Genomic DNA, 72,089 nt, shown 5'->3' on the forward strand with positions numbered 1-72,089 from the left:
CTAAAACAGTTTTGATCAAAATGAGAGTCGGATTAACGTACTTGTTCGATTTTTGATTTGAAAAGCATGCAAGTCAGGCTGCAAGCACTGAAAATTTTCCTTTTTGGGTCCAAGACAATGGTCCGGTTTTGGAAAATGGAATAGTTTTCGAGAAAATAGTCAACCTCAGTAAAAATTTTCAAAAACTATTTTTCAAACAGCTGATGCTCGACAAGCATGGAGCTTACCCTTTGAGATGCGCAACCTCGGATCGGAGGCAATGGAAAATTGCCCCTGGTTTGAAGGAGGGTGGGAGGCAACGGAAAGTTGCCCCTAGTTTGAATGGCGGCTCACAGTGGCTCGTGGCAACGGAAAGTTGCCCCTTGTTTGGGATGGTGCCGCAGCAATCCGCAGACAGTCTTCATTGGCGATGGTCGAACTCTCAGACACAGAGATGACGAAGACGGTCACAACACATATATGGACACAATCACCTTGAAGGGTGTTGGCCACTGGACTTTGAGATGAAATCAAAACCATTGCATGGACTGAGACGCTATGAAAGCGTTGGGGGCTGGACTTCATGATGAAGTTGCCTACGTATCCCAAACATGGGAATCAAGCCTTACGTAGTTCCGGTTAAGGTCCACTCGGGTATTTTAACCTTCACTTTGTTTGGCTCTCACTTTTGCCAAGGCGCCCAATGCGGGTTTTCGACCTTGCGAGCTTCTTTTTACTTTCTATTTCTTTTTCATTTCTTTTTCTTTTCCTTTTTGCATTTTTTGTCTTTTTCTTTTCTTTTCTTCTTTTTTGTATTTTTGCTTTTTTTGAATTTTTTTTTTTTCTCTAACTTTTACCTGGGTCGCCCTTCCGGGTTTTCGGCCCAGCGAGCCTCTCAAGGGTAAAAAGGGTAGCAAGTCCATGCCAAATGGTTTTCGAAATTGAAGCCTCTCTGTGTCTAGGAGAATGGCTGTTGCACTGATTTGCAAAAGAATCCATCAGGGTTACTCTACGAGCTTCTTCCGGCGAGATCTACTCCTTCTGATTCGGCTTTGATGCTTCTTGATCGAAGGCTACTTCAAAACTAGCCACACGGGCCTTTCATGGCGTTTGTCCGTTGAACTTTCTAAACGTTCTGAACGGGTTCAGAGTTTGAACGGGTTGAATCTTGAGGCTGAGAGCGATCCTAGGCTGCGCAATCTCAAGAGCGATTCCACACAGGTCTTCGCAGGGCCGCGTAAAACATTTGTTTTTGAAAGTTTTTAAGAAAGTGACAAATCGCTCGCGCCGAAGATAGTGTGGAACCAATCTGGATCAGGCCAGGATCCTTCCCAGTACTCACGCCGACAAGCATGATTTCATTCATAAAAAGGCTTAGCACGCCTTTCTTTCTCTCAAAATGATCAAAATTTGCAAAACTCGAGGAATTCCTTCCTCTTCGTTTTTATCACCGCAGTGTTCAAAAGTTTTTTTTTGAAAAACTTAGGTTAATGCAATGAGTTTGGCACACAGGAGAGCAGGCGAGATGTACTGTCAGCCCAATCAAATTCTCTGGCGCTGATGCTGAAAGCAAGCATGAAGTTTGAGATAGCAACAGCTGTTTCAATCGGCTTCGTTGGCGTAATTGGCCCCTCGGCAGAAACAAACTCAAAACAAAAACAGATAATTACAAAACAAAACGGTGTTCGGGACAACAACCCCAGAATCACCAGGTATTATATACAACGGGGACTGACTCGATACAACAAGACAGACCCTTAAGCAAAAAAGACTGACTCAAGACAAAGAGACAGACTAAAAAAACAAAAGACTGACTCGACATCCAAGCCAGGATTTACAAAACTCGGTTTCACCGATGCTCAAAAACGCGTGCCAGACGCTTCATCCAAAATATACCAAATGTTGCCCGCAGGCGGTTCACTTTACATACTCGCAGTATCTGAGCCCTCGAAATCCAACAACTGAGTGGTGACGGGCTTGCCTGAGGTAGGTGGTAGGATAACCTTGTTATCAATCAAATCCTGCACTTCATGACGAAGGCGGGAACATCCATCGGTACTGTGACCGGACTATTGATGGTACGCGCAGTACAAGGTAGCATCATGCGTGGAAGGGAGATTCTTCGGGAGTGGCCGGGGCTCCAAAGGCTTAAGATGCCCATTCTTCGCCAATATTAACAATGCCCTAGACAAAGGCATGTGGAGGTCGTGAAAGACTCTGCGCCCTCGGGCCAGGTACTTTGCAGTTTGAGGATTCTTGCCAGATGCGCTGGCGAAAGGATCAGCTGGCGCTGCCTTGGCCTTTTGAACCTTTCCCGGTGCAGGGTTGGGAACTACTGGAATTGTCTGGGCATGACGGGGCCCATCCCGGTTTTCTGCCTGGCTTGAACTGCCTTTGGTTGGAGCGGGGAAAGCATCATCTACAGCTTTGGTCACTATTGCAGATGTTTGTTGCTTGTTCATCCCTCTGGCCTTCAGAGCCTCGACTGCCCACAGCAGTTGCTCAATGGGGTCGGCGTCTATCTTTGCCTTGTCCTTTCCTTTGGCCTCAGCCTGATCAAGGGTCTGGGTTGGTGCTGGCATGTCGTAGCCATAGCTGGCAGCCACCTCTAGCTGGCTGAGCTCTATCACAATCTGCCCCAGTAGCGGGGGCTCCTGTGGTACAAAATTCCCGGCATACGGCGCCGCTGGCGGTGAAGCCGACATTCCATAGGCGAGGTCCGCCACAGACCTTTGGAGGTCGCCTATCATTCCCATCAATTCGAAGGTGGTGGGCTCACGAGCCTGATATAACTGGGGAGCCCAGACCGGGTGCACAACGGGCGACCTGGGCGGGTATAACATACTGATGCTGGCCTCATTCTGCGGAGCGGTTCCTTGCTCCGACACAGCTGCCATAACCACAACTTCTTCTGAATTTTGTGCCGCCATAAGTCCTGCCTCAGTAAGGGGGAGACACTGGCTATTCTATTTCAACTCTGCAACTCTCTGAACTGAAAGAAAAACAGACAGCATTTCAGCCCAAACTGATCAAACACGGGTGTAGCCAAACAACTGTACCCTACTGCCGATCACTGTTCCCAGAAGTCACTGTTCCCGAAAACTGAACCGATACCCGCGGATAACTGATTCTCACAACTGATACTGATACTGGTGTCCCCAGGTTTGATACTCAAACTTGCAAACTGACATGTGCGTTCCTGTAGAGCAACACTCTAAAAGCACATAGCAAGTAAAGAGAACAAAACACCCCTATGTTGGGGTAGGGTTTCCCTGTCCTATTTTGTCAGGAGCTAGGGTTTCACTACGCACACAGCAGTTCTCAAACAACTTAGCATCGGGTAAGCAACCTGTCCTAGCTTGGAATGGTCACTATGGATCCGAATATGCACTAGGTCGAATGGTCAAAAGGGTGCCCCGGGTAAACCGGGGTTTGTGTTCCCACGCTGTCAGAGCCCATAGCCGGTCAGCCTTATGGACATGCCTTGACAAGAGAAGCCTCCGGCAAACCGTTCAGGAATGGCAGATGGCAAACACTGTGTTCCTAGGCGCACCAATGCACATGCAATGCAAAGAAACACATAAATGAAGTCAAAAACAGGATATCACGAGTTCGAGTCAAGCTCTCTAAAATCCCCAGCAGAGTCGCCAGAAACTGTAACAAGCCCGCGGGGGCCTCATGCTACAGTTCAGACTCGATTTGTGTCACGGTTCTAAGTCTGAACCAAAGAGTCCAAATCCGGCAAATCGTTTTGAGAAAAACAGATTTTTTTGAAAGAAGTGCCAAACATGGACTGCTTTGCCAGATACAGAGTCGCCACCTAAATATTTTTTATGGGGGAATTTAGGAAACCTTGACTCGGTGCCGAAGGCCACATGTCCGTCATCACCGGAGTTGTCTCGGCTCGGGAGCTTGGGTACGATCGGGGAAGGTCAGCTATGAGCACCCCCTTTCGCCCGGTCCGAAAACCGGCCTCTACTAACCGTGATATCCGATTTTGAAAACGCTATGTGTTCTTATTCCATTTATTAGCCTAGAATTACTATGTTATGCGCGCAGCAAACAAGTATAGACTAGATTGCCTAATTTGGGAATAAACATTGCATATCCGTTTGTTTTGAAAATGCTTTGGAATTTGCTACTCACAAGTAGGCTAAAATACGGATTTCAACGAGTTTTTCCAACTCAAACAATCCAACCTTCACCCACAGGCATTCAAAACAGTTTAACACATAAGCATCTAGCCACATGTTAAGCATGCTGTCATGGCAACATTCATATTCATGCGATATGCTAAAGCAGAAATACTTACATCGTACTCCGTGCCAAAACAAAGGACTCGTTAGCAAACATGCATGATCCAAGTCCATGTTGAGTGTCTAATGCATCGCATACAAAATGTTGCTAGAATAGGCTCGGCTACCCTAAACATGACATGTGAAAATGCACAATTATCACGTATTCAGTTTGGGAATTGAAGTATTGATGCAGTTAGCGTGATGTACCGAGCCTAATGCATGCAATACAAATGCATGGATGCACACATGCATAGCATGAGGTATGCTAAATTAAACGTGCCCTAATCTACCATCGTAAGCAGGTAAATAAAAGGGAAGAAAGACGTGAGGTTGGAAGACATACACACACTCACTCACACTTATTACATATTTACCCTCGCTCGGAGGGACCGAATAAATATTACAAATTAATTAACTACGCAAGCTAATTAATATTACAAATTAACTAATTTAATTAACAAATTAAATAAATTAATTAAAACAGGAAAACGCCTCGGGAAGCGCGCCGCCATGCGCAAGCTGCCTCTGTTTTCCTTCTTTTACTCCTCTGGAGGCTGTCAAAACCTCAGGGTTGCATCCCTGGGCACTGGGGAGTACCACCGGATAAGTGGAATCACCACCGGCACTGGTGTGTATCCATCGGCACAAAATTGAATCTGTCGGCAGAGAAAAGATTGTCGGCCGGCACCTTACACTGCCGATCGGCAAAGAAAGTCTGCAGAACCTGCAACTCACAGCAACAGAGGGCAAAGCAAGGCATGGCAGCACAATTCAAGGCATGTATACACCAACCATGTCTCTTATCATTGTAATGACTCAAAGGGACATGTGTCTCGGTTCCCGGACCACCAATCACGCATTTCCATGCATGATGGCCCAAAGAACCAAGTATGCAACTTTGATTTCAAATGTATGCAAACCAATCAAACAAAACTAGGCCCAATTCCTATCACCAAATCAAGGAACAAGGCATGCATGCAAGATGCAATGCAACCTAAGCATGCAAGCTAAGGATGCAACATGGCATGGTGACAAGCTTATGCAAGCATACAAGCATACATATGGCAATGCAAATGGATGGCAAGATGGACTTATACATGAATTAGGCAACTCTAAAAAGGGCCTAAAACAGTGGCCAAAGTGCTGTAAAATGAGGGCTAAATGGCATGCACACACACATGCACATAAGGACCAACACTTAAGCACAAATCAAACAACATTCAAGCACACTTGAAAGGGGGAATCATGGACAATTAGCATGCAACATAAGCATTGAAAATACATGTTAGGATGGTGCCAAACCAAGCAACAAATCAAGCTAAACATGCAACAAATAGTCTAAGTGTTCAAAGCAAATCCAAGGAGCATTGAAACACACTTGCAAGACTAAACATGGTATGAGCTTATTGACCCAAAACAGAGTTTTAGCACATAACATAAGGCCCGAAAGACCACTTAGATGGCATCTAGATGGCTCAAAGACAAAGGCATGCAAAGGCACCAAAACATGGAGCAATGCTACACATGCTTCCAAAGCATTAAAGAGGCATGCAAGGCAATCCAACAAGCATGGAAATAGGACTGAAATGGCATGTAGAATGATCCCAAATCACCAAAACAATGCAAAGACGGCATGCTACACATACACATACTCAAGGCCAACAAGCCCAAATACAAAGGAGCTATATAATGCATGCTAAAATCGACCCAAACACTTATGGACAGACTTAGAACATGGCAAAATAAGCACATAATCTTCACAAGACTAAGCCTAAAACATGCTCCAACAAAGGCTAACAACCTAAGGCACATTAAGGCACAAACAAGGCATTACATGGCAACTATGCTAAGCATGCATGGAGTTCCAAAACCAACTTGAAATCATGTTATATTATGGATATATAAGCATGAAAAAACAAACCAAACATGCTCAACACACACTCAAGCATAGGCTTCCTTAATCTTGGGACTTCAAAGCATCATCTTTACCACTGAAATCCGTCAAGATTTCAGTGGTGAAGAGACCTCAACACCAAAATCCCGGAGCTAACACAAAATGGCTCAAAAAGAGGCCTTTTGAGGCCTAAGGGTGGTCAACAACCCTCAAACCACCAAACACTCTTAATAAACAATAAAGAGGGCCTAAAAACATAACTTTTTTATGTTATACAATAATCACAAAAACAGCTCTAAGATAGGTATAAAATCAATGCAAAAATGGGAAAAAAAAAGGACTAGAATCTCACCCTTGAAGACCCCTTTACAAATGGTGCTCCAATGGCCTCCTTGAGCTTGAATCCAACACCAAAATCTCAAAACAAACTCTTTAGAACCTCAGCTCCAAGAGGAAGGTGAAACACTAGGTGTTTGTGTGCAATAGTGAGACACAAAACACCTAGTGTACAAATAAGAGGGAAAGAGAGATAGATTGTGTATCTAACACTAACCCTAGAACAAGAGCTCAACAATGGCTGCTTTTGCTCTCCAAAAATATCTAAAACTCTCCTTTCTTGCCTTAGAGAGAGCCTCTCTCTATATGCCTCTTGTAAAGCTTACAAGACAAGCTTTGCAAGAGGGAGATCCCTCCATACACGTGTATGGAGGGGAGCAAAAGCAAGACAGCTGTCTAAAAATATTTGCAAAAGCAGATGAACAGCAATCGGCCGGCCAAAAATGCCATCTTGGCCAAAAAGAGTGCCGACCGGCACAAACAAGTGCCGACCGGCAACAAATAGTGTCGGCCGGCAAACTATATTGCCGGTGGCAGCAAACACCAGCCGGTGGCCTCGAGCCACTGCCGGTGATGGGTAGGGATGGTCTACAAGCCCCACCCTGCCTCTCAAGGGCAAGATGCAAGTGTTTGGTGCAAAACCAGACACTAAACGGTCGAGTTCGGAGATCCTGAGGCAAGGCACGCGAGCCGAGGCCTCCGGGAACTCTAAACGAACACAAACATGGAAGATCACCATGTGTTCAAACGGTGACGTCCAAGTCTTGAGGACGGTCAAAAATGGGGTGTCTACAACCCTGTTTCAAGATCAACTCACCACCAATAGGCGATACCACACAAATAGGAGATGCTAACTGTGCCAACTCCAATTCCAAAACAGATGCAAATGCAGCAGATACAAAAGAATGAGATGCTCCCGTGTCAATCAACACACTAGCAACCGAGTTGCAAAACAGAAAAGTACCTCTCACTACTGATGGAGCCGGTACTAGATCGTACGCGGTAACAGCATACACGCGCCCCGTAGGCCCCTGATCCAGCTGCTCACCTCTAGGAGCAAAAGACTGCTGCACAGACTGGGATGACGAAGCTCCCAGATTAGCCCTCGAGGCCTGCACAGACTGAGCTGGCTGATAACTCTGCGTCTGCCTAGAACCAGACGCTCCCGAAGTAGTACTCAACTGTGGGCAATACCTCTTCATGTGCCCAGGCTGACCACACTGATTGCAAGACAAAGGCTGGCCCCTGCCCTGACTCTGGCCCTGAGGTCTAGCTGAAGAAGAAGTAGCTCGCTGACCCCCTCCCTTCTGCGGGCAAACCGAAGACTTGTGACCCAGCTGGCCACACGCAAAGCAAGTCAAGCCTCCCTGACTACCTCTCCCAGAGCCCGTACTCGGTACTGGAAAGGTCGATCTAGCCACACCACCCTGAGACTGCTGAGGGTTAGAACCCCTCTGTCTCCTGCCATCACCCTAGCCATCTTGGCTCCTCTTGGAGCCTTTCTGCCCCTCATCCTCCTCCTGCATCATGAGCTCCATATGAGCTGCCGCATCCACCAAACGTCTATACTCCCGGATGAAAGATCCACCAACCCTCAACTTGAGGCATCGCCTCAACTTTCGCTCAAACTCAAAGCAACGGCGTTCCTCGGACGCCACCAGTTCAGGTGCAAACCTGGACAGACTGGTAAAAGTAGCCTCAAACTCGGCCACAGACAAGCCTTGCTGTCTAAGCTGGCAAAAATGCTCTCTCAGCTTCTCCCTCGCAGCTGAAGATAAAAACTTCTCCTGGAAAGCATTCACAAATGCCTCCCATGCACCACCAACACCACCCTTCTCGTACTTCCACCATTGACCCGCATCTCCCTTCAGTTGGAAGGATGCCAAGGTCACCTTCAAAGCCCCGTCCTCGATGCCAAGCATCTCGAACGTCTTCTCCATCTGTTCCAACCACTCGTCAGCCTTAAGTGGCTCCTTTGGATCCCCAACAAACTCGTCCGGGTTAGACCGGAAGAATTCCCTCTTCAAGAAAGAAGGCCCTGCCTCAGCAACCTGATTCTCAGCTCTGAGAATACCCAAAGCTCCCGCTATCTCTCGAGCCAAGGCGCCCATAGCCTGCTGAGCTGCTGGCTCGGCCACATTGGCCTGACCAACTCCCTCCTGCACTGCCGGAACGTCATCTGGTACAGGTACCTCCTGCCTACCATGCCTGCCACGCCTACCACGCCCTCGTCCTGACATCCTAATAAAGGTAACCAAGACTATTAGCACATTCACAAATGTGCCGAAACTATAACACTCGCGTCCTAATGCATGGACAACTGTAATTCACTCCACGTAAGCACATAAACACATAAGCATTTACGAATTTCATTTCCGGATAATGATAGTCCCGAGGCGTTACTAGAGTTCCGGTTAGAAACAGCATTGATCAAGTGCTTTTCTAACAAGACTCCCAGAAACCCAAGGATCCAATCAACATCCTAGAAACTACATTCCATACCCACATAGTCACATAAGCATGTTATCAATTAAGCACATAGCATATGACACTACATCTAAGTCTCTATCAAGCGAGATAAACCCATTGTGATCCTAATCACTTCCTACGTACCCAAAGTATTCGAACCCGGTACGCTCTGATACCAAGTTGTAACGCCCTCAAAATAATAACATTAAACCCAACAATATAGACATGCATTGATATATAAAATGTTCCACATTCTTCCATTCATCAGAGTTCCATTACAAAAAATATTACATGCTAACGACAAAAACAAATGCCCTAAAGGCTTACAGCTTTCCAAGTTAACACTTGGTTACAACAAAAGAGTACTAACTCATTTACACATTTAGCCCTTGGCTTGAATATACATGTAATACATCAAGAAACTAAACAACAAAAATCTGCCCGCCTCTAGCCATCCAAGTTACGTCCTTGGAGGTGGCATGCTACCTGTACCTGAAAATGATATTCCCATATAGGGTGAGCCACATTCCAGTAGAGATATGCTAAACACAATATGAGCAATGACTAAGACATTAGCAATTGATAAATGTTCAATTTTCATAAACCAATTCATAATCCATTTCCATTCCTTATCAATTTCACAATTTCCATCAATGGCTCAGAACCTGGCCAACCACTTATATGAAACCAAGACTCATATTAACCGTTTTCCATTTTTACAATAGATAAACACACATGTTATGTCAATATCTCAACAGATAAGCATATAAGCTGTATCCATATTTCAACAGATATGCATATTAGCTATATCAACACTTCCAATGACAAGCATATGAGCTGTATCAACACTTCCAATAACAAGCATATAAGCTGTATCAACACATTATCTGACAAGCATATGAGCTGTATCAGTGGAGTCCATCCCCTATCTCCTCCCACACAACATCCGGTTTAGAGGTCCATCCCCTATCTTTTCCTAAACCGTGGAGTACATCCCATATCTCCTTCCACACACACAATGCATATATACACAAAGGTCATATACACAATCAATCAATACAAAACATTAACGTATTCTTTCAACCGTCATACTCTATGACATATCCAATTGATTAGTTTTAGTTTGCCTAATCATCATGCATTGTCTACAACAATCAAAACTACCTTTCACCGGTAGCTCAAGCAATTATTTCTAAACAGATAATAAAAGCTCCAACAGATAAAATATCAATGTTTTCAAAAGTGGGCGATTAACAAATCCAACTCCACTATTCTACCATATAATGAGTCAATTTCAGTATTTCCAACTCAATCCCAAATATCAACACTTTTCCCAAATTAATTATACCAATTAATTTACACAACGAATTAGGGCTTTCTCCTCCATTTTCCAATATTGACCCAATGGTCCATATATCAACAACCAACATCAATACCGCTATTTTGAAACCCAAAATACCCATTTTAAAATCAAAATAATAAAACCCCCTTTGACATTTTGAAACCCTAAGTCTCAAAATTTCCCAACTTCAACACTTAGGCCAAGTTTGGGAAGACAAAATAAGTGCACTTTTTGACTTTTTTTGTATTATGTGTAGAAAAAGTAGAGAGGAGATGTTGATTGATGTGACCCAAAAAAGATAAAAAGATGAAATAAGTGCACTTTTTTACGTTAGCCAAACTTGTCCTTAATCAAAATCACCAAAAATCTATGTTAAAGACCATAAAAGTGAGTAGGAATCCCTACCTCCATTTCGGAGCCCAAGAGGAGAAGATGTAGAAAACTAAAATGCTCCAAACTCCAAGATTCACGGATCAAAACGAAACCCTCGACGATCAACACAACCTTTACAAAGGGCAAAGGGAAGGAAAGTACTCTAACTAGATCAAACCCTAGAGAGAAAGGAGTTTCTAGAGAGAGAGGCTCTCAAAATAAATTTTTAGAAAGTAAGAGAGAGAGAGGAAGTGTAAAAAGTGATTCAAAAATGCCTAACTGCCCTCTGTTATATGATATTCCCGCTCGAGCGGAAAACACAATGCTCGAGCGTCAAGAACAAAAATCTGGACACGCTCGAGCGCAATAAGGCCCGCTCGAGCGCCAAGACACAAGAATAAAGCACTCCCGCTCGAGCGCGAAAACCAGTCCGCTCGAGCGTAGATTTCCCCTTCGCAGAACTTATACCCAGAAAGTACTACCCACTCGAGCGCCAACAAACCCGCTCGAGCGCCACCGCTCGAGCGTAAAGAAACCCGTTCGAGCGTAGAAATCACACCTGCAGAAGTTTTGCAGGAACACGAAATACTAGAGGCATGCAATCCCCGCTCGAGCGCAAGAAGACCCGCTCGAGCGAATCGCCTAAAAACTGAACAACAAGGAATTGAAATCAAGGCCTAACCAACCTGTAACAACTCTGTTCAAAACATCCTAAAACTCAATCAAATGGAATTAAAGGACGACAACAAGATAGATACCACTACTAACTTCACGAAACCGAGTCCGGAATACAACAGAACAGTAAAGGGACAACCGGGATCGCTATATGAACTTGCACCCTTTCCTTACAAGCACAACTACTTAACAAAAGTGAGTGATCTCACACTCATAAAATTTTAGGCACCTCCATTGGTTTGGACCACCACATAAGCAATGTCACATGGTGCTCCCGTTATACCCAATAATTACTCTTCTAATCGACGCATAAAAAAATAAAAAATAAAATGAAAGAGTAGGGAAAATAACCAATAAGTCATATTTTGCTCTTAAGATTACTATCAAGTCCTATTAAGTTCAATATGGACAATTAAGTCCTATTTATGATAAAAGGTTCCCAAAATATTCATTGCTCTATAATGGTGTGTCTTGTCCCAATTTTACCTTACCTATTTAATATAAACAACAATTTTATAAATAATGTTAACTTAATTAAAATTTAAAATTTAAATTGTAAAATTTATTAATCTTATACTTATAATTTTGTTAAGGAAAAATCATTTAATTTGAACAATTAAAAATAATTTAATCATAAAATTTCTAATAAATTTAAATTATTTATCAATTTTTTTTTTTCATATTTTAATGAAAAAGATAAAATGAATATAAAATATACTATTACAAACAATTGAATTTATTTATAACAATTTATACAAAAAATTAAATTTATTTGTTAATATTGAAATTTGATATAACTCAACAATAATTTTTAAAAGAAAATAGAACTTACTGATAATTTTTCTATTGTGATTTATGACTTTTTTTTTTGATGTAATATCATAATTTTTACAATTAAATAATATTATTTTATTAAAAATATTTATGAGATTGTTATTCGTTTTAAATGAGTGGTAAAATTGAGATAACATCTACCATTATGGAGCAATAATTTTCTGAAAATATGTTATGAAAAATAGGGCTCAATCATCTATTTTAAAACTTGATAAGACTTAACAGTAATCTTAAGAGTAAAATATGACTTATTGGCTATTTTCCCAAAACAGTATTAGCTTATTAACTTCTAACTCATCTGAACATTTTAAATGTTTGAGAATGGGCTCATGTGCGACTGGATTTTCTCCATAAGCGGACCATACACATAAGTATGGATTCTTCTCCATAAGCGGACCATACACATAAGTATTTTTAATTATCGAGAAAGTAGTGAGATTTTATTGTACGCCTGATACCATCTTAAATTATTAACGACCAAGTTAAAAAAATAAAAAATAAATAATAAAAAAAAATTATTAAAGAAGTATAAATTTATTATTTATATTATATTCTCAACACAATTTTTTTGGGATAAATTACGAATACATCTTTTGAGGTTTATTTAAAATATAAATTGCTCAATGTAATTCTGAAAATAATATCCCACCCCGTCAAGTTTTCAATCGAATAACAAATAACTCATTTTATTAATAAATTATCAAGTTAATTAACATTTTTTAATAATATCATAAACATATTTCAATTAACAATTAATGTAATTTTATTATTGTATTGAAAAGTAGTTCATAATTTCAAAAAAAAAATTTTGTTAATTTTTTTAAATAAAATTTTCTGATAAGAGATACTTATAATTTTTAAAATCACAATGACAATTCACATTTTAAACAAACCATATGAGGGTGTATTTGTAATTTACTTAAAAAATTATTATTTTTTTTTTAAAAAAAAGGAAGAAAAAAAGAACCTACAACACCGTGTTTTTTGTGGGTGTTTTACATCATCCATGGCACGAAAATATGTTATTTCTCAGTTTATTTGGTAAATTACACAAAGCATTCATCAACATACACTTTCATACTCTACTCATCGATATAAACCAACAATTAACAGTACTTCTTTCTTAATACAACATTCAGATTACAACTACGATGTCTTCGTCCTTCGCAAACCCTAGGGATGCTTCTCCGTCAGATCATCTGATCCATACCATCTTCACCGTCCCAGCTAGCTTGTTAATCATCTTGATATCCTGTGCGGGCTCGATCTCTTCATCTATGAACCCGTACAAGACAACCCTTTCCGCGGTTAAGGCTTCTATGGCAATCGGTTGCATAGGTGCCTTGTTTGCGATGTTCATGCGCCGCCAGGCGTACCCAGATGTAGCTCGATATATTGAGTATGTCAGCGGATTAGCTTACGCGATCGGATTCTTGGGTATCGCAAGCATATTCCTCCCTGCGACGATGCTCGGTTGGGTTTTGTTGCCTGCCGCTGGTCTGATCTTGATGGCGTTCAAGATGAGGTAATAATGCTTTCTGTTCACTAGGGTTAGCTTTTTTCTTTTTTATTTTGTGGCTTTCAAATGCTCTAATCTAAATTATGATATGCTTTTATTATTGCGCATTAACTTTGTCGGACACCTCTTTAAATTAGGCAGAACCTCACTGATAATCTAACAAAGATAACCTGTACGATGAAGTACAGAGATGGGATTGGACGTTGCAAAAGTAGTAAAAAAACAGTTACCAATTTTCCAATAATATGCAGTTTTTATTCTATTTGGAAATGATGGCTCCACAACTTTATTTTTTAGAATGTCAAACACATCTCAAATAAAATTTCTATAAGATACTATGTGGATATTTGGAAAATTACTATTTTAGTAGGCTATTTAATTTTTGACAATTTTAATGGGTTAAAATTTTTGTGTTTGAAAAGATGATTAGATTTTTTTATGGTTAGATGTGATATTTGTGAGAGAAAAAATAAAATAATTATGCGTTAGATGTGACATTTTATTTTATTGATCATTTTAATATATTTCGTATTTTTGTGAATTTTAACTTAAAAGAGATTAACATTTTTCTTGCCAAGCACTCCCTATAAATCAAATACTAACAAAATATACATATATTATAAAGGAATAATGTTTTAGAGCACTAAATTGGGAGCTCTAGAGCATCACTAATGATGTGGCACAGTGGCCTCCACCAAAGTGATGTGATGTTTTGGCTTGAGTTTGTTTGTTTGTTTGTTTTTTTTTTTTTTTTTTGAAAGCTCATTAGAGCTATATTAGTGGTCCAAAAATTAGTGGGATGAATCACCACTCTATTATAAAGGTATAACCTGCTATACTTAGACACCCAGGCCTCTTCATTAGGAATGACTTTCCTCCATACTCTTTCATACTTTATTTAGGCTCCATTCTAGGCCTATATTGATAATTTAAACTATTCATCTATTCTAATAATTTAGATGAGCTATGTAAAAAATTAATTTCATCTGATATCACTAGATATATGAATAAATTGTATCTTGTTTTTTAAAATGGATTGTGAGTTTAAACTTTCATTCTATAAAATAAAAAGTGTTTTGTTTATGTATTCATCGATATCTAATGAAACTAATTTTTTACACATACAGTCTTCATTGTGAGATTTACAAGATGAACGGTTTAGATTATCAATGTAAACCTAAAATGGAGCTCAAAAAATAAAATATGAAGAAGTATGGCGAATAATGTATGGGAAGGAGCCATACACCATTTCACTACATTGTCCGAACTAGAAATTTACTCCACGATAAGCTTGTTAAGTGTGATTAAGTTATGTAAACATTAGTTAGAATTCAGTTGGTTGTAGCTTAAAAGCCAGCTTATTGGCTAGAAAAGCCTAAACCTCATTGGCAAACTCATTTCCAGCAACAACACGCACATACACACACATACTAGTACAACACCTATAGTGCATGTGCCATTAGGCGATTTGTGGCAACCTTTGAAGATGGTTTGATCAAATTTGTGTCTTTCGTTTTCGGTTTGTTTTAATATTTGGAATTTGGAATTCGAATTTGAAGCTTGGATTTGGAATTTAGAATTTTCTTTGGTTTTGGAGGTTGCTCGATACTTCAAAATTTGTTTAGAATTCAATTGGTCAACATTTAGTTTTAGTTTGTTTGAATGAGAGCTTGTTTAGTTCTTTTGAAGTTTTCTCTACTCTCTTATGCTATTGGTGGAGCCTAAAACCTAATCAGACTAGAAAAAGGAAACAAGGAAATTAGTGTTTGGTTAGTTTTGGACTCTAGACTATTTCCTTGTTAATTGAAGTTTTTCCTTCTTAGTTTAGGTTTTGGTTTCCTTATTAATTTAAGATTGGGTTTAAGGCTAGCCCTATAAATACGCTCATGTAGCTCTGTGTTTTTTTAATTCATTCATTAGTTTTATGATTTTAGATAGAGATACACAATAGTGAGAATGAGAGATAAATCATTGTAGAGAGAGAGTTTGTGAGATTGAGTGTGACAGACTCTTGTAACTCCTATCATATTGATCTTGGTAAATCCGCAATATCTCTGTGGGCGTAACCTGTGATTTGGGTGAACCACATAAATCTCTTGTGTTGCTTTATGAGTTTATTTTTTCTGTTATTTTACTTCTCTGATCTAGATTCGTTGTGTGCGTGATTGTTTGATCAAGTCTTGGAGTTTGGTATTAATTATATACAACATAACAAGTGGTATCATAGCATTGGTTCCTAGACCAAGAACGATAGCAGACGAAGGCAAAGTGAAAATAAAAAAATTCAGTGGTTCAAACTTCGAATTGTAGAAGATGTAAATAGAGGATTATCTCTATCAGAAGGATCTTTATCTTCTTCTCGCAAGAGTAGCCAAAAAGCCGAAAACGATGAAAATTAGTTAATGGAAGTTACTAGATCGAAAAGCTTTGGATATAGTAAGGCAATCCCTTGCTACATCAATTGCGTTTAATATTCAACGAGAAGACAACCGATGATTTGATGGCTACCTGTAGCTCGACTTTTTCGCGCCCCATTTTCTGAGAGCTCGAATTGGTCCTACAGTTCGGACTCCTGTCATGGTTCTGAATCTAATCTCACAAAGTATAATGTGAGACTGATAAACACCAAAGAGTCCAATCTGAGAAACATTTTTGAAAAATTAGATTTTGAATCAAATAATGCCAAAACTAGACTGTTTTGCCAGATTACAGAGTCGCCACCTAAATATTTTATTTTGGAAAATTTAGGAAACCCTGACTCGTGCCAAAGGCCACGTGCCCGTCATCACCAAAGTTGCCTCGGCTTGGGAGCTTGGGTATGAGAGGGGAAGGTCCTGAAATAAGCACCCCCGCTCACCCAGTCAAAGATCGGCCTCTACTATCATGATATGTTGCTTTTAAAAACCTCATATGTTCTTGTTCCGGTTATTTAATCTAGCTTTATTATGTGACACACACAAGCAAGTATAGACTAAGTTGCGAGATTTGGAACGAAATCAACTCATGTTTGTTTTCGAAAATGGTTTGAAAATGCCAGTGGGCTAAAGCGCGGATTTTCCATCAAACATGATGGGCTTAAAACATGATTCGCCACTTCACAAAGTGGGCTTAAAACATTCATTCGTTGAATTGTTCCAATTCAGGCAACCAAACCTTCATCCACAGGCATTTATGCAGTTTAGCATATAAGCACATAGCCTCATGGCAAGCATGCTATCATGGCATCATGGCAATTGCACTCATGCAAGTATGCTAAAGCGTAAAGCTTACCGAGTACTCCAAGTCAAAACAAAAGCTAGTTAGAAATATGCATGATCCTAACTATACAACATGCCTAATGCAACAAATGCAACATAAAAATTAATAGGCTCGGCTACTAATATGGCATTTGATTTGCAACACTTTGATAGCATGCTTTGAAACACGTATTCAAAGAAGTATTGAAATATGATACAGTTTGAATGATGTGCTGAGCCTCGGTGCATGCAAGACAAATGAATGATGCAAACATGCAAGCATAAGGTATGCTAATCGAAACATGACCCTAAACAAACCATCGTAAGCAGTTAAGTAAAAGGGAGAAAGACGTGAGGTTGGAAGACATTCACACACACACACACACACACACACTTATTACAACATATGCCCTTGCGAAGGAGGGTCTGAATGAATAAGCTAAGCTACACTAAGCTAAGCTAATTATTGCAAAATGAACTAATTAACTACACTAGTTAACTAATTATTACAACACAATTGAATAACCAGTTATGCTACGCTAATTAAAAATTACAACTTTGATTTGATTAACTAGTTTCACAAACTAATTAAAGCAATGAAATGGCCTTGCGGGCGAGGAAGACATGCATGCTTGGCTGGCCTCCTCCCGAAAATCCATCGCCTTGCCATCGGCTGCCTCTGTTTGCACCTTCTCTGTTTTCTGACCATCGAACCAACTTCCCGACTGTTACTGCTTCAAAGCAGGAACACTTTGCACAAAAAAAATGGACTGGTGGCCGGTTGGCCACAGAAGGTGGCTGTCGGACCCCTTAACTGGCCGGTCGGCTAGTCTCGTCGGCTACCTCTAGTGGCCGGTCGGCCACCCGCTTTTCCTAACTCTTGTTTTTGCTGCAACAGAGAACAACAGAGGCAGAGCAATGTATCTTACAAGAAATGTGTATACTGCCACCCTCCTTATCATTTCTCAAGCTCAAAGGAGTATGGCACTTGGCTCTCAAGCCACCAACCAAGCATTTTCATGCATGATGGCCAAAGAACCAAGTTTGTACAAGCTTAATGAATGAACACATAAGACTCAAATGGCCACCACCCTATCATGCACGATCAAGGCTAATGGTGACCAAGAAAAAGTGACACGTTTTATCACTTTGAGTATGAAACGTCCCATTTCTTGTGTTTGGGTTAACGTCCGATCCAAACATATGTAATGCAAACACAACATGCTTATCTTGGTCATGTTTTACTTATTCAATTTTGTTTACACATTTTACATTACCAAGTCATTCTTTAATCGATTAAGTCCAATGTGAAAATCCTCTAATGAGAGAGGGGTCAACCAAAGGATGATTTAAGACATGAGAGAGATCATGCCTTTGGCTAGGAGGAACCCTCAAAAGAGGGTTAAAGCCATTGTGCACAAGCTCTATCTCAAGCTTAAACACAATCATAAGGTTAACCATCTCTCAAAACAAATGAAAAAATGCAAAAATGAGGGAGGTTACAGACTTTTTAGTGCTGAAATGGAATGCAAAAGACACTAAATCATGCAAGATCGTGCAAGCAACATATGCACAACATGTTAAAAACCTAAAAGCATCAAACTAATGAAGAGCACAACACTATAAGCATGCAACACAAAGCTCAAATGACCAAACCAGCTCTGGACAGAGCTAAAACATGCCAAAACAGTGTCTTAAACATGCTAAGATTGAGGCTCAAAAGCTAAAAAAACATGCTCGCATGTTGGTTTACAAAGAAGGCTCAAAGCACTACTCTCAGAAGCAATGAAAGAGTGAACTAAGTGAGAGTGTGACAGAGATATATACACTGAAATCACATGTCAAATGATGCTATATTATGCAATCATCTCATGCAAAGCATGTTAGAGGCCTTAAAACATAAAGCTAGTTAAGGCATTTGCACTACAACCATGCAAGACAAGGCTCATATGAGCAAGACAGCTCAAAACAGAGCTAAATCATGGCAAATCAGTAGGTAAAACATGCTGAGATCAAGTCGCAAAAAGGTAGAAAAACATGCTCACATGTTAGGCTATCTGCACTTGCAAGTAAGACACAAGGAGGAGAGGCCAACCCCTCCTATTTTGGACCTCAAAACATGATTTTTACCACTGAAAATTCTCTGATTTTCAGTGGTTAGAAAGGCCAAAAAGTTTAATTTAAAACAATTTTGAAAGATGGCACAACAACTTAGCAAGCAACCTACAAGAATGATGGACCACCCCTAATTCCAAAAAGGGCTTAAACCACCATTTTTAAACCTAAAAAATATAGGTTTTTATAGTTGAAAACCAAGCCAAAAACAGTTTGCAAAGGTGGCAAAACAAGTGTGCAAAATAAGCTTAAATGGGGTAAATTCTATACCTTTGAAGCAAAGCACACAATAGGCATAAATCTGAGCTTAAACCACCATTTTAGAGCTCAAAGGAGGCTCCAAGAGAGCTTCAAGAAACCTTAGCCCAAGGATGAACCACTTTGGTAAAGGGTTGATAGGTTAAAGTTTGAAGTATGCAAACTTCTAAGCACAGATGGTCAAGAGAGAGAGAAATATGGAGAAAGAGAGGATTATAGAAAGAGAGATTTTTGAGAGAAAGGCTTCCAAAATTGCTAAACCTTACAAAATGAGAGATATGACCTCCATATATAGCAAAATACAAGCCTTGGGTTGAAATATCATAATACAGGACAGCTGGCACAGTCTAGAACTGCTGGAGGAGAAATATCTACAAATTCTGAGCTTTTTGGACATTTGTGGCCGACGGGCCACTTTTTGTGGTCGACAAGAACCCCTTTTGGACGACATATGGTCAACAAAGGCCATTTGTGGCCGACACATGGCCGACAAGCTTCACTAGTGGTTGGAAAGCAAAGACTGGTTTTTGGCCCCGACTTCAATTAGGCATACCTCCTTCATCTGGACTCCTTTGCAGGTCATTCTTGTGCCTAAATTGAAGCCTCAGAAGTCTTCTTTCCAATGGTTTCAGCCTAACATAAAAATTCCAAGTGTGCTAAGAGATATCCTTCTTTTAGTGAAGACTGCTCAGTTTCGGTCCAATCGGATTAATGCCTAACTTCAACCAGCCATATCTCCCTCATCTGGCTTCAGCTTGAGGAGATTCTTAAGTGAAAAATGAAGCCTCAGAAGTCCAATTTCCAATGGTGGTGGCCTCATAACTGAAATCCAAGTTTACAAATGGATAGGCCTGGTTTAGCAAGGGCTGCTCGACTCTCTCTCTTAACAGTTCATGCCCATCTTTTTTCCCAACTTGGTTTCTTCCCTCTCCTCTTATTTACTTCAACTCTAAACCCCTAAACAAGATGTTTTAAAGATTTTTTCAAAGAGTTCACCTTTATTTCATTGAATTCCACTTTGTCATTGCTCGGTTTACCAAAAAGCACAACATATAACGAAATGCAAGCCTCAGAACATCATAGGAACTTTGTTTCAAAAATATTTTGAAAAAGAGAGTTTTAAAGTCTAAAATCTTTTTGGTCAAAATTATTTTGGTCCAAAAATGGGGTGTGAGATTGGGATTTGACGCTCTCCTTGCCAAAGAAATCGAACCTTTGCATAGCATAGCCTGCACCATCGAATGATTAATCAGTGGCACCCAAATCTTAAGGGCGGTAAAAATTGGGGTGTCTACAGTTGCCCTTCTTTGACAGGGCTTAGAGTCATGAAATGATGTGAATGAATGTCAAAGCCCAGAGACGACCCATTTTTGACAAGGCCGAAGACTTGGACAAACAAATAAAATGCAAATGCGGTTGGTTGAACCCGAGGGTTGCCTACGTATCCCTTTGCAAGGAATCAAACTAGCGTAATTTAGGGGCAGGATCCAAGATGACACACAATGCAACAAAACAATGCACATGATATACAATGTAACAAAATAATCATGCAAATGATGTGCAATGTAATTGAATCATCAAACCACAAGCAGTGCAAAACCACACAAATATCATAAAGAGATGGAGATGTAAAATCAAACTATGTTTAACACAGAAAAGGTGGCGGAGCCCTCAAACCACAATTCTCTTAGTGGAATAGGCATGTGCACAAGCAGAACTATGTGTTTCGCAGAAAGGATACAAGTAATTAGGTGGCATGATATAAGTGAGGAATGATATGTTGAGGAAAGATCGTGATCCTAAATGCTGAATGCAACAAAACAAAGTACAATGCAATGAATGCAATGGATACGGTGAATAGGGCGCAAGCCGAACCACATTTTACCTAGAAAAGGTATAGACACAAAACAGACCACATCTAACACAGAAAGGGTGTCAAAACCCTCAGACCACAATTCTCTTAGTGGAATAGGCACATACACATTATCATAGAACCATGCTTTAACGAAGAAAATGTATGAGCACATGCCAAACTAAGCTTAACATGGAAAAGATACAGGCGATAAAATGGATAATGCAGTAGATGCATGCGATAGATGCTACATGCAATACAATAGGCGTAATAGATGAGGTAGACGCTAGGAAGTGAAGGTACCTTCAGGGGCAATTGGCAATGACTCACCTCATGCTGCCAGGGATCTTCCTCTTTTTGGTTGTGCTTCCAAACCACAAGTACTACTTTTCTCCCTAACTATGTTCGAAACTTTCCCTATTCTTCAACAGGGTGACAGACTAGGTTGGTTCAGTATCCAGAATCGCGGCGCACACACACTACCTCAACCTATGGGGCTGCTATACAGATTTCAAGCCGAGGATACACCCCTGGGTATTTAAACCAGACTTTAGTCTCGGAAATTCCGAACCTTTGTGTTCTAGGCATCAGCCGTTCGAACTCTAGTTTCTACCATCTCAGTTGATCTCCTAGGAACTCACCGCAAACACAGGTAGGTGGCTACACCAGACCACTGGAAGTAGTTCAGGCACGACAAACACCAAAGGAATTGCGCCTCTGGAGGATTTAAGGTCTCCTAGACCAGATAAATGCACAAAAGAGTGCGATGCAGAATGAATACACCAAACAGTGCTATGAAATGCAAAGTGAAATGCACAAGATAGTGCGAGTGAAATGCACAAAATAGTGTTATACAAGTGCACAAGACAGTGCGATACAAGATGCACAAAACAATGCGATGCAAGTGTGCACAAGACAATGCGAGGCAGCATGAATGCACAAAACAATGCTATACAGTTGCACAAGTCAGTGCGATGCGCAAGATAGCGCGATTGAATTGCAATGCACAAGACAGTGCGAATGAAAGTGAATGCATAGGACAGTGCGGTGAAATGCACAACCACAAAGTGCACAAGACAATGCGAGTGGCACACAATAATAAAGTGCACAAAACAGTGCGAGTGGCACACAACCACAAAGTGCACAAAACAGTGCGAGGCGCCAGACAACACAAACAATTTGAAATGCACTAGACAGTGTGATGCGCTAGACAGCGCGAACAATTTTGAAATGCACTAAACAGTGCGATGCGCTAAACAACGTGAACAATTTTGAAATGCACTAAACAGTGCGATGCGCTAAATAACGCGAACAATTTGAAATGCACTAAACAGTGCGATGCGCAAAAAAGCACGAGTGATTTGAAATGCACTAAATAATGCGATGCACAAAAAAGCGTGAGTGATTTTGAAATGCACTAAATAGTGCGATGCGCTAGACATCACGAACAATTTTGAAATGCACTAAATAGTGCGATGCACCAGACATTGCGAACAATTTTGAAATGCACTAAACAGTGCGATGCGCAAAAAAGTGCGAGTGATTTGAAATGCACTAAACAGTGCGACGCGCAAAAAAGCGCGAGTGATTTTGAAATGCACTAAATAGTGCAATGCGCTAGACATTGCGAACAATTTTGAAATGCACTAAACAGTGCGATGCGCTAGACATCGCAAACAATTTTGAAATGCACTAAACAGTGCAATGCACTATACAGTGCGAACAATTTTGAAATGCACTAAACAGTGCAATGCGCCAAACAACGCGAACAATTTGAAATGCACTAAACAGTGTGATGCGCAAAAAAGCGCGAGTGATTTTGAAATGCACTAAACAGTGCGATGCGTTAAATAGCGCGAACAATTTGAAAAGCACTAAACAGTGCGATGAGCAAAAAAGCGCGAGTGATTTTGAAATGCACTAAACAGTGCGATGCGCTAAACAACGTGAGTGATTTTGAAATGCACTAAACAGTGCGATGCACATAAAAGCACAAGTGTAAACACCGGGACGTACCCAAATGCTTCTAACCAAAAGGGGTGGTACAAACACCGAGCATACCCGAATGTTTCTAACCAAAAGGGGTGGTATAAACACCGGGCGTACCCGAATGCTTCTAACCAAAATGGGTGGTATAAACATCAGGCGTACCTGAATGTTTCTAACCAAAAGGGGTCCAAAGGACAAGAATGATCTTACGTGGAGTTCCTCTGAATGAACCTTACATACAATATCGTGTCTCTCAGAGGACTTTGCAAGATGCTTAGCTCAAAAAGGATACATTCTACTTATACTGGCGAGGGGTAACATCTGCATGTGAAAAACCACAGATGTTGCTTTGATCGCCATTCTGACTTGAAGCAGGCTTAAGCTTGGGGTCGAGATGCACTCATACTCTAGAGAAATGGCGAGGCCTGAGAAAATGCACTTGGAATGCAGTCTCGAAATTTGTTGAAGTTGAAACACACTCAGATGCTCCAAATTTTCCCTCTTTTCTTTTACTTTGCAATCTGGAACCTATGTAGCTTCAGATAGGTCCTAGTCCTATTGTTCTCACATGACCTGGGTTGAACCCTGCAGTTCATGAAAGAAAGGATCCTGTTTTGCATGAATGTGGAGAATAGCATGGCACTCTGAGCACAAAACGATTTGAAATTGAAATTGAGAAATGAGTTCTTGACCAGGTATTGAGCCTACGATTGACCACAGTCAAAATGACTCAACAAAGGAAAACAAAGGTAAAACAACCTAAACACATCTATTGACACTCAAAATGACTTAAAACAGGAATCGAGACAAATAAAAACACACACACAACACTCCGATGTGTTCTAATGGCGAGAGACCTCTCAGTTCACGAGGAGCCAGTTTCTCCAGGTATTGTTTCCCACCTTTCTTATTTGTGATTCTCACATCACTATGGCACTCAGTCTTTAGTTTTCTCTGAAAAGCCCTTTTCTCATTTTTCTCTCATCGCACATCTCTCTATTCTTTAATCTCTTATTTTTTTATCCCTCCCCTGGGTGGTTTGACGGATAAACAAAAAGTTGTGGGCTCTTGCCCTTAGTATTCTACTAGATTCTCCTTCTTTCGCTCACAACTAGTGAACTTTCCCACAAAGGGGTTGTGGTGCAATTGGAGCCAATTTGCAACTTACGTCGGTTGACGATGCCCCTGGCTTAGCTTGATCAGGGTGAGTTATAGCACGTCCCACCAGCCAGGCATACAGTTGGTCTCACACATTGCATTTTCTACATCCCCATTCCGGGTTAGATGCCAATTTGGGTGTGATCAAACACGTCTAGATAAGAGGGTCGAATATCCAGCTCTATTTCTAATTTGCGCTTCGTACTTGGCTTGATACCTCACTGCTTGGAGGATGTGAGAGCTTTCAGCCCTTTGCTATTAGCTTCAGTTGTGCCTTTTCTGGCGAGTACGGTGCCCTTTCCGACAAGTATGTTGCCTTTTCTGGTAAGTACGTTGATAATGGGGGAACAGATAGAAAACCTGACTCGACTGTGCCCCTAGTTCATCATTTTGACAATTTTTTGTTTTTTGGCTTTCTGCTAAAACAATTTTGACCAAAATGAGAGTTAGATTAACATGCTTGTTCGATTTTCTAATTTGAAATCGACAAGTTCGTTTGTGAGAACTGAAAGTTTTCCTTTCTTTAGGTCCAAGAAATGGTCCAGTTTTTTTTTTTTTTTTTTTTTTTTTTTTTTTTTTTAAATGAAATAATTTTCGAGAGAATTAATCAACCTCATTAAAAATTCTCGAAAACTATTTTTGCAAATGGCCACTGCTCGACCAACGCAGAATATGCTCTCGAGATGCACAATCTCAAATCTGAATTTGATTTGTCTTGCAGCTGAATCTTTCTAACGAAATAGGACAATCCGATTTTGAACGAAGACAAGCACGAAGACGAGCTAATTTGCACATGGAGAGGATAGCCGAGTTGAACAAGGGTAAACCAATCAACATGGATGAGCCAAACAGGCTGAAAATGATTGAGGCCAAACTTCAGGATGAAGTTGCCTACGTATCCCAAACATGGGAATCGGGCCTGACGTAGTTTCGGGTTGAGGTTCACTCGGGTGTTGTCACTCTCCTTTTATGCTCTAACTTTTGCCAAGGCTGCCCTTTCAGGTTTTCAACCTTGCGAGCTCTATTTTTCTTTTCTTTCATTTCTTTTCTTTTTCTTCTTCTTTTTTTGCATTCATTCTTTTTTCATTTTCTGTTTTTTTCCTTTTTTCTTTTTCATTTTCTCTAACTTTTGCCTGGGTCGTCCTTCCGAGTTTTTGGCCCAACAAGCCTTTCAAGGATAGAAAAGTGTAACTTGTCCATGTTGAATGGTTTTGAGATCTTGAAGCCATCTGAATCCAAGAGAATGGTTGCTGTTCACTGATGATGTAAGAGCCCATCCAATTGTGGTCTGAATTTGCCCCTAGTGTTGCGGATAGAAACTCGATTGTTCTTCAGCAATAAATTTTCTTCTTTCAGATTCTGGGATTTGGCTTTCTTGCCAGTCTTCATTGGTTTGCAGAATGACCCATCTATTGAATCTTTGAGCACATTTGACATTTTTGCCCCTAGTTCAAGGGCTACTTCTAATCTAGCTTTGCAAGCTTCCTTTGACGACATCTGACCTTCTTAATCTGACCTTCTTGCCCGTAATTCAAGGGCTACTTCTGATCCGGCCATACAAGCCTCCTTTGATGACATACAACCTTATTGCCCCTAGTTCAAGAGCTGCTTCAAATCTGGCTATGCAAGCCCCATATTGTGGTTGATTGTTTGAACATTCTGAGTCAAGGTTCAAGGTTTGAAAGCAAAAGGGGGTCAAGTCTTGAGGCTGAGAGCAATCCTATGCTGCACAATCTCAAGAGCAATTCCACACAGGTCTTCGCAAGACCACACAAAATATTGTTTTTTTGAAATCTTTTAAGAAGGCGACTAGTTGCTCGCGCCGAAGACAATGTAGAACCAATCTAGATCAGGCCAGGATCCTTCTCAGTACTCACATTAACAAACATAATCTCATTCATTAAGGGCTTAGCATGCCTCTCTTTCTTTCAGTTTGATCAAAAAAATTTTTTTGCAAATCCCGAGGAATTCCTTCCTCTTTGTTTTCATAACAATGTTCGAAAAGTTTTGAAAAACCTAGGTCAATGCAATGATTTCAAGGTATAAAAAAATAGGTGAAAAGCTTTACCGTTTCATTCAGATCTTCTGGCACAACTGGCTTCATGATAGAAACAGACTTCTGGCTCTATGATGGAAACAGGCTCAAAAGAAATAGTGTAAAAGACAAACATAAAATTGGCAAGTGATGCCCGAGGTAACAACCTCGAAATCACCCGACTCTAACACAATAGGACTGACTCAATACAACATGACAGACTCAATACAACACAACAAAACTGACTTAATACCCAAGTCAGAATGTAAAATAACCAGCATTTGCATATTCTTAAAACAGTGCATGCCATCCACCACATCTAGAGTAAAATGAGCACCATCAGCAGGTGGTTCATCCCCCAATCACATAGTCACATTATCCCCCAAGTTCACTGATCCAGTGCCGGTAGACTTTGCAGAACTTGGTGCGACGATGACCTCTTGATCAATCAGATCTTTTATTTCGTGGCGAAGACGAAAACAAATGTTAGTGTTATGGCCGGTTTGTTGATGGAAGGCACAGTACTTGGTAGCATCATGCTTAGCCAGAAGGGGACTCGGGAGAGGCTGAGGCTCAAGGGGTTTGAGATGGCCTTGTCCAACGAGGATTTGGAGAGCTTTGGACAAACTCATATAGAGGGGATTGAAGACCCTCTGGCCTTGGGGCTGGTACTTCGAGATTTGTGGAGTTATATTGGATGTACCAGCAAAGGGATTGGCAGGTGTTGACTAGGTGTGATGATTTCTTCCGAGTGTAGTATTGGAGCTGAAAGGAATGTTTCTGGCACGACATCCCTTTTCACAGTTTGCCCCTTGATTCAGAATGCTCTCATCCTAAGTGGCAAAAGTGTCATCCACAGTTTTTGCAACAACTACGATCACTTGCTGTTTGTTCAGTCCTTCGGCTTTCAAAGTCTCAACAGCCCACAGAAGGTGTTCATAAGGACCAATGCCTGCCCCAACCTTATTCTTACCACTTGTCTCCATTTTGCCGAGGGATTGGGTCGCTATATCAAAGCGGAGCCCAGTTGTTTTCGACATGTCGTTGCCCAGACTTGGGAGGCTTTAGGTTGCCCATTTTTAATTGCAACTCGCCCCAAGATTGGGGAGCCTTCTGGTGTGAAATTTCTAGCATGTGATGTGGTCGATGATGGAGCCAAAATTCCAAAGGCTAAATCTGCCATAGTTCTTTGCATATCTTTAATCATGCTCACTAGCTCAAAAGTAGTGGGTTCACGGGTTTGAGATGATTGGGGTACGAGTGCATCCATCATGCATAAATCCATGCCGACTGGAATGAACACCTCAGGCTTGGGTAAATAGGCTGAGGTGATGTATATGCTGGGGTTGTAGGTAGATGGCAATGTATGGATCAGATTGAGATGTGGAGATGACGGGTTTGTACTAGTCTAAGGTCCTTTTGGTGGAGCTATGGTCTCTTCGTCAATAAGATCCCGAATCTTATAATGGAGGTGGATGCAACGGTTCGTATCATGATCGTGTTGTTGATGATAGACACAGTGCTTAGCTAGGTCATATCTTGGTGGCAGAGGATTTGGAAGGGGTCAGGGTTCTAGGAGTTCTAGGTACCCTTTTTCTCGCAGCATTTTCAAAGCTTGAGAGAGACTCATGTAAAGAGGATGGAAATTTCGGGCTTGGGGCTGAGTTGAAGTGGTTGGTTTTTGGCCATTGAGGGAAATGGTGATAGTGTTTACTTCTGAGCATTTCGCAACTGTGCTACCATCAGTAGTAGCATTGGAACTGCGAACAACATTCTTCCTCATAATCTCATTACCTTCCACAGTGAACCCTTGTCGGAGGGCCTCCTTGATTTCAACCCCAATGTCATGGAGGTCCTTAAAGTTGAATATCATATTCTGCAATGTCTCGGCTTGCCTAACCATATCTTGCTGCAGCAAATCCACTGATTGCTAAAAAGGGATTAGTAAATCCTCTAGACTCGTCGGAGACTGAGCCATGAAAGGGGTAGATGGTTGTGCTCTGAACAAATGTGACCTTGCTGATAAACGTCGGAACAGTCGAACCAGTGAGCCCTGACTGGCCTTTTTGCCTTGCCTTTAGCGAAGGAAACACTGATTGCCCTTGAACTAAATCTCTGACCTGACAAAGTCTATCAACACAAGTCCAATGTACTTGGGGGATATTGGAGCCTTTTGAAGCTGTGGTTCCAGGACTACCTTGCAAAAGAGAAAATAGGCAGCATCTCAGCTTGATTTCACCAGAACAGATATGAGCAGAGCTGAATGACTGTACTCTTTATTGAATTTTGCCCCAAAATAGATACCAAACTCGCAACTGATATGCACATTCCTGTACAGTTTCACTATAAAACACATACCAGTTAATTGATAGCCAAAACACCCCTATGATGGGGTAGGGTTACCCTGTCGTAGTTTCGTTAGGAGCTAGGGGTAACTATTCAAACAAAGTGGTTTCACCACAATCCTGCATTTGGGTGAGCAACCAATCCTAGTTTGGAACAGTCTTTAAGGCTTCCGATATGAACTAGGTCAATTGGGCAAAAAGGGTGCCTCAGTAAGACCACCTAATATACCTTTCGCTCTTAACACCGAGAAGTGAGGATCAAACGGTACTGCTGTAGTCCAGATCTAAGGTTTGTGTTCCCATCGAGGCAGAGCTCGCAACCAGTCAGCCTTATGGCATGCTTTTCCAAGCAAGCCTCTGGCAAACCGCTCAGGAATAGCAGATGGAAAATACTGCAACTTAGGTGCACCTATGCAAATGAAAGGCAAAGAAACACATAAATGTAGATAAAACAACGTATCATGAGTTCGAGTCAAGTTCTCTAAATCCCCAGTAGAGTTGCCAAAAACTGCAGCTCGACTTTTTCGTGCCCCCTTTTCGGAGAGCTCGAATTGGTCCTACAGTTCGGACTCCTGTCATGGTTCTTAATCTAATCTCACAAAGTGCAATGTGAGACTGATAAACACCAAAGAGTCCAATCTGGCAGACTTTTTTGGAAAATCAGATTTTGAATCAAATAATGCCAAAACTAGACTGCTTTGCCAGATTACAGAGTCATCACCTAAATATTTTGTTTTGGGAAATTTAGAAAACCCTGACTTGTGCCAAAGGCCACGTGTCCGTCATCACCAAAGTTGCCTCGGCTCGGGAACTTGGGTACGAGAGGGGAAGGTCCTGAAATGAGCATCCCCGCTCGCCCGATCAAAGATCGGCCTCTACTATCATGATATGTTGTTTTAAAAACCTCATGTGTTCTTGTTCCGGTTATTTAATCTAGCTTTACTATGTGACGCACACAAGCAAGTATAGACTAAGTTGCGAGATTTGGAACGAATTCAACTCATGTTTGTTTTCGAAAATGGTTTGAAAATGCCACCCTCAAGTGGGCTAAAGCGCGGATTTGCCATCAAACATGATGGGCTTAAAACATGATTTGCCACTTCGCAAAGTAGGCTTAAAACATTCATTTGTGGAATTGTTCCAATTCAGGCAACCAAGCCTTCATCCACAGACATTCATGCAGTTTAGCATATAAGCACATAGCCTCATGGCAAGCATGCTGTCATGGCATCATGGCAATCGCACTCATGCAAGTATGCTAAAGCGTAAAGCTTATTGAGTACTCCAAGCCAAAACAAAAGCTAGTTAGAAATATGCATGATCCTAACTATACAACATGCCTAATGCAACACATGCAACATGAAATTAATAGGCTCGGCTACTAATATGACATTTGATTTGCAACACTTTGATAGCATGCTTTGAAACATGTATTCAAAGAAGTATTGAAATATGATGCAGTTTGAATGATGCGCCGAGCCTCAGTGCATGCAAGACAAATGAATGATGCAAACATGTAAGCATAAGGTATGCTAATCAAAAAATGACCCTAAATTAACCATCGTAAGCAGTTAAGTAAAAGGGAGAAAGACGTGAGGTTGGAAGACATTCACACACACACACACACTTATTACAACATATGCCCTCGCGAAGGAGGGTCTGAATGAATAAGCTAAGCTACACTATGCTAAGCTAATTATTACAAAATGAACTAATTAACTACACTAGTTAACTAATTATTACAACACAATTGAATAACCAGCTATGCTAAGCTAATTAAAATATTACAAATTTGAATTGATTAACTAGTTACACAAACTAATTAAAGCAATGAAATAGCCTCGCGGGCGAGGGAGACATGCATGCTCGGTTGGCGTCCTCCCGAAAATCCATCGCCTTGCCATCGGCTGCCTCTGTTTGCACCTTCTCTGTTTTTTGACCATCGAACCAACTTCCCGACTGTTATTGCTTCAAAGCAGGAACACTTTGCACAAAAAAAATGGACTGGTGGCCGGTTGACCACAGAAGGTGGCTGTCGGACCCCTTAACTGGCCGGTCGGCTAGTTTGGTCGGCTACCTCAAGTGGCCTGTCGGCCACCCGCTTTTCCTAACTCCTGTTTTTGCTGTAACAGAGAACAACAGAGGCAGAGCAATGTATCTTACAGGAAATGGGTATACTGCCACCCTTCTTATCATTTCTCAAGCTCAAAGGAGTATGGCACTTGGCTCTCAAGCCACCAACCAAGCATTTTCATGCATGATGGCCAAAGAACCAAGTTTGTACAAGCTTAATGAATGAACACATAAGACTCAAATGGCCACCACCCTATCATGCACGATCAAGGCTAATGGTGACCAAGAAAAAGTGACACGTTTCATCACTTTGAGTATGAAATGTCCCATTTCTTGTGTTTGGGTTAACGTCCGATCCAAACAAATGCAATGCAAACACAACATGCTTATCTTGGTCATGTTTTACTTATTCAATTTTGTTTACACATTTTACATTACCAAGTCATTCTTTAATCGATTAAGTCCAATGTGAAAGTCCTCTAATGAGAGAGGGGTCAACCAAAGGATGATTTAAGACATGAGAGAGATCATGCCTTTGGCTAGGAGGAACCCTCAAAAGAGGGTTAAAGCCATTGTGCACAAGCTCTATCTCAAGCTTAAACACAATCATAAGGTTAACCATCTCTCATAACAAATGGAAAAATGCAGAAATGAGAGAGGTTACAGACTTTTTAGTGCTGAAATGGAATGCAAAAGACACTAAATCATGCAAGATCGTGCAAGCAACACATGCACAACAAGTTAAAAGCCAGAAAGCATCAAACTAGTGAACAGCACAACACTATAAGCATGCAACACAAAGCTTAAATGACCAAACCAGCTTTGGACAGAGCTAAAACATGCCAAAATAGTGGCCTAAACATGCTAAGATTGAGGCTCAAAAGCTAGAAAAACATGCTCGCATGTTGGTTTACAAAGAAGGCTCAAAGCACAACTCTCAAAAACAATGAAAGAGTGAACTAAGTGAGAGTGAGACAGAGATATATACACTGAAATCACATGTCAAATGATGCTATATTATGCAATCATCTCCTGCAAAGCATGTTAGAGGCCTTAAAACACAAAGCTAGTGAAGGCATTTGCACTACAACCATGCAAGACAAGGCTCATATGACCAAGACAGCTCAAAATAGAGTTAAATCATGGCAAATCAGTAGCTAAAACATGCTGAGATTAAGTCACAAAAATGTGGAAAAACATGCTCACATGTTAGGCTATCTACACTTGCAAGCAAGACACAGGGAGGGTAGGCCAACCCCTCCTATTTTGGACCTCAAAACATGATTTTTACCACTGAAAATTCTCTTATTTTCAGTGGTTAGAAAGGCCAAAAATTTTGATTTAAAACAACTTTGAAAGATGGCACAACAACTTAGCAAGCAAGCTACAAGAAGGGTGGACCACCCCTAACTCCAAAAAGGACTTAAACCACCATTTTTAAACCATAAAAACAGAGGTCTTTGTAGTTGAAAATCAGGCCAAAAATAGTTTGCAAAGGTGGCAAAACAAGTGTGCAAAATAAGCTTAAATGGGGTAAGTTCTATACCTTTGAAGCAAAGCACACAATAGGCACAAATATGAGCTTAAACCACCATTTTAGAGCTCAAAGGAGGCTCCAAGAGAGCTTCAAGCAACCTCAGCCCAAGGATGAACCACTTTGGTTAAGGGTAGATAGGTTAAAGTTTGAAGTATGCAAGCTTCTAAGCACAGATGCTCAAGAGAGAGAGAAATCTAGAGAGAGAGGATTATAGAAAGAGGGATTCTAGAGAGAGAGGCTCTCAAACTTGCTAACCTTCCAGAATGAGAGATATGGCCTCCATATATAGCAAAATACAAGCCTTGGGTCAAAATATCTGAATACAGGACAGCTGGCACAGTGTAGAATAGCTGGAGGAGAAATATCTGTAAATTCTGAGCTTTCTGGACATTTGTGACCGACCGGCCATTTTTTGTGGTCGACAAGAACCCCTTTTGGATGACATATGGCCGAAAAAGGCCATTTGTGGCCGACACATGGCCGACAAGCTTCACTAGTGGCTGTAAAGCAAAGACTGGTTTCTAGCCCCGACTTCAATTAGGCATATCTCCTTCATCTGGACTCCTTTGCAGGTCATTCTTGTGCCTAAATTGAAGCCTCAGAAGTCTTGTTTCCAATAGTTTCAGCCTCACATCAAAATTGCAAGTGTACTAAGAGATATCCCTCTTTTAGTGAAGACTACTCAGTTTCAGTCCAACCGGATTGATGCCTAACTTCAACCAGCCATATCTTCCTCATCTGGCCTCGGCTTGAGGAGATTCTTGAGTGAAAATGAATCCTCGGAAGTTTACTTTCCAATTGTGGTGGCCTCATAACTGAAATCCAAGTGTTCAAATGGATAGGCCTGATTTAGTGAGGGCTGCTCGACTCTCTCTCTTAATGATTCATGCCCATCTTTTTCCCTAACTTGGTTTCTTCCCTCTCCTATTCTTTTCTTCAACTCCAAACCCCTAAACAAGATGTTTTAAATATTTCTTGAAAGAGTTCACCTCTCTTTCATTCAATTCCACTTTGTCCTTGCTCGGTTTATCGAAAAGCACAACATTTAACAAAATACGAGCCTCAGAACATCGCAGGAACTTTGTTTCAAAAATATTTTGAAAGAGAGGGTTTAAGGTCTAAATTAGTTTTGGTCTAAATCATTTTGGTCCAAAAATGGGGTGTGAGGTTGGGATTTGATGCTCTCTTTGCCAAAGAAATTGAACTTTTGTATAGCATAGCATGCACCATCGAATGATCAATCAGTGGCACCCAAGTCTTAAGAGTGGTCAAAAATGGAGTGTCTACACTGCCCTATCACGAATGTATGAGAAGCACTCAGCCACAAAAAAAGTCCATCTGATCAAGAAGTAGTTTAACTTGAAGATGTCTAAAAGAGGAATCACGATTGAGTATATTAACGATTTTAACTCACTGACTAGTCAGTTAGAATTGGTTTTTTTTTTTTTTTAATCGGCAAAGAAAACTTTATTGATGAAACACATACGAAGTACGATAAATTACATCAATAAAGAGGAGCTTCGAGCTAGATAAAGCTCCAACCTCCTAGTTGGGGAGGAACCAATAGAGGAAGCAAAAACAACAACAACAAGATCAAAACAAAAAACCAAACCTCTGATCAAAATAAAGAACCAAGCCTTTGAGGTAAAGCAGGCATCAACATAACCTGAGCCTATGAGGCAACACCTCCGTGAGGCAACAGAGAGAATTGGTTAGTATCTCATTTGATGAAGAAGTCAAGGCCTTGGCACTACTATCAAGCCTTCATGAGAGTTGGAATTCGTTGGTTGTTGCAGTGAGCAATTCCACCGATTCGGCAAAGTTGAGCATGGATCATGTAGTGGGTTTGGTTCTGAGTGAAGACATCCAAAGAAAAGATAATGGTAAAAGCTCTAGTTTGGCATCAGCAATTGATAATAGAGGCAGGAAGCCCAACACAAGCAAACAACAAGAAGGGAAGCATAAGTAAACCGAGGAATGGTCAACCTCTGTCTTGACCAAAGTTTACAGGCAAGTGCTAGCGTTGCGGTAAGACTAGTCACGCAAAGTAGGATTGCAAGGTTAAGAAGCAAACCTACAATAATCAAGGTGAGAAGGAGTTTGTGAATGTTTCTGATGAAAAGGATTCTGAAGCACTCATGTTGTCTTTAGAAACTCATGGAGAATCGTGGGTGATTGATTCTAGTGCATCGTTCCTCGCACAAGGAATTGCTCACAATTATGTCTCAGGTAATTTCGAAAAGGTGTACCTTAGAAATGATGAAACTTGCAACATAATTGGCAAGGGTGAAGTACAGATAAACAAGCCCAATAGAACAACTTTGAAAATCAATGATATCAAATATGTGCCACATTTAAAGAAGAAACTAATTTCTGTCGGTCAACTCACAGATTCTGGTATTGTCACAATCTTAGCTGGTGATACTTGGAAGATGACCAAGGGAGCCATGGTAGTGGCTTATGGAAAAGGGAAGGTACTCTCTACGTGACGTCGAGTACCTATAGTGCGATTATAGTAACATCATTAGAAGTTGAAAGGGGTCTATGACACTATGGACTTGGACATATGAGTAAGAAATGAATGAAGGTTCTGATGTCAAAGGGGAAACCACCAGGTTTAAAGTCTTTGAACTGGAATTTCTGTGAAGATTGCATCTCAGAAAAATAGAAAAGGGTTAGTTTCACTAAGATTCTGAAAGCTTGGAAGTCAGAACAGTTGGAGTTAGTTCACACAGACATGTAGGGACCATCTCCGGTAAGATCTCTTGGAGGCTCTAGTTATTTTGTCACCTTTATTGATGATACTACGCGTAAATTGTGGGTATATGTTTTGAAGAATAAATATAATATGTTTGATATCTTCAAAAAGTGGAAAGCTTTAGTTGAGAATAAGACAGGTTCAAAGTTGAAGTGTCTCAAGTCCAACAATGGCAGGGAGTACATAAATGGCGCTCTAGAAAAATATTGTGCAGAGAACGGAATTCGACATGTGGCGACAATTTCAAGCAAACCGCGGCTGTTTTAACCACAGAAGCGAAGTATGTTGCAATGCTACAATAAGTTAGGTCTCTTAGTTGCAGAAGATTGTGACTGTTTTAACCACAGAAGCGAAGTATGTTGCAATTATAGAAGCTTGCAAAGAAATAGTATGGTTACAAAGTTTCTTAGGTGAATTGAAGAAAAAGTTCGATGATTGCAAATTGTACAGTGACAGTCATAGTGCAATACATCTTGCGAAGAATTCCGCGTTTCGTTCAAGAACAAAGCATATTGATATCAAGTAACATTTTGTTCAATCACTCTTGGAAGATGGCAAGTTTAGCTTGGAGATGATTCATACAAGTGAAAATCTTGCAAATATGTTAACCAAGGCAGTTACAGTTGAGAAGCTGAAGCTATATGCAGCTTCAGTTGGCATTGGCACGTGAGGTTGATGGTTTGAGTCATTGTGGTGTTCTATAGAGTTATGGATGAAGACTGTTTGTGCCTTGATTAGTCTCCAAGTGGGAGATTGTTATTGGTGAAGCTTGAAACAAGACTAGATTTAATCATATTAGGGAAAGGAAACAAGAAAATTAGTGTTTGATTAGTTTTGGACTCTAAATTATTTCCTTGTTGGTTGAGATTTTTCCCTCTTAGTTTAGGTTTTGGTTTCCTTATTAATTTAAGATTGGGTTTAAGGCTAGCCCTATAAATACTCCCATGTAGCTCTATATTTTTTTAATTCATTCATTAGTTTTGTGATCTTAGAGAGAGATACGCAATAGTGAAAGTGAGAGATAGATCATTGTAGTGAGAGTTTGTGAGATTGAATGTGAGAGACTTTTGTAACTCCTTTTATATTAATCTTGCTAAATCTGCAGTGACTTTATGGACGTAACCCATGATTTGGCTAAACCACGTAAATCTCTTGTATGACTTTGTGAGTTTGTTTTTTCAATTATTTTACTTCTCCGTTCTAGATTCATTGTGTGTGTGATTGTTTGCTCATGTCCTGGAGTTTGGTATTAATCATATATACCATAACATCTTGTTCCACTATTCATTTGGCTATATTTGTTTTGGTATTGCAATATATTTGAATTGACTCTTTGTGTCTTCAACATTAGTTTGGTTGGCTTCAATGTGTTTGTTTGATCAACTAGCTCTTTATTGGTTTGTTGGATATCTTATTGAGTGGATTTTTTTAATTTCACGTATCCTGGTTCAATAGTTGATTTAGCGCGATAGTTGAAAATCTAGCCAAAGTAGATATTTGTTGTTTTTTCTATCATTTTTAACTCTTTTTGTTGGATTGGATTTGTGGGAAGACTTATTAGTCAACTTATAGTCTAGTTTTTTAACTTTCTATAGCTTTATTGTGGGAGTTTCCATTGGATTAAATTTGAAGGAAACCAACTTTGGCTTGAATTATGCTTTGGAAGGACCTTTTTTTGCTATAAATGTAGAAACTCTCACTTCTTTGTCAATTAACAATTCCTTTGGGCCTCTCTTCGATGAGAGGCCATTGGCCTCTTTGCAAGTTTTTCCTTGCTTGATGATCCTTCATGGATCCTTATTCTTTGGTCTTAGAATATCTTTGTTTGCGAATCTTTGCTTGGTGATTTACTACAAATCTTGATGGAGGTTGAACATCCTTGGGGGCCTCTTCTAAGTGTTGTTTTGGAGGTCTTTCATAGATCCTTGGCGACTTCCTTGAAGACTTATTTTCGTAAAATTTTATCTCTTGTCCTGGTAGCTTCATGAAACTTATTATTTGGCTTCTCTTTGCATGACTTATTTGCTTGGGTTAGAGAGGGGATTTTGGATTTGGTGAACTTTGTTACTTCGGCAAATTTACTTTGTCACCGTTGTAACTCTTCAGAACATCATTTTCTTTGTTTGTGAAATCCTTGTTCTTTTTATTTTATTTTTATATTGCCCATGGAGGTGGGATAACACTGAATCACGTAAGACTTGGTATCATTTGATTGCTTGTTTATATGTTTATATATTTATTCTATTTGTTATGAGTGATATTTGTGAAAGTTGTTTAATTTCTAAATACTCTAGGGGTGGTTTGGCTAAAATCTATTAGACAAGCAATACATTGTTAGACTTCGAATCCTCACATATGCCACTTTAAATCCTACTTTGCATTAGACAAATAACACATTGTTAGACAAGTTGAACCTATGAGCAATTCTCAAACTTTTGTTGCATAAAAAACAAAATTAGAAACATAAAACAAACTCACTCAAGCAAAATAGGAGTAGGAGATGACAGGAAGTATGAAGGATGGGAGGGAGAGGAGAGGCAAATAAGAGGAGGAAGACAATGAAGGAAAGGATGATGGAAACAGAGTTGCAAACAATCGACGATGATCAAGAAGGGGACTAGGTGTGGAGCTGTGGATGGAAGGGAGAGTGGTAGGAAGAGGAGGAAGTAGTGGCAAGAGTGCTTATCTAAGGAGGAAATGATAGGTTGGCAAAGGCAAAAAGGAATATAATGATGGAAGGGGAAGAGTAGGAAAATGGGGAACTTTGAAGGATGGGCTATTGGGGGTTGGATTAGAGGGAGGGGTCACTGACACTAAGTGTCGTTGCCAAAACAAGATAACTTTGTTAGAGAATGTGAATCCCTTTACTTCACTCTTCACCTTCAATTCAAGCATTGTTGCTACTCATTGCACAATAATAGAGAAGATTTTGAGAGGTAAATTGTGAAATCAAATGACATTACGAAATAGGAGCCCTAATTTTATTTCAAAATAATTTTTAAATCCAATATTCCTTGTAGATCGATAGCTAAACTTACTATTGTTCTATAGAATTGAGGTGTAGTTTAGTCTTTATTTTTGGTTGGAACATAATCCATCATTGGGAGAATCTCATACCAAGAAGAATGATGAGAATTAGAAACTTTCAAAGACTCATAAGGGTCCTTCTCAAACAATTTATTCAAATCAATCTGGGAATTGTTATTCACTAAGGGTGTGACCATAGTTCTAAATCGCGGTATCGGGTAACGTAACGGTATCGATCGCGGAGTATCGGTATCGGTAGTATCGGCCGGTACGTATCGGGAATCGGGTGTCGCGGCCGTGAAATTTTAAAAATCATTAACAATCCTTCTGAAACTCAATTTTGTACATTTTTTTTACTCTTTTAACCTTAATTTGTCACATTTTAATCAAAATTTTGATATATAAGGACACTTTTAACTTATTTTTAACTAAATGATATATATTTATTTTAGTCTCAATTATAACTTTCAATTATCTACGATTTAAAATAAATCCACAACAGTATACCAACTAGACAGTATACCAAAGTTGCAAATTTGGCCCAAAACTCAATTTTATCATTTTTGCAAATTTGGCCCACAACAGTATACCAACTAGACAGTACACCCAGTACACCAACCCAGTGGTATTACCAACTAGACCCACGAGTTGGTTAAAAAACATATGGGCCAAGATTGCCCAAAACAACCCACCAACTATCTTGAGTAAAATATTTTGGCCCAAAACTATCACTAGACATTTATATAAAATATGAATATAAAGGTTGCTTGCTGCTGTAGCTTCAAAGCTTCAATGGCGGACGACCCAGAAAGGATTCTGAAACATGCCGGATGCCGCCGAAGAACATCACAACCTCGTCGTGAACCTTATAGTTGCACTCCCACTTTAGCGAAGACCAGCAATCCAAAACCAGAAAACAGCAGCCACGAGCAGCTCTCTGCGCTTTATTTCATCCGTACCGGCGACGACAAAGCTGTATCGGACCGTATCGCCCAATGTATCGGTTTCAGGCCGTTACGTACCGGGACTCGGACGCTACGGCCGTGAAATTCATTCTCGCCGGTATACCGGTGAGTATCCGACTCGGCCCTCCCATTTTCCGGTACGAACCGGCCGGTATGGGACGTACCGGCCGATATTTAGAACCTTGGGTGTGACCATTGGGACTTGTGATGTGTAACAAGTCACAAATATTAAGAATGGTTATATTAAGAATTGAAATTCCAAAGTCCTAAATTAGCAAAGCAATTAAAAGGTTGGTAATTGTTACTTATGTAACCATGAGTTGTGTTTCGAATTATGGAAAATCATTGATTTTGGATGAAGAACGTTTCATAACTACATGTTAAAAAATGTTAACAAAAAGATTAGTGTATTAAATCCACAGGCACAAATTATCTTTGAACGACACAAATTGTCCACACTAAACTACAATTACAGCACAACTCGTTTCCTCTTAGCATGATTTGTATTTTCTCTAAGTTCTTAAATACACATAACTCGTAGCTGCTCATGGAGAAGAGAGAATCCACCAATGTAGAAGAGAACGCCATGATGAACTTGGAGAACAGAGAATCTACAAAGGTCTTTTACACACGCAAACACGCCTCTTGAGGCAATGCCACACGTGCAACTCCTACCTCCTGCATGAATGACACCTACCTCTTGCACATGCAAAAAAGGGATGGTGGGGATTTGGGCATCTTAAGAGTTGGCAGCATGTGTGGGACTTATCCACCACATATGTAGTAATCACCAAAAATTGGCTTCCTCTTATATTTTTGCGCATTTTCACTGCACTGCGTGGTCAACTTGATTCAAATAAAAAATGGTCATTAATTAAGCCAAGTCACTAGTTTGTTTTATTTGGAAGTGGAGGTGGCAATGGGTCTTGTTCAGCTGCGGAAGTGGGTCTTGTTCTGCCATGGGTATGTCCGGCTTCGGCCATAGTAGCCCCGGCCATGGGTGTTTTTGGTCATGGAAGATTCGACCAGCAGAGGTGGCAGATGTGGGAGACACAAAGTTGTGCCGTGGGAGTAGTGGGGCTGTGCCTTGGGAGTTTGGGTGACCATGCATGAGTGACATGTGGTTTTGGGTGTCTCTGTTTTGGGTTGTGTGGATTGTTTTTTTGGGGATTCAAGATTTTTGTTTTTGTGTAATTAACTCCTTAACTTTAAGACGACGACAAAAAAAAAAAAAAAAAAAAAAAAAACTAGCTTTGTTTTGTTTTGGTTTTCTTTTCTTTAAAAATTCATAAGGCTAAGGGGTTGATTATATGTTTACGAGTAGCAGTAGTAGGGGTGCTCTGTATTGTCCAAATCTGTCTCAATGCATTGCATCTTCCTGTACTTTTAATTTCATGTTTTTAATGAAATTTTCACTTTGCTAATCAAAATATTAAGCCAAGTCACTGATATATTGAACTAAAAGTATAAATTGCACAGCTTCAATGTGTCACATTTTAGCATCTATCACCTGTTTCGCCTATTCTTAACAAAATCATTTTTTGTCGTCACTAAATCATGTTTCTTAATACAAACATCTTCAGAAATTGTAACTTTTCCTCTTCAACAAATTGAACATTTTCCTTCTTTTTTTGTTTGTTTGTTTGTTTTTTTGTTTTTTCGCTTTTGCAAACTTTTCTTCGATTGTTTATTTTAAATTTCATTTTCTTTTCCATCTTCACCAAGATTTTCATCCATTTTTTTCCCCAAAAATACATATTCCATTAAATCTTCTAATTTCAATCACAATTTATTCATAGGACTATGAGAAATAAATTGATTTTTCTTCTACACTTGATATTGATTTTTTGGATGTAATTTCAAATTTCTTTATTATATTTTTAAATCACGATATTGATTTTTTGAATGCTTCTCTCATGTGGAATGCATGTTTGGTGTTCTGGAAATTCCGTGCTTCAGTTTGAATTGGTTATTTACAAAGTGTGGTTGGCCTTTGAGTTAATTTGTTAGGTTTTGAATAAATTAATAGTTGAATTGATTCTTCACATGACTTGCTTATTTGATAATAACTATTTCAATTCCTTCATTCCTGCGTCAACGTTGTTCATGTTTGTGCACAATGACATATCATTGTTTATTGAGATACAATGATGATCTTCAAGGCCGGCCCTGAAGATGAAGATTCAGGGGCACAAAGTGAAGTGTTAATTTGGGGTCTTATATTTCTACATATCGCTTAAAAAGATAAAATCAATTTAAAATAGTTATTAGAAAATTTTAAAAAGATAAAATCTACCGTAGTGTTATTGTTTTAGTTTTTAACCATTTACACAAGAAAATTTTAGTACACAAAAATCTAAAGTAATAACATGAAAGAAAATTGAACACAGTATCACATAAACATTACTATTCTTACATTTCTAATTGTAAAACTAAACCAAGAGCTCAAAGGAGTTTATGTTTGGCTGTATTGAGATTTGTTGTTTATTGCCTGTTGGGGTTGTTTGTTTTTTGGCTTTTCTTTTTTCTATTGGTACTCACCAACTCTCTTGGCTTGAGCTTTCAGATGATTGGGCATTCTTCTTGATACCAACCTAATTGAGATTAGAAAGTTATGCTATGATAATTTTTACTCTTGCCTCTTTTCTGTTGATCTAATTTCATATGTACTATATGTTGATTTCATCAGTAAAATTTTCTTCTTTTGCTAATCAAAAATAATAATTTGAACCAAGAGCTCTTGGTTAAGATTCAATTAATTCTTTAATACTTTCTAGGAAGTATGATTAAATAAATAATTCATTCCATAATTCAATAAGCAACAGTTAATTCAATTATAGAGATTTCAATTTTTAAGTAAAGTTAACAAACAATTGAAGTAGAACTTGAAATTATACCAAATCTGAAATCATCTAGAGAAAATATTAAGACCAAAAAAGTTCAATATCAAAATGGTAAATTGGGTTGGAGAGAAGTTTGATAAAGTGAAATCAATTACTTAGAGTCCAATAATAAAAATAGTGTTGTTTTTGGGTTTGGTATTAAGCGCAGGATGTAATTGGGTTTTGATAAGTTAAAATTTGAGTTTAGTGTTGATGGTTTAGAGTTAAGTGAGTTTTAATAAGTTAACAATCAAAATAATTGAGACCTTTCATTTAATTGAGGTCTTTAAAAAAAATTAAATTTGCTCAATATTATTAGGATTTGTTTTTACATGTGGCCTATATTGTAGCTCAAATTTGGAGTCCAACACTGTGGCTTTGCCAACTTTTTAAATTTTTTTTTTTTATTATCAGCAAAGTAAAAATTTCATTAAACATATAAAATTAAAGATACAAAAGGATAAAATGTATCGAAAGAGATTCAAAAAGTACAATCTACTCCTACTACTACTCACATCCACACAACTTACCCCCATAGTGAGCCTTCTTATTGGTATATATGGGCACATAGGAACTCTGCACACACTCTCTCTATATGTTGTGATTATCCATTGGTATCCATACTTAAATTAGTCTCTCTCTTTTTTTTTTCTTTTTTTTTTTTTTTTTTTGTGCGGTGACTTTGCTTGGTTGAGATGGATGAACTTTCTAAGAAAGAACCTGTTGGCTCATCTGTTCAGTCTCAAGACCAAGCAGTTCAAGAAGCTCAACCAGCTCTGTGTAGCTCACAATCAACTGCACCTGCATGTGTATCTCTAATCAGTTAGTTTGTTATAGATATTAATCAAAGTTGTTATGCTGTTAGAGCAGTTAACTAGAGATGGTTAGGTAGTTATAAGTCAGGTTAAGATTAGGTTAGGATTGGATAAAGCTTGTATAAAAGCATTGTTGTAGTTACTAATTGTTGTATTGAAAATCAAGATCAACATCTTCTATATTCTCTTTATGGTATTAGGGCTTTTGGCTCTCATGAGCATCAGAGGAGTTCATCAATGGCTTCCACCATTGCTGCAGCTTCATCTACTTTTTCTTCTGTCTCTACATCATTACCTTCAAATCTTACTCTGTTAATCTCGAATCTCAGTGCATTTGTCACTACAAAACTTGATTCTTCAAATTACATAGTGTGGAAGAATCAACATCAAAACATTTTGAAGGCACCAAAGCTTCTTGGTTATGTTGATGGATCTGAGGTATGTCCTTCATCCACTGTGCTTGATTCATATAGTCTTGAAGTCTTGGATCCAACTTACACTCTATGGAATACTATTGATGCACACTTGCTGAGTTGTATCATTGCTACACTATCTCCATCTATTTTCACATATGTGATTCATTGTCAATCAAGTCATGAAGTCTAGATTACTCTTGCCAAGAGATTTACCTCTATTTATAGGTCTCATATACATCAATTAAAGACTAAATTGAATAAAATTACTAAGAAAGGAGTCATAATGGAAGAGTATTTGAATCAATTCAAGGTTATAGCTGATCAACTTGCTTTAGTATCTTCACCTGTTGATGATGAAGATCTTATTCTTCTGATTTTGAATGGTTTGCCTGATGAATACAATGCCTTGAAGACTACTGTACGCGCTAGATCAGGTCATATCTCTATAGAGCAACTGTGCTCTCTACTTTGTTCTGAATCTATTCATATAGAGGCTTAGCACATGCAAGCTGCTGAAGCTCCAGGTCTTTTTTCTTACAACACACACAGAGGCAATTTTTCTAACAGAGGAGGTCATAGAGGCCATTATAGAGGCAGAGGTAATTTCAGAGGCAGAGATGGAGGCTGGTTTCGAGGAGGTCCAGTTAATTAATCTGGTTATTCTCAGAGAGGTAATAGCTTCAGCACTTTTCAGAGGAGCAGACAAGGCTATAACAGCTACAACAGCTATGCTTCTGCAAGCAATTCATCTACCCCCTCAGTGATCTGTCAAATATGTGGCAAGTCCAATCACATTGCCCTAGACTGTTGGCATAGGATGGATATAGCTTTTCAGAATAATCAGCCTACTAGTTCTCAGACCTCACAAAGTTCCGGCCACTCTAAAGCCTATGTAGCATCTGCTTTAACCTCCACTTCTGATGTCAATTGGTTTTTAGACTCTGGAGCTACTAATCATGTGACTAATGATCTTAATCATCTCTCCTTCTATCAACCTTATCAAGGACATGAGCAAGTAGCCGTTGGTGATGCTCATACTGGTAAAGGTCTTCTTCCTACACCTTCATTTCCCTTTCATCTTAGCAACATGCTCCATGTTCCTACTCTTTCTTCCAATTTGCTTTCAATTCATTAATTGACTAAAGATAACCATTGTACTGTTACATTTGATGAGCATTCCTTTATCATTTAGGACAAGGCTACACAGCAGATTCTGTATAAAGGCTTTTATTCTCAAGGACTTTATCCTCTCATCTCATCTTCAACTACTGTTGTGCCATCTTCTTCTCCTGTTGCTGTGCCTTTTTCTTCTCACATCTACCTTTCTTGTTCTCCTGTTGTTGAATCTCCTGCAACCACACCAAATTGGCATTTTTGACTTGGTCATCCTTCTTCCAAGAAGTTGCATCATATATTAACTCATCATCACTTAGTTCTTAAGTCTTCTATTTTAGGTAATAAAGGCTCTCCTCTATGTGAACATTGTTGTGTTTTTAAGAGCCATAGGTTGCCTTTCTCTTTGTCTAATTCTACTGTAAATAAAACTTTGGCCCTCATTCATACTGATGTCTAGGGCCCTTTTTTAGCATCTGTTTCTAGCTTTAAATACTATATGCTATTCATTGATGATTTTAGCAAATTTACTTGGCTTTTTCCTTTTCATTATAAAAGTGAAGTGTTTGCTAAATTTCTCGAATTCAAAGTATTTGTTGAAACTTAGTTCACCACTAAACTTCAGATTTTAAGGAGTGACAATGGGGGTGAATATCTCAGTTATGCTTTTCAAGATTTTTTTAAACAAAAAGGGATTGAACATCAATTGTCCTGTCCTTACACTCCCTCTCAAAATGGTGTGGCTGAGAGAAAAATAGGCATCTCATAGAAACCACTATCACTCTCATGCATCACTCTTCTCTTCCTTTGGTTTATTGGTTTGATGCTCTTACTACAACTGTTTTTCTTGTCAATAGGCAACCTACTCTTAAGTTGAATAATCTCACTCCTTATGAAGTTTTATTAAAACAAAAGCCTCATTATCAGCTGTTGAGGACATTTGGTTGTAAATGCTATCCTTGGCTTAAGCCTTATACCTTACATGAACTTCAAACCAAGTCTATCCCTTGTGTGTTTATTGGTTATTATCCTTCTATCAAAGGATATAGATGTCTTGACCTTAAAATTGGGAAAGTGTATACCTCTAGACATGTTGTCTTTGACGAATCATCCTTTCATTTTCAGTCCTCATCTCAGCATTCTTTCTCAGTCTTTCTTCTCTGCTTGATTTCTTATGGCATGCTTCTTCAGACCTGCAGTCTTTTCTATTGTCTTCTAAACCACATCCTTCTTTTCCTTCAAAATTTCCTAACACCTCTCCTGTGATAACCCTGGTCCGTATTATGCTAATTAACCTTAATTATGATTGTGATTATGCATTTGATATGATTTTGTGTGCCATTTATGTGAATATATGTGGTTTTGAATTTCTATCTGTTCACCGTAGGAATATCTGTTCAACTTACTGTTACAAATTGGAAATTGAAGGCCTTATCGGCTACAGAAACTGAAATTGATCACGCCTTTGTGATTAGCGTAATTTTTAGAGCCTACGGTGAAATTTAATTGAAAATTAATTCGGATCAAAATAATTAGATTCAGAATGATTAATTGAGTGCCATTAATTGGCTATAGTCAAATTTGATTAGGCACACATATATATGGGCCTTATTTCACTTAATTCCTCCTCTTTAAGTCATTTTGGCTAAGATTAACACTCTAAAGAGAGAAGGAGAGGCCAACTCTAGAGAGAGAAAGAGGGAGAATTGTGTATCTTGGCTCAAGTTTGAGAATTTGGAAGCTTAACTTCAAGAATTGACCATAGACTCGGAAGATTGAGCTTCTAGGTGAGTAAGTGGTTATGAATTCATAAGTTTAATGTTGTAATTTTGTGAATTCAAGGCTTGATGATGATCAAGAACATGACTTGAGTTGAATGTGAAGTTAGAATGTGCATGCATGTATAGAATTGTCATGAATTGGCAAGAATTGTATAATCTAACATGTAGCCTTTTAATTATGAAGAATTGAGTTGTTGGATCATACATGCAAGCACGATTTGGTTGAGTTTTGTGTGTGTAAGCATCATTTGAGCCATTTGAAATGGAATTGGAGTTAAAAGATTACATGCATGCTTGATTAATGAAGACATGGAGTTAATATGAAGTTGAATACACATGTTTTGAAACTATGAAGAGAAATGTTGGTTAATTTGAGAATTTGATCATGGTTTTGAATAGTTGGTCCCAAATCTCCTATGCTCTCATGCTATGTATGCATTTCTCATGTTTTTGGTACTTAAATTCGAGCTTTAAAGCCTTTGAATGTTGAATTTGAGCCTCAAGAACAGTTCTGGAAAACCCAAAATTCTTGAAGTCCGTTCGAGCGGGGGAACCGCCGCTCGAGCGTGAAATGCGAGCGCTCAAAACTTTTTACAGACATGGATGTCTGCTCGAGCGGGGAGCCATGTAGTGTGACCTTCAGCTTAAGCGTCCGGATTCATGTTCGAGCGTAAAAATGAGGCAACCAGTACTTTTGCAGACCTAATGGGTTCGCTTGAGTGGGAAAGTCCACGCTCGAGCGGGGACCCCTGTTTCAGAAATTTTGTAAAACTGTTCTGTGTTTCATTTTCTGTTCTCTTTTACTTCTAACCACTCTTAGGCATGCATTGAACATTGTAAATGAGTAAAAGGATAAGAAAGAAGTCTAAGAGGGATATATGAATTAAGAACGAATTGAATCGTTTGTGACCCGTATGTGTTATGTAATGTGTAGGGTTGAGCTCAAGGGTGAATCCACCGGCAGAACACTGTGAGTAATATCTTAATAAAGATATTTGAAATATGTTATTTGTCCAATTGTTTATCTCTTTATAAGTCTTATAAGTTTGTTAATTTGAATTGTGGACAAATGTTTGCTATGCCTAACGAATGAGCCAGAGACCGTCTGACATGAATTAAAGAATGAATGGGCCAAAGGCCATTTGACATGAATGAAAGGATGAATGGGCCAGAGGCCGTCTGACATGAATGAAAGAATGAATGGGCCAAAGGCCGTCTGACATAAATGAATGGGCTAAAGGTCGTCTGACATAAATGAATGGGCCAAAGGCCGTATGACATGAATGAATGGGCCAAATGCCGTCTGACATGAATGAATGGGCCAAATGTTGTCTGACATGATGAATGAATGGGCCAAAGGCCGTCGGACATGAACGATTGGGCCAAAGGCCGTCGAATGTGAATGATCTGGGCTCGTGGCCATTTGATATGTTTGGAACCACAGTCACTTGACCTATATTTATATATATATATATACTAGATAGAAACATGAACTGAGCCCAAGGCCGTCTGATGCATGTTGTTCTAAATACCGTTCGTGTATATTCTTTATTGATATTATTCACTAGGCTTTCGCTCACGCTCATTCATGTGTCTGTAGGTGAGCCAAGGGAGGTCCAAACCCAGCCTCAGTGAATTTTGTGTGAAACAGTGAAGGTTTTGAAGAGTCAGCCCATACGTCTCACGCACGAGACCTGTTTTCGCTCTTTTGCTATTTTGTTATATTTTGTCATATTGGCGAGAACTTTGGATTACGGTTGTATATAGTTTTGATTGGCTGACCATGACTTAAATGATCCTGTATGTATAGAACTTGTGTTATTACATATTTTGATGTGAGTTATTAACATGTATATGTATGGATTGTTATGAGGTGCCATGTAAGCACAGCTCTATGGACAAAAGTTTTGAATTTGCTTCCGTTTGGCCCCCTTAACTCTGTTAAAACATGTCTGATTTGGTTTAAGGCCATAGGTAATCTCCCGATTACTGGCCGGTTATGTCCTTAACCCATGGGGACGGGTTCGGGTCATGACATCTCCTCTACCTACAACTTCCTCCACTCCTATATATGTCCCTCAGCAAATTCCTATTTCTGTCTCTCAATAGTCACTTGCTCTGCCTCAGCAACCACCTTTTTCTCTCCATCAGCAATCACTTGCTCTGCCTCTGTCTTTATCTGTTCCAACTCCTTTTGAATCATCCATTCCTCATTCTGAACCTCAAATTCCTATCTTTTCTATTGTTATTGATCTTCATTGTCTTCTTACTCATACTCATCCTATGCTTACTAGATCTAAGACCAAAAATCCCACTTGTTTCACTGTTGCCTCTACTACTAACTCTACTACTGCTGTTGAACCTCAAACCTATCAAACTTCTTCTCATCTATGTAAATGATATTCTACTCATAGGTAGTGATCCTCATTACATTCAAACTCTCATTCAGCAAATGCATACTACATTCTCCATGAAGGAACTTGGTTTTATTAATTACTTCCTAGGTATTTCTATCATCCAGTCTTCCTCAAGTTATATCCTTTCTCAATACAAGTATGCATCAGAGATTTTGGCCATAGCTGGCATGAGTAATTGCAAACTTTATTCCTCTCCTATGGTTTCTAAATGCTCCACCTTCTCTTCTGAAGATGTCTCACCCTTTTCTCAACCTTCTCTTTATCGAAGCTTGGTAGGTGCTCTTTAATACCTCACTATCACTCGACCAGATTTGGCTTTTGCAGTCAACACTGCTTGTCAATTCATGCAGTCTCCCTTAAATTGTCACTTTGCTGCTGTGAAAAGGTTGCTCAGATATTTGAAAGGTACCTTGGCCCCTGGTCTACATTTCTCGTGGCCCTGTTCTTCTTAATGCCTACTCAGATTCAGATTAGGCTAGTAGTACTCTTGACAGAAGATCTACAACTAGATACTGCATTTATCTTGGTCCCAATCTCATTTCTTGGACTGCCAAGAAGCAGCCTACTGTGTCCAGATCTTCCTCAGAAGCCGAATACAGAGCCTTAGCTCAGACTTCAGCTGAACTTTATTGGCTTGGTATGCTCCTTACTAAGCTTCATGTTTCTGCACCTGTTCCTACTCTGTGCTGTGATAACCTTTCAGCTATTGCTATGGCTCATAATCCTGTTTTTCATGCCCGTACAAAACACATTGAGGTGGACTATCATTTTGTTTGAGAAAAGGTTGCTGCTAAGACTCTACACATTGCTTATATTCCTACTACTGATCAAATTGCAGATATCTTCACTAAACCTCTCTCAGTGGCTCGATTTCAATATCTTCAAAGCAAACTCTTAGTCCTTCCCAGTCCTATGAGTTTGAAGGGAACTGATACAGAACCTGCTGGCTCATCTGTTCAGTCTCAAGACCAAGCAGGTCAAGAAGCTCAACTAGCTTAGTGCAGCTCACACTTAACTGCACCTGCGCGTGTATCTCTGATCAATTAGTGTATCTTTGATCAGTTAGTTTGTTATAGATATTAATCAAAGCTGTTATGTTGTTAGAACAGTTAACTAGAGATGGTTAGGTAGTTATAAGTCAGGTTAAGATTAGGTTAGGATTGTATAAAGCTTGTATAAAAGCATTGCTGTAGTTACTAATTGTTGCATTGAAAATCAAGATCAACTTATTCTATATTCTCTTTACTTTTCACATAGAATTTGTTAAAGTATCCAACTCAAAATCAATTGATATTGAGTGGAAAGACTCTTGTATTATATTAATTAAGCTTGGGTAGTTTAGATTGTCGATGTGGGTCTTAGTCTAACACTCTCATTCACGTGCTACCCGATAGCACGTGGAGGTGATTGAAATGTCCGATTGAGAGATAGACCGCTTGTACCACATGATGTAAGAGGCTATCCAAGACCGAGCTTGATACTATGTTAAAACATTCAACTCAAAACCAATTGGCAATAAGTGGAATGACTCTTGCATTATATTAATTAACCAAGTTTGAATAGTTTAGATTGGCGATACAAATTTAAATCTAACAGAATTAAAGAAAGTAGAAGCAATATCAAATAGGATTTCATTCCAAATAGCCCTTCTTGGAAGTTTTTCAAAGTTAATATATTCTTTAGATAAGCCTGTAGTTATATGCTCCTTTGTTGACTGTGATGTGTCATGCAACAATAATATTAACAAGCTCCACATCAAGCTTTTTTGCTAACAATAATAAAAAGACCAAAACTTGTTTAACCACTAACCATTAATCCAAGAAATTAATTAGTGGTGTTGGGATACCATCACTTCAATAGTATGAGAATACATAACTACTTTGTCCTTAACTTTCAAATGATACGGTTACTTTTAAAATAAGACAAAAGTAACTTGTTGAAACTAACGAAATAAACACGGGACTCTCAGTTTGAATAATAAGATCAAACATGTGTTTTTTTAAGCACTTAAACTTGGAATAGGTATTTGGAGGGCAAAATCATGAAATATATATATAAATGCCTTTGAATTGGTATGAAAATCTTAATCAGGATAAAAGTAACTTTTAAAAACTAACAAAACAAGTATGAAACTTCAAGTTTGAAAATTAAACTCAAACTTGTATCTTTTGAACAACTAGGCTTGGAAACAGGCATTTCATGGGAAAAATAGTGCAATGTCCATGAAAATGTCTATGAATTGGCATGAACACCTTACTATGGATAAAAGTAACATGCAAAATTTAATGGAACAAGCATGACACTCCTGATTTGAAAAATAAGCTCAAATTTGCATTTTTTTTAAAAACATTTAGGCTTAAAAATTAAGTGTTCGAGTGACAAAATGTGAAATCTCCACGAAAATGCTTCAGAATTAGCATGAACACCTTAACAAGGATAAAAGTAACTTTCAAAAACAAACAAAAAAATAATAAGACTCATGATTTCAAAATTAAGCTTGAACTTGTGTTTTTTTTGAACAGTTAAGCTTGAAAATAATCTTTCGAATGGAACAATTATGAAATATCCACGAAATTCCCTTGGAATTGGTGCGAACATTTTAGTAAGAACAAAAGTAACTTGTAGAAGCTAGTGGAATAAGCAGAGGTGATGTAGAATAAATAGCTGAGGAATTTTTGGAACAACTGAACTAGTAAAAGGTAATGATGAAGTCAAGCTGAGGGTAATTGCTGTCCTCGGTGATGCTGCATAGTGGATTTTAGCAAAATTTCTTCTTTTAGGACTTGAAATTAGTAATTTTGCCGTTGTAGAAAATTTTCGTCTTAGCAATTACTTTATTTTGAGAAATTTGTTTTTTGCGCTGTTTGTTTTGGCGCGTTTCCAATATATCCTAGCATTTAGATTTGGGCTTAACCCAAATATCATATTTTTGGTAATTTTTTATTTATTTTCGTGCCTAGAAAGGAATTAGCCTAATTCCTTGTTTTATTGTTTGGTTAGGGTTTCATTTATTATAAATAATGATGCATGCCTTGGGGCAAATAAATTTTTATGTAATATAATTCATTATTTCTTGTGGATTCAATATGTTTTTTGTTCACTAGAACGTTATCTAATTTCATGTGATATATTCTGCTGCTTCAACATGACTTCCAATTTGAAAATTAAGTTCAAACTTGTATTTTTTTTAACACTTAGGCCTCGTTTGGCAAGAGGCTATTTTAGTCAAAAAGTCAAAAAGTTACTAAAAAAGTCAAAAAGCCAACAACTCATACCAAAAAGTCAAAGATTCCATTTTCTCTCTACTTTTTGCACATCTTTTCGTAAAAAGCCAAAAAGTCATCCCAAACATACTAGTTTTTTTTACATCACATTTTAGCCAAATAGTCAAAAAGTTACTAAATTAGCCTGTTCCCAAACGAGGCCTTAGGCTTCAAAAAAAGGGTTCAACGAGAAAAATTGTAAAATATCCATAGAAATACCCAATAATTCGTATGAATACCACAGTAAGGATAAAATTAAGTTCTAGAAGTTAATGGAACAAACATGTGACTGCAGTTTGAAATTTAAGCTCAAACTTGCATGTTTGAACATTTGATATGTTAAAATGAAATAAAGCTAAGGAATTCATGTAACTTCAACAGTATTATTGTATAGTAGTTTGGAGTTAATACATTGATAAGATACTTACGTTTTTGTCTTTTTGTTGACATAGATTGGTGATGGACATCCGTGGTTCGGCATGATATGGTCATTGAAGATAAAAGTTTATGGTCATTCGGCGTGTTGTTCTTGTTGGACATTCAGATATGTTTTTTTTTTTTTTTTTTTTTTTTTTTTTTTTTTTTTGATCGGCAAAGAAAATCTTTATTGATGAAAGTAACCAAAAAAAGATACAGAACATCAATAAAGAGGAGCTTGGAGCTAACAGAAGCTCCAAGCGCCAGTTGGTGAGAAACCAACAAACAAGGCAAAAGAAACAGAAAAAAGAAAGGCAACCGTAGCTAACAACCAATGGAGCTAACAGACTACACAACATATGGACAACCACAGCTGACTGATCAGCATATACAGCTAGCAGACTAACTCTAGCAGATCTAACACCAAAACTATGCTTCAAATTTGCACCAACATTATCACCAAAACTCAGCACAGATGCAAAGTTGGATGAAGTCTCCAGGAGCCCAGATGCAGAAACTACCACCATACCATACCTTATATCAGTATAACCACACCACTGACTACACCTCTGCCCTCAGATCAGAGGCTACCACCATACCTTATATCAGTATAACCACACCACACAGATGCAGACCCAACAGCAATAGCAGACCTCGGATCAGAAACTGACTACACCTCTGCCCTCAGATCAGAAACTACCAACATACCTTATATCAGTATAACCACACCACACAGATGCAGACCCAACAGCAATAGCAGACCTCGGCAGTCCACTCCAAACTTTGTAGACAGATTGAACAGATCCTTAACACAGTGAACACACCAGCATTTCCTCTAGACCTCCATGGTCCTGATCTTCCTCTACCCTTCACGACTGGTATCCACAGTGAACACACCAGCACAGATCACTACTGCAGCCCTATAATCATTCTGCGAACTCAGAAAAAGAACAACACAGTGAATGAACTCCAGTCAGGAGCCCAGCCGACAGAAGAACCCCAACAGAAGACAGGAGACAGAGTATGCTGGTGCTGGCATGTCAACAAAGCAGAGGAGGCTTTCTGTTAAACTGAATAGCATAGCAGATATCAACTGTAGCATAGCCTGGTTAGTCTCCAATTGAGAGCCACATCCTCGACTGAAAAGGGAAAGTTCTTGATAGAGGCTTTAAGCCAAAGGGCCAATCTGATCTTGATAAGTTCCCATAGTTCTGCAGAGTTAGGATGAGCATCTCTGAAAACACACTCATTCCTTAGCTTCCAGAGAGACCACAATACAACCAGTGGGATTGCTTCCCAGAATTTTCTGAGAGGGTGTTTGAGCTTAGTCCCCATCCACCAGTTAAACAGAGCATCTACGGACTGAGGGATACACCAACAGAGCCCCCACTCGAATAACACAGATGACCAAATAACCCAAGAGAAATGACAGTGAAGTAACACATGAGAATTAGATTCAGGGGCCACTTTGCAGAGGGGACAAAGAGGAGAAACATTGCTGCTTAAGATACCTATATCGAGCAGAAACACCGCTGTTTTAACTCTGTTTTTCCAAGCTAGCCAACCAAAAAAACTAACTTTGAGAGGTAAGGTATTGCTCCAGATGAATTTGCTAATAATGAGGGGAGGCCCAAGGAGAGAAGTACAGAGAGAATATAGGGAAGTCACAGAGAAAACACAAGAACCAAGTGCAGACCAAACCAGGCTGTCAGCACTGTTGAGGCACAAGGAGGGGGCAGAAGATAACATTGTAATCAACCTAGCTTCATTAGTCTCTTCCCAAGTATATAGGATTCTTCTATATGGAAAGTTCCAAACTGAAGTGCTGGTTTTCCTGGCATAGTATTGTTGAAGAGAACCATTCTTATCAGCAGACAGGTTGAAGAGGGAGGGGAACTCATCCTTAAGGTATGTAGATCCACACCACTTGTCGTGCCAAAATCTGATACGACTACCATTCCCAACCTTGATTTGGCAATTGTCCAGGAAGTTGTTACGTTTGGGATGGTTGGCTATTTCAAGATATTTTGGAATTGTTATGTTTTGGATTGTTTGATATTTGAATACATTTACAAATGTTTGATATTTGGATGCATTTGGGATTATGTCTCATTTAGGTTGGATAGTATGTTATATATTGATTTGTTTGTATGTTTTATGAACGTGTTCAAGCAAGATACAGGTTACTGGGACAAACAAGTGTCAGGGTATCCTATAGAAAAAAATCTTTGTTGAGATATATATATGCCAATGGTTTTTACATTTTTGGCAACTCAATCAATTGTCAGTGAAAAAAATTCTGTTTTTTTTTTTTTTTTTTTTATCAGCCAAAATGACCTTTATTGATGAAAGGAACTCATTACATCAAGAAATGAGAAAAAATGGGTGCAAAAAACATCATCACGAGACATCAATTCTAACTAGGTTGGCACCAATATAACTGCCCAATCCCTTACAAGCACACAATCCGAAGTTGGTGAGAAACCAACCAAAACAAAGAAAAAAAACAACAAATGACAAAACAAAAATCCCACCCACAGCACCATCCCACCAATGTGACCACTGTTTTCAAACCCAAGATACAAACAGACAATAAGCATATGAAAACAACACCAAAGCTTCAGATCAACACAGCACCAAACAATTCTGCCGCAGCAAAATGCAACAGCAACTGCCATCAGCCCAAAACCAAGAGTAACAGCAACCATTAGCAGCAACAGCAACTACCAGCAACTAGATTCACTCCAATTCATCAGCAGCCCTTATGATACATCTCCTGATCCAAAGAGTCAAAAAGACTTCCAGCATCCAATGACATCAAAACTGCCCGGCAGACAGATCAACAACAGAGCAAAATATCAGAAAAAACCAGAAATTCACCGTTCACCTCCACCATAGTCTGACCATTTGCCATCCTCAGCTTAACACCAGTGATAGCTAGAAACCAAGCCGAATCTCTTGAATGTTGCAGATAATCTGCTGCACTGAGTAACAGCAATTCTTAGAATAAAATTCTATAAGATATAAAGAATAAAATTCATTTTACTCCTCCTAATTTGAAAGCAAAACACTTTAAGTAAAAATGATTCAAATATGATGATTGTGTGATATTTTTGCTTACATCTTGTATCGACAAAAAATAGACTTTCAGAAACCCAATATGAGTAGAAAAGTAGGCTTATGGTGACATACAAGTAAGTTGGTAAATGCGTCCTTTTACCGTATAAGGTGGTTGGCACCGGCATAATGTGTGTTTGATTCTCCTACAGGCCGGACCTAAACCTTGATAAAGTCTAAAGTAAAATTTTAATAGAATTTCTTTTATATTTAAATAATTTTTATACACAATTTATGTTTCCAATATTGAAAATAAATTTTGGTAGTTTACTTAGACACCTTATTTTTACCTGGGTCTTTGTTTGAGTAAATGTTTTGTGGACCTTTAGAAAATTGGAAGAATTTTTTTAGACATTTATTCAATAGTTCTATTTTCGAATAATAATAATAATAATAATAAATTTTATTGAGTTCTATTGACATATGAATCAACCCTTTCAACATAAGACTCATATGTTAATTCATGTGTTGAGATGGTTGATTCAACTGTATGAAAAAAAAAATTAAAAATAATTTACAAGTTAAACCTAATAAAACTAATCTCTATTTAATGAAATTATTCATTAGAAGATTTGGTTTGAGCTCAATTTTATTTTCCTAGTTTATAAAAATTATATCCTATTATTATTTCTTTTACTAGATTAACTCAAATAGTAGACGAAAAATACATAATGTTCAATTAAAAACAAAACCAAAACCAAAAACATATATTAGTCTTTTAAAATCCTATGAAAAAGGTTTGACGACCGAAAAAACTTCTCACAATTTAATTTACAATAATGTGTTATAATAGGTATCAACATTTGTCACATATTCAACCATATAAGGCGTAACTCCTTGCCACATCATTGCGAATAAATTTAAAAGTCTAAATTGTATGTCTCTAATATTTTTCAAATATTATTTTATATGCTTTTTAATAAATTTGATAAAATTATATACAGAAGAAAATGCCATCTTAGAATACTAAAATATATAAATAATTTTTCATTAAACAAGTTATTTGTGTCAATTTAGTGTTATGCAGGCTCAATAATAACTTGATCTGTTTAATATTCATGTTATCAGATTATATTATATATTATATATATATATACATATCTGAATAAAAAATTAATTAATTTTAATCTACTAATTTCATGTACAATTCAAATTGTATTAAATGTAATGTCAAAAGAATTCTAACCTCATATGTGAGGTTTCCTTTTTTGGTGTAAGGTAAGAGTGATCATTTGATAGTTTTGAAATAGGAAAATGAGTGGGAGCACTAATTAGTGCTCCCACTAATGATGTGGTAGTAGGTCCCACCATGAATGATTTGATATTTTGGTCTTGGTGTTGTATTTTTTTTCTTTTTTTTATTGAGTGCCATGTCATTAGCAGTCTTTTTAGAGCTCCAAAATTAATGGTATCTATCATTGTTGTTTGAAATATTATTCTACACCATTTATTACTTACGCTGTCAATTTATTTCTTAAAAAACTAATAAAAAATATTGAGTCTCACTATTTTAATCAACAAATATCAATATACAACACTACATAAATTTACGGCCACAGTTTCTTTTCAGTCCAAAATTGAAACTGAATGGTGATGTTGGGCTGTGGTAGGTCCGATTTTGAGCCTATTTCGATAATTCAAACCGTCAATGTGTAATGCTCGTCGAGTATATCATCCTTACAAAAAATTATATTGATCGGATATCAATAGCCATTTGATCAACTTACATTTGTTTCAACGGTAATTATGTTTAAAAAATAAATTACAGACGCAAATGCAAACTGATTAAGTAGCTGTCGATATCCAATTAACGTGATATTTTTACATATATGATATACTCAACGAGCTCTACATATTGACGATTTGAATTATCAAGATGGACCAAAAGTCAAGCCCACCACACAGGAACGGAATCAAGATTTCTTCATCTGAGGGGCCAAAAAGACAAATAAAATTTTTCACTATATGCATAAACACATATATATCTACAATTATATCTATACACATAAAAAATAAATAAATAAATATCATAGAAGTAATTTCTAACACGATGAAAAAGTTTTTTTGGTACAAAATAAAAAAGAAAATACAAAATAGAATAAGAATGAGATATATATTTTTATACTAAAAGACTATTTCGTGTATAAAATGAAATACATATTTTTAAAATATCACACTAGAAATCATATTTTTTCCAAAAATAAAAAAGTCATTACTTCCCATAATCGTCCCTTAATTTTATCCCTCAATAATGATACAGACCACTAAAATATCACCACTAACATCATCACTAATGATGTGGCAAGCCAAAAAAAAAAAACAAAAAACTAAGACACAAAACACATGTGGTAGTGGATGGGACCCACTGCCACATCCCTAATGCAACCACTAATTAGTAATCCGCATCATTTTTCTTTTATCCCTACTTCCATGACTCAACAATATCGTCCAATTCGTTTTCAGAATGGAGAGGAGTGGTATCCTAAATTTGCTCGTGACCGCCAAATAATTTTTGGTAAGGTAGTGGCCCGGTGAGTTCTCAAAAAAAAAACAAAAAAAAGGTAAAGGTGGTGGCCCTGTCATTATTGCATGTTTGATTCTCTTTTGTGTGATCCTTCTTTTTCGGTACAAGGTGGTGGCCCCCATTATTGCATGTTTGTTTCTTTTTGAAAAATTATCTATCTATCACTATTATAAAAATGTAAAAAATTTATCATATTATTTTATTTTATTTTATTTTTTTTAATTTTAATTTTATCTTTTTAGATTTATTATATTTTTAAAATTCATAAAAAGTCCTATATAAACGACTAACTCTTTATTTTTAGAGTTGAATACTCAAAAATTATATATCTACCTTCAAAAGTTATATATAAATATGAACAAATCATCTCCCTTCTTATTAAAAAAAAAAAACATTCGTCTTCTTATTTTTTATTTTGATGATAATTGAAGAACAAAAAAATATTTACTTTTTTTGTGTTTGTTTCTATACTGATATACATAATATTTACAATTGTACATAATGAATCAAATCACTGTGAATAATTTTGGTTGAATCTTAAAATTATATACATTCGTTCGAATTTAGACAAAAGAAAGCACATGCGTTTTAAAAACAGATTTGTGCTTCATTTCAAAATTTCGCAGGTTACCTCGTACACTTTCTTTTTATTTGAATTATATTTTATGAACTGTAATATTTTACTTGGTACTTTAATAATCAAGATATAATATCAAAATTCTAAATAAGAACTACTTTTGTTAGTTTTTTTTGTTAAATCCGTTTTTTGATTTTTGATTTTTCATATTTTCTCAGTTTTGGTGATTAAAGATATTAAAATTTCTTCATATTTTATATTTAAATTATACTTCTACATAAAAATCTAATATCTAATAATCTAAATAGAATTAAAAAGTAAAATATTGGTAAATTTTTTTATAAATTCAAACATGTACTATTTTATTTTTATTATTATTTATTATTAATAATTTTTTTTCCAAAAAGGACACAACAAATTATTTTCTAAGATTGTTTGGGGTGTTTTAAATAAGTGTACTTTTTGTTTTTTTAACTAAAAAATTGAGAAAAAAAAGATAGATGTTTGGGTTAACTTTTTGACTTTTTACGAAAAAATGTGTATTAAAAAATTATATAAATAAGTGTATAAGAGAAGTGATTGAGTAGCCCGTATGGTACCTAAGGCAGTGTAGTTGGCTGTTAAGAGTTGGAAAATGGTTGCCTCTTTTTCGGGCTTGAATTGGACGGTGTTGTTCGGCCCATGTGGGCCTACCACATGTCCCATTTTGCTAATCGGAACCGTTCAATATGTAGAACTTGTCGAGTAATATATGTTTGTAAAACATCACATTGATCAGATATCGATAGCTATCTAATCGTGTTAGTTTTTTGTCAACCGTTAACTATAACACCATCTATTGTTTATACAAAACTGATTTAATCATGTAGCTATATATATCCGATTAACGTGATTTTTTACAAGCATATAGTACTCGATGAGTTCGATACATTGAACAGTTCAGATTATTAAAACGGCACTCGTGGTGGCCCCCACTGGCCCAACATTACCCTCCAATTTAATAATTTTTTTTTTCCCGTTTGGCATCCTTTCCATCTCCTTTTCGGTACCAGTCACGTCTGTCTATTAAAATATGCAATAAATTATTTTTTTTTTATATTTTTAATTTGTGAATAATGATAACTTTTTAACTTTTTTTAGTAACTTTTTGACTTTTTAGATTTTTTTAGAGATGCCAAACTAAATCTAAAAGTAAAATTAAAAAATAAAAAAGTATTAAATTAAATGAATATAAAAAGAGAATAAAAGAGTTATTAGAAAAACAATGTCAAAAAAAAAAAATGAAAATCAAAAAATTCAAAACAAAAGTTTGAAAAAATAAACCAAACCAAATAAGTTTCTCTTTTTTAAAATCTTTCTTCACTAATCTCTAATTTTACACAGATTATTCACAAATCTCTTTTAATTTTTATGTGAATTTAATAATTTAATAAAAAAATGGTGCATACACACAAAAATATAATACTAAACATCTATATTATGACTAACTATTTAATTATGAATAATGAACTTCTCATTGTTATTTGTATTATATTGTTACAAAAAATTTCACATATTACCTTTGTGATATCGTATATATATCAATGTCTATATATACAAATATAAAGAAATGTAAATTTATATATATATATATATATATTATTGTACTCATATATTGTCAATATGTAATGTTGTATTATGATTAGATACTTTAATTTTCTAACATGTATCGCTTTCATAAAATAGTTATATTTGTTAAGAAAAAATTATGGAATTATGTTTTGTTCTCCTATCAACTTCTGTTCAATACATAAATACATACATGTCATACAAACAAGTATCGATAACAAACACTTTCAATAACAAATCAAGATTTTGCAAAACACCTCCATCACAGCAATAATTGTATTTTTTTTCACTCACAGAAAAAAATCACATTATTGAAGGAAAATGAATTTTAAAATTTATAACAATATGATATCGTCTCAAACTCCTACTAATCAAAATATTTTTATTACAATGAGTTGTAATGGTGAGCAATAAGAAAATAAGAAGATAGTGAAACAAAAATTACAGAAAATCTATTGTAACATGTTCTCCAAAAAAGTTAGACGAGTTAAAGTATGAATTGTCATATTTGTTATGAAATTCAAAAAAAATAATATACCTCATGCATATATTTTAGTCAAATTACAAGAAAAAAAATTAAATGATGCCCAAACATTATCGTAGTAACTCAATAATATAGAAAGTAAGTACACCAAATAAAAAGTTTTGATCAATTTTTATTATATGCTGATTACTTACAAATGTCATGATAAATTATGTAACTTTGTGTCATGAAAGTAACATTGCAAACACTTATAAGTATGAATCTATAAACATTGTGAAAATAATTATGAAATTCCTATATCGATCAAAATATTAAGTTACAATATCATTCCATTTTCTTAAAAAAAAAACTATTTTACATTTTTTAAATAAATGAAAACATACTAATGACTAATGTTATATTTTTCATCATGCAAGATATTCGTAGTATAAAAAATGAGACTTAACAACTCTTGATATATAAAAATATATTATATATTGATATTGATGTATTCTTACACCAATAGTATGCAAATAACATGCAATAGTGGATTCAATGAATTTGTATTATGAGATGAACTATTAAACAAAATTGTGTTATTGTACAATTAATTTCATATATTCAATTGTATTACAGGTATGGATTATGCAAAATTGAAGTGGGAAGTTGATAGAAAAATATTTATGTAATACTATATATTTAAAGGACCTGCTTATTGTTTATTGTTTAAGATAAGATTGTGATATCAACAATCTAGCTATAAAATGATTATGTTTATAAAAGTTCTCATTTATGATATAAATTCTTCAGCCAAGTGTGTATTCATTTCTTACTTAGTTGTATTTTGGATACAGATCAATTTATCCATACAAGTCATCGTACTTTGTATACATATCACATACCAATTTAAGAGACATGTATAATTACAGTATTAATAGTTGATGAAAAATCACATGTCATGTGCAACGCACGTGTCCAACCACTAGTAATTACAAATTAGTGAGATAGTTATAAAATAAATTGCATTACAGAAAAATTTTATTGGCGCAACTCTAATACATAAAAAAATAGAAAAAAGTTATTGAAAAGTTTAATCTAAGGAGGGTATAAGATATTAGATCTAGTAAACATTATTATTATTATTATTTTTGTTGAGAGATTTACCATTTGTGAAATAATTTAGTGAAAAATAAATTTTGTTATTTTGGAGGACATTTTATTTCAATTTTACCTCTTGTCTATCTGTTGAATTTTTTTGACTATCTATTTAATTTTTTGACTATTTTTTAAATTTATATCTTTCTGTTCAATTTTTTCCCCTTATTTGTTGAAGTATCTATCCAAATTTTATTATTTGTTCAATTTTTTCCCTTATCTATTTAAATCTATCAATCCAAATTTTATTATCTATTCAAGTTTTTCCTTTATTTGTTTAAATCTATCTGTACAAATCTCAAAATCCACTATCAGTTTAAATCTATCGGTTGAAAAACATCGAAATCCCAAAAATCTCTATCTGTACAAATCCTAGAGATATGGGTAGATTTGTACAAACACCAAAATCCCAAAATCCTCTATCTGTAGAGATCATGGCCTCTCATCTCTTTCAGATCTGATTCAGATCTATCCAAATCCACCCATATCTCACATCTATTCAAAGACCTCTTCAAACACCACATTCTTTTTTTCCTTCATCTCCTCATCCTTTAATGGTGGTACTACCTTTTTTTGCCGCCATCACCTTCAATAATACCTAGTTTAGATCGTCAGCACCTCCAATCCAGGCGGCGACGCCTCTGACCCCCTCCAATTTCTTCGCTGATGACAACTTTCACCTTGCGAACGGCTCCTCCTCCTCTGCCGTCATTGTCTAGCAGTCCAACGCCGCCAACTGCTGCATCTCCTCCGCCACCCTTGACAACTTAGGTAAGGTCATCCTCCACAACGACATCGATTCAATTTGGTCGACCTTCGATAACTTACACTAGATCGTGTCGTCGTAGTAGAAGATGGTGTCGGGCTCCGACAATACCGAAGTCTCCATGGTAACGATGTTGTTCTCGAGCTCCCACCGTCACCAATCGAAGCACCACGGCGTCGATCGAAGCACTACATTCCGGAGGCAGAGTTGTGGTCAAGATGTCATTGACGGTGAAGTTGTTGGCCTTTGTTCTGAACAATGAAGGAGATCGGTTGAGCAAGCCTTTGGCGGCAGCAATGGCGGATGACGGAGGAGGCCGACGATCTTAGACTCTGGAAGAGTAGGGTGCAAATGACCAGATGGAGAAGGCGGTGATGAAACTCGTCAATGGGTGACAACGATGGTAGAAGTGGCTACAGTGGCGGTGGTGGTAGAAAGAGAAGAGAGGATTTAATGGGGTTTAGAGGAGAGAGAGAGAGAGAGAGAGAGAGAGAGAGAGAGAATGGGTTTTGATAAATACAATTTTGAGCAGATAAAGAGAGTGGTTCCAAACAAATAAAGCCATGAACTTTTGAGTTTGATCATTTTGCAAAATAGTATCCTTATGGATATATTATTTTAACGCCTGAACCATTGGGTATAGAAAATTTAAAATTAAATTTATTACGTGAATGTCCTAATAAATATTTATACCAAATATAATAATCGACTTCTATCATACACAAGAGTCTTAAATCACTATAAAAATAAAATTATTTATGCACTCTTCGATTGAAACTAATTTTTCTGTTCTCTTTTATGTTATCTTTGTTTTTCGGTGTAACTTGGTGGCCGCTGGTATCATTGCATTTTTTATTCCGTTATGTGGTTTTTATTTTTTGGTGAAAGGTGGTGGGCGCTGTCATTATTGTATTTTTATTGCCTTATGTGGGAAAATTAAGGAACAATTCTATGTATCTCACCTCAACTGTAATGTGTGATTGTGATTTATTTTAACTATTGATATCACTATATAAAAAATAGGGGAAATTATTGAAAAGTCCTGATTTGGAAAATGTTACACCAGTTGGCCCCACGGTTCAAATGTTTGATTGGCAAGTCCTTTGTAATGGTAAATTGTAACCAAGAAGTCTCGTTTCAAATGTAGCTTCGTATTGGTGGGACGGTTATGCCCTCTTTTGTTTATTTGCAGAAAGTTCTGTGGTTTTGGAATGTGCCATAACACGTGAATTGGGAGGGGTATATTCTGTTTCTAAAGTTTTCATATTGGGGGGTATAGTCCAAAAGTGCAGTAGTTAACGTCGACACCACCGTTGAACACAGGTATGTCCGGAATTTTGTATTACAAAGTCATCCCCCATCATTCCCACACAGTCACACCAGTGCACAAATCAATGTCACTGTTATCACACCGACAGTGGAACGAGAACGGAGAAACATTGATACCTGTGTTTGACGCCAATAGTGCAATAGTCCATCTATATCAGAGGTGGTGTGGTTGTACTTGGCGTTGAGTGCTGTGGCGTGAAGAACACTAGTTTGGTTGGTCGGTCGGAGGTGTTTCCTGTGAATCGGGCTTAGCGTAGTGGTAGTGGACTAGCGTAGTGGACTGGACGGAGTTTGGGACTGTGAATCCAACAGATCAACGTGAATAATGTCACAGAAGATAGATTGGACGGAGTTGGGGACTATGAATCTAGCAGATCAACGTGAACAATGTCACAGAAGATGGACTAACCAAGCAAACAAAATAAAAATGGTAGATCAATGTGAACAATGTTAGGAGGGAAATCGGTGAACAAACAAAATTGACGTGAACAATGTTTGGAGGGAATCCGGCAGATCGACTTTGCCGATGCGGTACACCGACTTGACGATGTTCACATTAGAAATAGCAATGGCGGACTGTCAAAGAAGATGGACTGGCCAAGCAAACAAAATCAACGTAAACAATGTTAGAAGGGAATCCGGTAGATCGACTTTACCGACGTGGTACACCGAATGGTCGGGATGTTGAATGCAAAGACGAAGTTGAGACTGATGGACCTGCCAAAGCAAGATCAGAGATCATAGAGGATGATGAAATTTGGGTTTTTTGGTACAAGCAGTGAAATCGATGAGGACGGTCCTTTTTTGAATGAAGATTTACCTGAAGAGTACAAGATGATGTTCAGTACATGGTCTATGATTCAATTGGTGAGTTTGATTTTGATTATTGGTGCTTTAGCTTGTAGCCTTGCCATTCCCAAATTTAGAAACAAAAGATTGTATGAACTTGAATTGTGAAAATGGGAACTCATGATTTTGGTTATGATTTCGGGTTGTGAGAAATCCGAAACGAAAATCTGAAACCATTTCAGTGTGCCTTATTTTGCGTGTTCACATCACGTACGAAACAACACTACGACGTAACCACGTTCCATTTCTGCGCGTGTTACAAACCTACCAAATTAAAAAAGATATTAGTGCGCTTTTCCGATCAACGTGACACACAAACACCCATTCACCTTCCCTATATAAACCCATGCCAATCAACCAATAATACTAGTAGTGGCAAAACAGTCAACAAACAAATTAAGGAACCATCCAGTCACCAAGAAAACATTTAGGATCTTATGGATTACAAGTCCACAAAATGAGATTTACTGGTCAATTTCCCTAAAAAATAATATATGATTTATTTTGTCTAAAAAAATACTTAAAAAAAGATAATGTGTGATTGTGATTTATTTTAAGTATTGATATTTATAATAATTGAATTTTGATTACACATACTTTTCAAGATAAAATTCTTGACATTTTTTTTCTTACGGCGATGCTACATGCACCAATTAGTGTAACAACTAGTGTTATGGCATTATTACCGACCCCACTTATTATACAAATTACAAATATCTAAAACTTCTAAAGTTATGCCATATCATCTATTAGTACACTAGTTGGTACACTAATTGACACTACTAGAAAATGGCCTTTTGCGACCACCTAATATATCATTTATTTTCCCCTTTTGCCTTATATTTGCCCTAGCCTTTCACAATGATCGTTCTTTTCTCGCATGCATTCTCGCTCTATCTCTGTCTCTATCTGTCTGTCTGTCTGTCTCTCTCTCTCTCTCTCTCTCTCTCTCTCTCTCTCTCTCTCGGTTTCACACTAATATGAATCTCTCTCTCTCTCTTTCTCTTTTTCACTTCTTTTGATCTCACTTTCTCTGTGTCCCTCAATCTCATTCTCTTTCTCTTTAATATTCTTTTCAATCTTGTGCTCTCTCTATTTCTTATATTCTAAAAACACAATCAGGTTTTTCTAATTCTTTTGAACTCAATCATTGAAGGTACTCTTTCTCTCTCTCTCTCTCTCTCTCTCTCTCTCTCTCTCTCAAGTTTCATTCTCTATTTCTTCTTATTTTTGGATTTGAATCTTTGAATCTGTATCAAGGGTTTTGATCGAGTTCAAGGTACTCTCTCTGGGAAGTTCTTCTCTCTGTTTCTATCTTCCTTCATTTCTTCTTATTTTGCGATTTGAATCTACTCCTAGGGTTTGGATCGACGGATGACCCATGCAATATTCAAATTTGATGATTTCGATTATTCGATGAATGCAATTCAATTTTATTTCTTCATTTTGATTTTTTTTTTGTTGCTTCCTAAGCTTGAAAATTCAGCATGTTTTTGTTTTGTCTGATCATATTTCTCCATTTTGCCTTTGTTTATCTACTTAGAAATTGTCAGAAACTAAAATTGAAGAAATTGAGTTTTATTCTTTAGCTCTGTTATTAGTCCCTTAGAATGAAAATTAAGATGAGAGGCCCTTACTATGGTTTGCACTCTGGTAAGGTTTACTGTCTTATTCTGGTTTGATATTCTCTTATGTGCTTTAATTGGTCCTATGTTCATCAATGCAGTTGAGTACATTGTGCACTATCGCGAATTGATGACATTTCTGACATGTGAATTGATAGCATAATGCACTGAGGTAATTGATCTAACACTTCTGAATTGAATGTGGTGTTTAAGAGCCCATGATCGAGGTTTGGAACCTAGATGGAAGGCCTTTTCTTATTAATTTAACTAGGAAAATAATTCAATTTACTTCATGAAAAGTAACCAAAAGAAGTAATAATAAGATCTCAATTGCTTAGCTAATTTGTAAATGAGGTAGTCATAGTGATGTAGAACAAGTGGCCAAAGACTTCTTGGAACAATTGAACCGCCAAAAGACAAGAAAGAAACCAAATTGAGAGCAATAGCAACACTTTTGGGACGAGATTGGAATTGTCTCAAATTTGGTAGTCTGATCGGAAACAGCATTTTAAATCAAAATCATGCCAATTTGGCAATGAAGAACGGTGGATTTTAGCCAAATTCTTTCGTTTAGGCCTTCAAATTAGCAATTTTGCTGTTTTAGGAAAGTTTTGTTTTGGGAATAACTTTATTTTGGGAAGTCTGTTTTTTGCATTGTCTATTTTGGTGCGTTTCTATTGTTTCCTAGTATTCAAATTTAGGCTTAACTCATATTTTCTATTTTTAGTAATTTTCTGTTTATTTTCGTGTCTAGCAAGGAATTATCCTAATTCCTTGTTTGTAACGCCCCAAAAATAATACAATGATCCAACCCACAAGTGAGAAGATAATAGGAATAATATTCTTTCATTCATCAGAGTTTGTGTACAAAAGCTAACACATGCGATATATATTCACAAATGTTCATCCTGAATCTACAACATGTGTTATAATGATAAGAGAACTGAAAACTAAACAGGTAATCATATGCCTTATAGGCTTACATCTTTCCAAGTCTTTGCTTGGTTACAACAAAAGTGAACCTAACTAAATACAGTTAAAGCCCTTGGCTATACAAAAGAATACAACAAAAGAAAGAAGCTGTTCCTCCTAAAAATTCCCTCCTGACTATTGCCTTGGTAGAGGCATGTCATCAACACCTAAAAATCACTACAACAAAAATAACTTATGGTGACAAAAACTAGTGAAGAAAATAAATTTCGTCACTAAATAAGAATAATTCGTGAGGAATTTATAAATTGTCACATAGAATAAAAAAATAAAAATAATAGGTGACGGAATTTATTTTCGTCAATAAATATTTCCTTTTAGGTGAGGAAAAATTAAGTTTCGCCACAAAAAATTTTCCTGCTAATTTTTTTGGGTGGCACCAAATTTTTGGGACTTTTGGTGAGAAAAAAAATTTGTCACTAATTATAAAATTATTTGTGAGAAATATATTTTCATCAACAATAATTTTTAATATTTTTGAGATGTTCTGGTGAGAAAATAATCACCAATATTGGTGAGAAAATTTTGATGTATTGAGCGACAATGACAAAAAAAAGGGTATTAATTTTTTTTACCCCTTTTCTGGTTATCATCTCTTTCTCTCTCAAAATAGGCACTACTACAAAAACAGTTAAAGAGCATACTTTGACAAATAAAAATATCTCACTTTTATTAGAAGTGTGATAAAAAAATTAGATTGATATTTTAATCACACTTAATTTGATTGAGTGTGATAATATTTATTTTTTATGTCACTTTCCAATTAAGAGTGATTATATATATATATATATATTAATCTTACCTTCTAAATAAGTGTGATTATATATAATTTTTTTAATCACAACTTCTAAATAAGTGTGATGAATATATATTCTAAAAAATTAAATTCAAAAAATTAAATTAAATTTCTAAAAAAATTAAATTTCTTTTCTTCTTCTCTCTTTTGTGATTCATGCTCTCTCTCTCTCTCTCTCAGAATGATAAACACCACATGGGCACAACCTTTGCATCTCCTCCTCTTTTTTCGAATTCGGATCCTCTTCCCCAACAAAGACCCACCCTCTTCGCCATAGACGATGCTCTTCATTTCCCTTACAACCCTTTGAAACTCATTGGCTTGGGAAAGACCTGCAATTTTGGTAAGGTTCTAAACCTAGAGTTTGTTTCTTTTCTTTTCTTAAACCCTTCCCTTCTTAAATTCGGGCATTTGATTAAACTATTTGGATTTCAATTCAATGATTTCTAGTTGGGGGTTTTGAATTAGGGCATTTGATTCGACGATTTTTGGGCGGGGGTTTTAATTTTTTGATTTTGATTTTTATATATAAAATTCTTAGGTAGTGAGTTTTCCCCCCCCCTCCCTCCCCTGTTTCTCCTTTTTTTCATATTTAAAAAAAAAAAATCTAACAGACACCATGCTTATGGATGTGAATCCAGAAACTCTAAGATTTGTCTTTTTTTTATATGAGTTTCAATAGTCTAAATGGGATTCAGGTTTTGAAATGGGTTTGAAATATACTAGTGTTCTCTAGCCTTGTCCAAATCAATTTTATGTTTTTGTTTTTGTTTTTCCAATTTTTTCATTATGTAATGCAATTTATAATATCTATGAAGTTCATGTCTTCTTCTTTGTAGTTTTGCACCTTAAATGTTTATTTATTTACTTCATTGAACTTCAATGTAATGGCTTTCATTTTCCTGCATATTTCCTACAACAACAAAGGCACCTTAAATGTTTATTTATTTACTTTTGTATATGATTTGTTTGTTAGTAATTCTCCATATGGTATGTAGATTCAATCATTTCACTTTTTATTTGATCGAAACATTTATCTAATCTTTCTATTTTATTAGGATTTCCCCTTTTGTTTGTGACAGGAAACAAACAAGAATTCTGCATGCCAAGTGTTTGAAGATATTTCCAAGAGACAACCCATCAAACCATCAACCCAATGTTGTTGAAAAACTTATTGTATATTAACCTCTTATAAAATGACTATTCTATTTGTAATAGTATAGCGATCCCAGTTTTGACCCGACCTTTGTTACATTCCAGACTCGGGTTTCATGGTTTAATATTGTATCCATGTCTTTTTTTTTTCCTCCTTTAACTCTTTGAATTTGAGTTTTGGAATATGTTGGGCGTGTTTAGAATAGGATGGTTGCTATTTGGTCTAGATTGTTGCTGCCCAGATTTTGGCTTCTTTGCTCGAGCGAGCTTTGAGAGTTCTCAGGTTTCCTTCCAGACGCAACATTTCTGGGAAGATGAAGTTCTTCGCTCGAGTGAGGCTTCTTGTGCTCAAGCGAGGGTGTGCGTCTGTGAAATACCTAAAGGTATGTATTCTACGCTCGAGCGACACTTTTTGCGCTCGAGCGAGGTCACTTGTTGTGTATGGTTGCTCGATTGATAACTCCTTCGGTCGAGTGAGGGTGGCGTATATCAGTTCGCAATAGGGTGATTTTACATCACTTTTGATCTTCTTTTTCCTAAGAACCATAATCTGGCACTCTCTCTCCCTCTACAAAGACTTCAAGATCCAAGCATCTCTCAACCCTAGTCCCTTTGTTAAAGAGTTGGAGCATCTTGTGGGCTTCCTCTTGATTCGAACAAAACCGAATTTGGAGCATTTTTTGAAGTTCTTCATCATCTCCCTTGAGATTTTACTCTTAAGGTAGGGATATTCTACACATTGTTATGATTTTTAACCTAGGTATTTGTCATTTTGTATAAATGGAGGGATTTGGTAGGATTTGAGTAAAGTTAGGGTTTAATCTCAAAAATTAAAGAGGGGTTTTCTAGTTTGGATTTTGAAATGATTAAGAGACCTTGTGTATGAAGTCCTCCAGTGATAAAATGGTGAAATTTAGCCTTGGGGTTAATATTTGGAAAAGGGAGAAATTTGCTCTAATTTGAGTTAAATAAATTATTTTGTATAAATGATGAAATTGATACGGGAAAAATGAAATTGGGAGGATGTATGAATGAATGGTGTAGTTCGATTTGATAAATCACTCACCTATGGGAATTTGATAAATTATCTGTTTAGAAATATTTGTTTTGAGCTATTGGTGGAGGATGGCTATGATTGTTATAAAAACTGCATGTGGATTAGGTGAATTGAAACCTATCTTTTAATTTACCTCATTGAATATGATGGTATGATCGAGATATTGAAAATGCGTCGTGGATAGCTAGTGTATATGACAATGCTTTTAATACATTGTATATGTATCTTTGTTTGAGAGGAGATAGGCGATGTACTCCATTGTTTGGGAGGAGATAGGGGATGAACTCCATTTTAAAACTAAGTTGGCCGGACCGTCCAGAGTGAAAGTCCTAAAATCTTATAATTATGGGTGTCGATTCCCTCGGATGTGAATTCCGTAAAATGGCAGGTTGAAGTGTTTTGAATGATAGATGTTGTTAAAGTGTGAAACAATGAATTGTAATTTCATTTGGTGTGTTTAGATGACAATGAACTGGACTCATAAATTGAATTAAAATGGATGGATGGAAATGGATTGAGATGTGAAAATCTACGTTGAATGGTCTTGGAAAGAGTATAAGTCGGTCATGAACATTGAATATAATTATACTTGGCATTTATATCTTAGTTAAATCTCATATATTGTGTTAGTTTATCTCTTCTGGGTTTTGGCTCACCCTACTTGGGAAATCATTTTCAGGTACAGATGACGTGCCTCCTTCCAGGGCGTAGCTTGGGAGGACTAGCTTGGGAGGACCAGCTAGGGGCGTAGCTTGGGAAACCATTTTGAGGTACAAGTGACGTGCCTCCTCCAAGGGCGTAGCTTGAGAGGACTAGGGGCTGAAGACTTTATATGTGTTATGATATGTTTAAATGTTTATTCAAGCCGAGGGTTTTACATGTATAGAGCTTTGGACTCTTCCTTTTGTTATAACCAAGTGATGACTTGGAAAGATGTAAGCCCGTAGGGCATTTATTTTGTTGTTTTTAATCTACTATCACATGCTATAGATTCAGGATGCACATTTATGAATGTATAATGCATGTAATACCCCTTTTGTAATATAAACTCTGATGAATGAAAGTATAACATTTTCCATTATGTTTATGAATCTCTTGGGTTTAAGTATTCTCTTTTTTGAGGGCGTCACAACTTGGTATCAGAGCATACTCGGTTTGAATACTTTGGGTACGCGGGAAGTGGTTAGTACCACATTGGGTTTGTCTCGCTTGTTAGAGACTTAACTGTGAATGCAATGTGCTTATATGATAACATGTTTATGTGACTATATGGGTATGTGATTTAATTTCTAGGATGTTGATCTGGTCCATGGGTTTCTGGGAGTCTTGCTAGAAAGGCATTTGATCACTGCTGTTTCTAACTGGAACTCTAGCAATGCCACGGGACGGTCATTATTCGGAGATGAAATTCATATGTGTTTATGTCATTATGTGCTTATGTGGAGTGAATTACAATTGTCCATTGCATTAGGACGTGGGTGAATTAGCTTCGGCACATTTGTAAATGTGATAATGTCTATCATTATCTTCATTAGGATGTCAGGATAAGGTCGTGGTGGTAGGCATGGTAGGCCTAGGAGGCATGAGATGCCCATACCGGATGAAATTTCAGCAGAGGAGGAAGGGGTTGGTCAGGCCAATGTAGCCGAGCCAGTAGGTCAACAGGCCATGGGCGCTTTAGCCCGTGAAATGGCTAGAGCATTGAGGGAATCCATGGACATTCTGAGGGCTGAGAATCAAGTCCAGGCCCATATAGCTGAAATAGGGCCGTCTTTTCTGAAGAAGGAATTCTTCCGATCAAATCCGGACGAGTTTTTGGGTGATCCCAAAGAGCCATTGAAAGCTGACAAGTGGTTGGAACAGATGGTTAAGATGTTTGAGATGCTCAACATTGAAGACGGAGGTTTG

The 72,089-nt window shown here is 37.5% G+C and overlaps 1 protein-coding gene and 1 long non-coding RNA gene across 3 annotated transcripts; one reads left to right on the plus strand and one right to left on the minus strand.

Annotated features, from left to right (window-relative positions):
- The first annotated feature begins 13,076 nt into the window (after window positions 1-13,076).
- On the plus strand, window positions 13,077-53,458 carry LOC114259287 (uncharacterized). 2 transcript variants are annotated; one of them, XR_014336339.1, is made up of 2 exons: window positions 13,077-13,724; window positions 52,206-53,458. XR_014336339.1 is itself a non-coding variant. In XM_082879677.1 (2 exons), exons 1-2 carry the CDS (start codon window positions 13,351-13,353, stop codon window positions 43,367-43,369), a joined length of 651 nt encoding a protein of 216 aa, XP_082735803.1. In that variant the 5' UTR covers window positions 13,077-13,350; the 3' UTR covers window positions 43,370-43,384. The 2 variants fall into 2 exon arrangements, 1 of the variants encoding a protein (XP_082735803.1); XM_082879677.1 differs by lacking the exon at window positions 52,206-53,458 and adding an exon at window positions 43,093-43,384.
- A 1,096-nt stretch (window positions 53,459-54,554) lies between these two features.
- On the minus strand, window positions 54,555-55,416 carry LOC145794839 (uncharacterized). Its single transcript, XR_014334784.1, has 2 exons — window positions 55,292-55,416; window positions 54,555-55,154 (listed from the first exon to the last, which is right to left on the minus strand). It is a non-coding gene; the product is annotated as an uncharacterized LOC145794839 (long non-coding RNA).
- Between the last annotated feature and the right edge of the window lie 16,673 nt (window positions 55,417-72,089).

The sequence above is a fragment of the Camellia sinensis genome, chromosome 7 (genome assembly GCF_055761805.1).
Source record: "Camellia sinensis isolate YWXY chromosome 7, ASM5576180v1, whole genome shotgun sequence".
Lineage (NCBI taxonomy): Eukaryota > Viridiplantae > Streptophyta > Magnoliopsida > Ericales > Theaceae > Camellia > Camellia sinensis.

What these genes read in the sequence shown, in the direction of transcription:
- LOC114259287 (XM_082879677.1), top strand. Translation starts at nt 13,351, where the DNA reads ATGTCTTCGTCCTTCGCAAACCCTAGGGATGCTTCTCCGTCAGATCAT. An exon ending in TTGATGGCGTTCAAGATGAG is followed by an intron (nt 13,725 to 43,092) that starts GTAATAATGCTT and finishes CTCGAATCTCAG; the next exon opens with TGCATTTGTCACTACAAAAC.